This window comes from Rhineura floridana, chromosome 11 (genome assembly GCF_030035675.1).
Source record: "Rhineura floridana isolate rRhiFlo1 chromosome 11, rRhiFlo1.hap2, whole genome shotgun sequence".
Taxonomy (NCBI): domain Eukaryota; kingdom Metazoa; phylum Chordata; class Lepidosauria; order Squamata; family Rhineuridae; genus Rhineura; species Rhineura floridana.
Window position 1 is genome coordinate 5,098,675 of NC_084490.1, and position 51,812 is coordinate 5,150,486.

The window sequence follows — 51,812 nt, forward strand, 5'->3', positions numbered from 1 at the left end:
TGCACGGAAATGGCCCCCTGGCCTGGCCTGGCCTGGTCTCCCGTTGGGTCTCTTGCTGGTGCGGGCGGCAGCCCGGAGGGCCCGTTTCGGCTCTCCAGACGAGGAAGCGCACAGCCGAGCGAGCCTTTCCTCCGAATCGAGGGAAGAGGGATCAGGGACATCCTGAACCCCACCCCACAGCAGCGGGAAGCGGGAGGAAGCGGCTGGGCTGGAGCGGGGCGGGGGAAGCAGAGAGAAAGAGATCCTGGGCCTGCCCTTGCCCTGCTATGCTAACGAAGTCCGAGTCCTTCCCCATTGGCCGGCGGCTAATATATTCCTATGAGCTCAGCCTTCCCTGGAGCTTTAAATGGGACCCCAGCGGCCGAGCTCTGGTCTCTGGGCTGGGCGACTGCCACCCTCCCCTGGTGGCGGTGCACAGGGACGCTGGCTCGGCCAGAAAGGCAACAGCTGGACTCGGGAGCTGGGAGAGAGACAGATGGATCCCCATACCAACAGGTGGGTAGAGAGAGAGCTGCGAGGTTCTGCCACAATGACGACTCTTGGGGCTTTTCCAAGGTGCCCTAAACCTCTCAGATTGAGGGTTTCCCGAGGTCCACAGCAGAGAGGCATGTGAGGGTGTGCAGGGGTGTGTGAGAGAGATTGCAAGTAACAATGTGTGAGCTTCCCTCCCCTCCACCCCCCACCTCTAAGGTCAGATCGCTTTCTGGTTCCCTCACCTGCCGTGGCCACATTAGATTGCAAGCCGGCTGCCGGCAAGGGGCTTCCAGTCTAGATCTCAGGTCTCCCCCAACCTGGTGTCCTCCAGATGTTTTGCACTACGACTCCCAGCAGAGCTGGCTGGGGCTGTGGGGTGGTGGTGTCGTGTGAAACATCTGGAGGGCTTCAGGTTGGGGGAAATCTGATCTATATCTTACTCCAGGCAGGGGGAACCTGTGGCCTCCCAGATTCCGCTGGACCACATCTCTCATCATCCCTGCCCATTGGCCATGCTGGCTGGGGATGATGGAAGATGGAAGTCCGCCAATGCGTCTGGAGGGTCACAGGGTCCCCTTCCCTGTTCTGTCTAGCTGGTCCCTTTGCGCTCAGTGGTTCTCGCTCCTTAGTGAGTGAGTGTTGGACCGCAGCCTTCATATGAGTCTTGTTTAAGGAGGAGACACAGATGGTGCGCGAGTGTGTCATCAAGCTGTCTGAAGCAAGCATGAGTGAGTGTGAATAAGAAGCCCAGTGTGCAAGCCTGTGTGCATTTAAACATGGGTGCATGATGCAAGGAACGTGAAAATGAATTCAAGGGATCCGGGAAGGACTTTTTGCTGCGAGTGAAGACAATGTGCAGACCCAATGGCTTTGAAGGCTGCATACACACCATACATTTAAAGCACATTCCCCCTCCCCAAGAACACTGGGAACTGTAGTTTACCCCTCTCAGAGCTACAGTTCCCAGCACTCTTAACAAACTACAATACCCAGGATTCTTGGGGGAAGGAGGAAGAATTGTGCTTCACATGTATGGTGTGTCTGCAGCCGTAGTCTTTTGCACACAGTAAATGCACAGTAACAAGAGCGCAGTCTTGGGCCTGCGCATAAGAGTTGGGAAGAAGACAGCCTAGCTAGGACAACGGGGGCGGGGGAGTGAGAGAATTATTGTCTCCCCCCTTATTTTATAGCTGCTAGAAACTCTGAATTGGCGAGAAGCCCTGGCACTTCTTTCTAACTTCATCCCAAATGCTACACAGCGGGGCCCTGTGATACCCCCCCTGATCCCTCTAGATAGCACAACACAAACGGGATGTTCTATCGCAGGCAGGGTTGGGCGATTAGCTCAACTGTGCATAAGGAGGGCAGCAAACAGGAAACAACTGTTTGGCCGTGGTAGTTGGTGTAGCGGTGGATGATTAATGGATGTGTGTGGAGTGCAGAGGCATGATTATTTTTGTACATGGGACCTCCGGGAAATCTTCTCACTACGTTGAAATGGGCTGTAATGGGCAATCCTTGGCTGCACAGAGTGCTCACTTGCCATATAGATCTTGGTTGTGATCTTTTAAAAACACAGTTTACAGACCGCTTGATTGTAATAAAACCTCTAAGCGGTTGACACGAAATAATAAAATTATCAGTGAAAAAGCAAGAAATTAAAAACATTGAACAGATCATTAAAATGAACAGTAGACTAAAAGGAGATTAAAACATGTCAATATCTCCATACCTGGATAGATGTGCCTAAGCAAAAATATTTTAAACAGGTGCCATAAAGAGTTCAGCGAAGGCGCCTGCCTGACGTCAATAGGGAGGGAGTGCCAAAGTGTCAGTGCTGCCTACACTTGATGGAACAGACTAGCTCATCAGGGCTAGATAACAAGATTTGCTGGTCCTAATCTGTATTTTGCTGGACCTAATCTATATCTGTGTGAGGCGGTCTAGAACCTGTTGTTCCATGTAAATGCTGCAATAACGCAGTGTGAGACCCTCCCACCCCCTCTGGCTAGCTCACGGGTGCAAACGTGTGATGTTAGTTCAAAATGTGGGGCAGGTCAGCCCACTCTAAGAGTTCCTCATATACTTCCTGGATGCAGGATTTATTGGCATCCCATGTCTCGGCTGCCAAGGCCTGCTGTGATGCTGCATGTGGGCACAGAGGCAGCGCGTGCCATGGGGGGCTGGAGCCCCAAAGATGCAGAAGTGAGGAGCTCGGTGGCCCCAGTCCCCTGCCAATTTTAGAAGAACAGGGGGCTGGGTTGTGTGTCCCAAGAGTTAATCCGTTAATCTGGTCTTCAGTCCTCCTCGTTCTGTTCTTCACCCTCAGAAGAATCTCAGCAGTGCTGAGTGTTCCTCTCTTTCTCTTCCCCCCTGCGCAGGATGAGTGCCCCGCCACCCAGCCCTCTCATTGTGGACTACCTAGACGACTTTGGCTTGCTGAAGTTTGAGATGAAGGAGGAGGCCGGCAGGTTCGGGGGCGGCTCCTCGCTGAGCTCCACACCCTGCAGCTCTGTGCCACCCTCGCCCACGTTCAACAAGGCGGGCAGCCCCGCGTCCACCCTGGAAGAGCTGTACTGGATGGCCACTCTCCACCAGACACTGGCAGCAGCAGCGGCGGGGGGCAGCCCTGAGGGCCAGTTGGCGCAAGGTCTGGATGAGGCCGTGGAGGTCCTCTTGGGGGCCCCAGTGATGGACGGGGGGCTCCGCGGCGGAGCAACCCCCCAAGTGCAGGGGCTCTTAGGAACAGCCGAGGGGCCTGGTGGAGATCAGCAACAGGTGAGAGGAAGAGGGAAGACTGGGGTGGGGAGGGACTGCAAGCGCTTGGGATGTGGGGGACAGGAAATGGATGCTGTAAAGTATGGGGAGGGGGGAAGGGGGAAGGTGGGAGGAGGGAAGGTCTTCATTTTAGACCAGAAGCTCCAGAGTACAATCGTGGAACATGCAGCTTTTAAAAAAGCCTCTGAACATGGGCAAAGTGCTGCACCAGTAAATAAACACAAGCGCCTCCCACATCTCTAGTTAAGAAGATTTTGTGATCAAATATCTGCCCGAGCTGAGGACTTACTGAGGAAAATTGGTGAATAATAAAGGTGAAAGCTCCTGAGCATGTACAGAGTGCCCTTCCCTTCACTCCACTTCTCCGGGGAACTAGGGAATATTGAGAACTGGGCTTCCAAGAAGTTGCTGAATTTAGGCCCCTCTCTTTCTTTGAATAAATCACCCACACCCACCCCTCGGGTTGTTCTCTGGCAACAAAAATGAATTTAACTTGCCAGGGTTCTTTGGAGAGTTACCAGGCCAAAGATCATAAAAACATTTTGCATATTCAAAAGGGCAACAGGCCTCCCATTGCTGCTGGCCAGGGTCTTCTCCACCAGCTTGGCTGGCTAGGACTCAGAAATCCAAAGCAATTTTCATTTCAAGAGAACGTGGGGATTGTTCCCCATGGCTCAGCTCATGGGGGCGTCTGCCGTCAGTAGGGTGCCTGCAAATCCACCACCTGTGTATGGCCTTCTCCTGGGAAGGTCACTCACCTCTGGCCAAAGGTTTCCCTGCCATGAATCCCGTAGCAGCTTGTAGCTCCACGTCAGTGGGGCCATGGAATCCACTCCAGGTTTTAGCCTGAACTTAGCTTGAACTTTCAAGGAGCTATCCAAGGTGGCTCTGTATCTTGGACAGCTCCTTGAAAGTTTGGACTAAAACCTGGAGCTTCCCCACTCACATGGAGCCACCAGCTGCCCTTGCATGAATCTGTTTTGTACAAAACAGTACAAGCAAGACTCCCGAGTGATTTTGATTTCAGAGGTGTGAGCAAAATGGCCCATGACATTCTCCACCCGATTTGCAGGCAGAGAAACCGAAGGGGGACCAATTTAGCCAAATTTGTCCATGACGAGGAGAAATTCTCCATAGTTTCTTCAGGGGTTGAGGCTGACCAGGTGCACAGCTTCTTCCTCCCCCCTCCCCCCCCCAATGTCTCCCCACTCCCTGCCACTACAAGGTCATATTCATACCATACATTATTCCACTTCAAACCGTCATGGCTTCCCCCAAAGAATCCTGGGAACTGTAGTTTGTGAAGGGTGCTGAGGGCTCTGCCTGCCACAGCTGATGGTCAGCCTGATGTTTAAAGTAGAATAATAGTGGGGTAAATGTACCGTGCGGATGTGCCCAAGAGTGTTGGCAGCCTGGCCACCATTTTGCATCTCCCACAATGCCCTGCTCCTACCATCATTCCAGGGCATTGTAAAGGGCGGAATGGCATCCACCACACGCATGCACGCACACACGGTGGGGAATATTCAGAGAAAATTCAGGGGACTGAATGAAAGAAAAAGAAAATCTCAGGAATTGTCTCAGGAAAATGTCTTCCGAAAAACTTCAGCTGAGCGCTCTTCCACTTCCCGCTCCCGCTAATCGTCCCTGTGTTTTCATTCCACCACGGACCTTCCTTTCCCCTCCCCTGCTGCAGCTGAGCACTCTTTGCGACCACTTCTCTGACGCCCAGCTGGTCTCCATGTCGGTGCGAGATCTGAATCGCCAGCTCCGCAGCTTTGGCAAGGATGAGGTGCAGCGCCTGAAGCAGAAGCGGCGCACCCTGAAGAACCGCGGGTATGCCCAGTCCTGCCGCTTTAAGCGGGTCCAGCAGCGCCACGTCCTAGAGGCCGAGAAGTCCCAGCTGGCCTGGCAGCTCAAGTCCTTGCGCACCGAGATGGCCCAAGTGGCTCACGAGAGGGACATCTACAAGGCCCGCTGTCAGAAGCTGCTGGGGGACACGGCCATCACTGCCAGCAGTGGCGGGGGGCATTGTGGGGAGGGGGCAGAGCCTCCGACACTTAAGCCTACCTCACTGGGATGTTTTTTCCTATGAGCAACCAACAGCAGTCCCTTCCTGGTGCAGCGGACTACGGGAGGTGAATAGGTGATGGACTTGGCGAGTCACTTTCCCCACCACACCACCCCCAACCTGGCCACTTGGGGGCGCTGTGGACCAAGAACTGTTCCCCCCCCCTTTCGCTCCACCAGAGGGCAATAGGAACAGAGGCTTTTTATAGGGCATTCCCCTTTTCCAACACCAGGTGGTGCAAAAGAGCGTAGGGCGTCAGGGCACGGAGGACGAGTGAATCTACCCTGTCAGCATCTCTCAGGTTTTACAACTGTCATGGCTTCCTCCCTCTCAAAGAATCCTGGGAATTGCACTTTGGTGAGGGGGCTGAGCATCCTCTTAGAAGCCCCACTAGCTCACCTCGTGGAACTACAATTCCCAAGGTTCCCAGTGACTCTTAAGCCCCATTGAGTCTGTTGTGTAACTATGCCAAAACCTCTTACTCTTCTTGGGAAGGGCCCTTTCCTTGTCGTTCTTCCATCTACCACCAGGCAAAGGACAAATAAAAGAGAGAGCGTGTGTGAGAGAGCTGATTCCAAATAGTGCTGCTTCCATTTTGTCCCCAGAGCAACAGTTCAAGGGCCAGTGATGATGTCATAGCTGGGCCTGGGGAGACGGTGGGGGCCACCAGATTGGGGTCCTTGGGGGTCCCCCACCCTTAGGGTTACATATAAATACTCAACTTTGTATAGGGAAAAGCCGTGAAACCACATGAGCACATATACCCCATGCAGATGGTTTTCTTGCACGGAAGTGGGAGCTGTGAAGAGAAATGATCTTACATTCAGGCTGCAAACACACCGTATAGTTCAAGCACATTTAAAGCACATGGCTCCCTCAAAGAATACTGGAACTGTAGTCTGCCTCTTAAAGAGCTACAATTCCCAGCACCCGGAACAAACTACAGTTCCCAGGATTCTTTGGGGGAAATAATGTATGGCGTATATGCAGCTTTAGCAGCAAGTCTTACTTTGGTGGTCACCTTGCCCTTTAGTTCCAGACCAGCAGGCCATTTTTTGTTGTGGAATGGGAAGGGAGCAGAGTGTGTGAGGGGCAGCAGGGCAGTATCCAGGGATAGAAATTTCTAGAAACGTCCAGGGGAGGGAGGAAGCATGTGCTGCAGTTGCTAAGCAACTGCCATTCCTTCCCTCCAACCAATTTCTCTGTCCTGGCAAAACAGCTTAGTGGAACTGAAGTGCAGTGCCTATGTTGTGACGGGGTGGTATTGCAGTGGGACCCTGTGGGGATTTGGCCAGTTTTGCAGGGAAATAAAAGTTGTTAGGGGAGGAAGTATCTTAACAGTGAATTGAAACGATTGGGGTTTTTTTTAATGCTCCAAAGGAAACCATAGTCTCAGGCCTTCCACTTGTCAATAAAAGTTTTTTTTTCAATTGGCCACTCCCTCTCCCCTTATGTTAACTTCTCCTGCTTCCCCTGCCACTCCAGAATCAGAGTTCCATAAAGAGGAAAAACCTGCAGCTCCAGTCTGCTCAGTCTTTCTTATTCTAAGAGTCCAAAGGGCAAGAAAAATCTGGGTGCAAGATGGAGATGGCCCCGTGGAATGGAATGGATCCAGAAGGAAATGCTGGGAAATTGAGGAAGCTCACCTTTCCTGATGCCTGCAAAGGGATAGTATTAATGATATCTTAAAAACACACATTACACTAGGCAGGTCCTATTACTATAGAAAAAGTGTGTGTGTGAGAGAGAATTTCAGTGTGATCATAAACGTGTGTTTATGGAACACTGTGTGTGTGCATATAAATATGGAAAGGAGATGTAAATTGTGGATGCAACAATATGTGTGCTTGTGTGATTGTACATTCAGTTGTACCCACGGACTTAGAACATAGGAAGCGGCCTTATATACTGGTCCATCTAGCTCAGTAGTGTCTACACTGACTGGCAGCAGCTCTCCAAGGTTTCAGGCAGGGAGTTTCCCAATCCTACCTGGAGATGCCCTTGGGGATTGAACCTGGGACCTTCTGCATGCAAGGCAGATGTTCTACCACTGAGCCATGGCCCATTCCCAATGGGTGTCACTATGTCAGCCAGAGTATATCATGCAGTTTGAAACTCAGAGAAGCTCACAAGACGGCACAGAAGCAGCTGTGTGAAATCGACTCCCGCAGCAAGAATGCAGATGCTCAGTCATTAAACATGCACAATGTGTGTATGAACCCTGCGTTTGACTTTGTCGTGCACACACTGGTGCAGGCATGACTGTGAGTGTGCACTCATGCAAGAGTGATTGTGAGTATTCCTTAATGCGCATGAGGAACTGTTGTCGGAGAGAGTGGTTTCTGGTTTGCTTGTGGACAAGGTGGTGGCCTGTGCATTTCGGGAGGGGGCAGTTCAAGGCTGTGTGTGAATGGGTGTATTTTGTGAACTGCCTTCCAGATATGTGTGGTGTACGGCACAAATCTATTGCCATACAATAGTACACACACACACACAAAACACCCCAGCAACCTCTTTCTTGTGAACTTTCTAATATTTTCTACTATTTATTTTTGAAACTTCTCCTTTCCATTCTCCCAAGTGAAACTACAGAACATTATGAGCCAGTGGGTGACTAACCACAGGGGGAAAGCTGGAAAGAGAAGATTTTCTGATATGAATGGATTTTTAAAATAATAAAAGGATCCTTTCGTAAACAAAAGGGGAAAGAGTGTGCAATTCTTTCAGTTTTGAGCAGTGAAACGGAAGGGGAGCTTTTGAAGTTGCCTCTTCATAGGCAGATAGTCCGATCGAGTGAGCACCTCGAAGGAAGAATATCCCTAATCACCCTCACCCACTCTGTACTTTACTCCCTACTGTTAAGAGAATCAGGGAAAGTCTTTTCCCCTTTGCCCTGGCAATCTGATCGGGATACAGTCCAATGGATAAAAGAACTAGATGTTAACTCCAAGAGACCTAGGCTCAAAGTCCACCTAGCCACAGACTTATCAGCTGACCCGGGGGAAGTCACTTATGCCTCAGTTTTCCCTATCTGTACAATAGGGACCCTAACAGTCTACTCTGCAGGATGTACATGAAGGGAAAGATTGCAAAACACCACCCATATAATATCCCCCCCCCCAAAGTGCTGAATCAATGGTTGTGATTGATAATATAGTCAAAGCTTTGTGGATCTTTTACCTGAAACATGCTGGGAGCGGGGAAGGGAACCACCGCCAGCCTCCTCTGTAGTGGATGCTTCAATTTTGCTGAGAGCTGTCCCTTAGGGCCTAAGAGTTGGTGAAATATAAGAGAGGGTGTTGCCAAACATGAGCACAAGGTGGCGACAGAGGACAACCAAACCAAACCTTAAACAACGAGAGTTGGAAGACTTAAGGGGTCTAAACTAAAAAATTGACAATAAAATAACATGCAGGGACCCACACTTTGGCAGAGGCAGTAAAGCCCCCACCTCCCCCTCTCCAGTCTTAGAGGTGTTTGGGCAATGGTGTACATAGAGGCATTCTGCATGTGCTCAGAGGCACTTGTTCTGAGTTCCTGTCCTCCCAAGCTGGATTCTGACTCCAATTAATCCTGGCCTTTGGTCCTCATCCAAAGGAGCTAGCCACCCTTTCTTCACACTTACCTCCAGGCTTGCCTGTTGTCAGGGGCAGTGCCTATTGTGCTTTTAACCCTCATGCAGGACACAGAAATGGAGCAGGACAAGGTTCCTTTAGGAAAATAGGAGATGCTGTCATAGGGCAAGCTTTCTCTGCTGAATTTCTGCCTGTCACTGGTTTTAAAACACTGCCTGTATTTTTGAAAGGTTAAGATTTTGTTGTTTTAATTCTCATTCAGTTTTGTTTTTGGCTTGACTTACCCTTGGCATTTTACTTTGTGAGCTGCCTTGGAGCCTTTTTTGGCCAAAAGTCAGCATAGAAATAAACCTGCCAGGGAGAAAAAGCTGGCAACTCTGCAAAGATAGGGTTGATCCGTAGGGCAACCAGAGGATCAGGCTCTTGCCCCTTGAAAATCCAACAGCCCTGCATTTTAATTTTGACACAGTCGGACCACAGTCATCCTCATCCTGACAAGAACATGAAGAGAGGCCTGCAGCTGGATCAGGCCAAAGGGGCCCATAGAGTCCAGCATCCTGTTTGCACAGTAGCCAACCAGATGCCCATGGGAAGCCTGCACGCAGGATTGGAGTCAGTGGCGGCTGGTGGCTTCACCTTGGACAGCTCTTTGGAAGTTTGGGCTAAAACTCGGAGATGGTTCAACTGCCCCACTGACATGGAGCCACCAGCCACCACTGATCTGAGCGCAATGGCACTCTCCCCATGTGCAGTTCCCAGGAACTGGTATACAGAGGCAGGCTACTACTAACAGTGGAGGTAGATCATCAGGGCTAGTAGCCACTGATGGCCTTATACTCATCATCCCCCTCCTCCCAAGAAGACGCTTGGGGACCCTCTCTTTGTTGTTGTCGTTCCTTGGAACATCTGTTTGGAGGCTGGGCTGTAGATGGGTGAAGCAGGCAGGCGTGACAGGCTGTTGCCCCCACGCAGCGCCCCCTGCTGGGTAAATGTCCCTCCTGCGATGCCAAAAAGACTGCCTCCCCTGGCTGGCTCCTGGCAGCCCTGTAATTAAATCCCAAAGCTGTGCATTTTCGATCCTGCCTGGGCTGCTCCAGAAATTGGCTGCCATCCTGAGCCCTGGCGCCTTTTGTCTCTTTGCCACTTCTGCCCCAAGCAGCTCTTAGCCTTCCCCTGACCCCCCAAAGATTGCTTTTCTGGGGGTTTGCCTGCTTGCCTCAATCCTGATTGAGCTGCAAATCCCAATATTCAGACCAGGTAACTGGGCAGAAATAAATAAATACACTCAGCCTTTTACCCAGAGCTCCACTTAAACCAGATTGGCCCTCAGCCCTCCAGAGCCCCACCCAATGGCCCTTCCTCCCCCCTCCCTCCCCAAAAAGTTAAGGTTAAAAACAAATAAATATTAGCCATTGGCAGAGGGGAAAGACATTTATGGATGATAGTACCTAAGATGTTTTTACATCGGGGAGGATATCAGTTTGGTCAGTCTTTGGCAGGCCCATTGGCTCCTGGGATATCTTGCCAAGGATGGGGGGCTGCGATCTTAACTGGCAAAGTGCCTTGCATGTTGGTACTTACGACGGCACCATCAGGATCACTAAACGTAGATGTGCTCTGCCTTAAATGTAATGGGATCCTGGAGACGCCATACACAATCGAAAACTCCACAGCAAGGATTCCAAGCGGAGCATGTGGGTGACGGGCTGCAATTGTTTGGTGGTGGTGAGGGGGAAAGGCACATGCCCAGAGGCATTTCATTATTGCTTTGCATAAGCACATCTGAAGAGCCCTGCAGCCCATCTAGTCCAGCATCCTGTTCTCCTGTGGCAAGCGATAGGCCTCTGGGAAGCCCAAAAGCAGGACCTGAGTGCAACAACCCTTTCACATATCCAGGCCTAGGTACAGATTTGTTTAAAAATCTGGTTCTTCAGGGCCACTGAATCCCTCTCACGTTGTCTCATTCATCTCCTCAAATATGCAAACACCCTTTAGTCCCATGATCTCTGCCCCATATTCCGTGCTCAGCCCATCATCCCAATTTGGCCCACGATGCATGGCTCTCTGCTGCCCTGCTCAATTCCCAGATGCCTGTTTTTTTTAATTGAAAAAGATCATCAAGGAGGTCAATCAACACCTTTTACACATGATTGCTAAATGGATTCTCCATGTTCAAAGGCAGTTTACCTCTGATTACCAGTTGCTGGGGGGTGGGGTGGGGCAAAGAGAATAATGGAGGTATATTATGATTACCTCTGAGCCCTGCCTGTGGGCTTTCTGAAAGCGTCTGGGATGGCCACTGATCAAGATGATTGGGCAGGGCAGGGGGGGTCTCCTTACGTTCAGATCCGTGCCCTGGGTTTGCAAGGTCCCTTGGCACCCCTCCCCCAGTACCTCAGCCCTGCTATCACATACCCTAGCAATGCACCCTGTCAACCGCGGTTGTGAAATTTGGTTTCTGCTTGCAAAGCTGGCCTGCGACCAAGGCTGGCGCCCTGCCCGGCTTTCTTTTAGGAAAGGAGAGAAGAGGGGAAAGTGCCATTCTCCATAGCCACCCTGTCGCCTATAATCCCATATTTACCCTTTCTCCCCTTAATGAATACCCCTGCAATTAATATCACGTCTCCCCCATCCAGCGCCGCCCCTGTTTTTTGTTTAGGACATGATGGCACCGGGATGTGGGGAAATTAGATGACTGCATTGCACATCACAAAGGCCTTGAAAAATGCACACTTAATTCCTCCTCCGCTACTAGTCTCTCCTTCTATTGAAAGAGAGAGACGTTTTGTTTTGCTTTTCCAAATTCTTCCTGACAGTGCCCCAAATACAGAGCTTCCCCAGCGGATGGGGGGGAGCAGGCGTGGGTGGTGTTTTTTAGTTCTGGCGCGCTGATCATTGCAGCAGAGAAGAAAAAAGGCAGGACTGGTGTTTAGGAAAGAGAGGGGGGGATAAAGGAGACAGGAGGACAGCAAAAGCAGCATCCTCTTGCTGCAGAACACACTTTAAATTTGTTCTGAAATGGGTTAAGTCAGGGACTATTGTATCTATCTAGGTCGGATATCAGCTCTGAAAAGGAGGACTATTCCTTTATCCCTAAGGATGATGTCACGGAGAACAGAATATGGCCCATGGAATATATCATTTTGGGCAGGAACGGGGAAATTGCACATTTGTTTTGTTATAAATGCGTCTAGTCCTCATGGATGTCAGTGTGATACATTTGGACAAAAAGATGTCTCAGGCTCAAGCTAGCCAGGCTGCCACATCCCCCTGCTTGAACATAAGACTGGGGTTACTCAGTAGTGAGGGAATTGCATTCTGCACGTGGACAGGAGCCCTCACTGCTTCCAGTGTCTTGCAGCTGACTGAGTACTGACATTCAAAAGAGGCTGTCAGGCTAAGCCCTGTAGAAACAAAAGGAAAGCAGGTGATTACAAAGTCCCCAGCAGGATGGTGTGGACTTCAGGTCCTTTGAATGCTTAAGTTTAACACCTGCCCTGGTGATCAGAGTTTAGAATGCAAACACCTGGGAAACTGTGCCTCGGAGCCGAAGCAAAATGTATTTTCCTTTCTTGTACACTTGGTTGCTTGATTTGTTGTTGTTGTTACTGCTGCTGCTTGATTTATGGCTGTGACATTCCGATGGACTCATTCATGTCCCTGATTTGTATCCTATCCTTCCTCCAAGGAAGGAGAGGATAGCCTAGTAGTGGCAATTGCTTCATATCTCACGACAGCCCTGCAAAGTGGGTTAGGTAGAAAGAATTTGACTGGCCCGAGACAACCCAGTGAGCCTCATATCTAATGAAAGCTGACTCGAGTGCAAGTCTGCCTTGGCTTCCCCCATTCCTCGCTGCAATGCGGCATCCACCGGGCAGTGACACCAAGCATCTTGCCACGACGCCACTTTCTACTTTCTCCTCAATTATTTTTTTTCCTTCCGGACGCTTCTCTATAGAGTACCCTGGCCATCTGAGCTCCCTCCAAGTCTCACTTCATCCAGCTATACTGTTCCCGTTGTGTTAGTCCAAAACAACCATTGTGCCAGGCTAGCAAGGAGGGAAGCACACTCATCGGTTGCCAGGCGTCACTCCCTAGCCATCTCTGGGCCCAAGGTGGGTCAGAGGACTAGCAACTGTGGGACTCACTCCCATCCTCTTCTCATGGCCCAGCAGTGGAGAGAAGTTGGAGAGAGGCAGAGGCTCACAATCACCAACTAGGCCCAAGTGGTTGCCCAGCAACCAGACCCAGCAACTTCTCCCTTTCTCCCAGCTTCACAGCACGCTGCTTCTGCAGGAGATTCAAACCCACCTCTCCCTCAAAGTTCAACATCCCACCTGCTCTGTTAAACACCACCACACTCTGGCTCTGCTCAGCAACTAATACTGCCACAGAGGATGACCTTGAGGAGGCAGTGCAGAACCCGATGCACCCCCCATCCCCAAAATGGGGCCTATGGCTCCCTCAGATATCCTGGGGCACAGTGGACCTGAGGCAATTGTTGAGACACAAGCTTATTTTGGCCATTCCCTGTCTGCAGGTGGGGTCACTTGGGTTCATAGAATAATAGAATGGTAGAGTTGGATGGGGCCTATAAGGCCATCAAGTCCAATCCCCTGCTCAATGCAGGAATCCAAATCAAAGCATTCCTGACAGATGGCTGTCCAGCTGCCTCTTGGAGGCCTCCAGTGTTGGAGAGCCCACTACCTCTCTAGGTCATTGGCTCCATTGTCATATGGCTCTAACAGTTAGGAAGTTTTTCCTGCTGTCCAGTCGAAATCTGGCTTCCTGCAACTGGAGCCCATTATTCCGTGTCCTGCACTCTGGGATGATTGAGAAGTTGGCTCCTGAACTAGGGTTACCAGGTCAGAAGCAAACCAAACCCTGAGATTTCAGGGATGGGCCCTAGTGATGTCACAGGACGGGCCCTCAGAGTGGGTTGCATCCCATGGGGGGGCGAGAAGGAACTTCTTCCTCCTTGTCCCCACATCGAATGCAGCCAGCTCCAAAGCTGGGGAGTGTGTCAATGAGCCTACCTTTTATTTATTTTATGATTATTATTTGATTTATATCCCGCTCTTCCTCCCAGCAGGAGCCAAGGGCGGCAAACAGAAACGCTAAAAACACATTAAAACATCATAAAAACAGACCTTAAAATACATTAAAACAAAACGTTAAAAACCCTCCCCGTGAATATTAGGCAGGCGCCATCTCTGCTATCTTTTCGGCGCCTTTTGAAGACTTTCCTCTTTCAACAAGCCTTTTAAGTTGAGACCTATCCCAGTCTGCATCTGTGTCAGAATTGTTTAATAATGTTTTTAACCCTTTTAAAAGTTTTTTTAATGTTTTTAATGCTGTTTTGTTTTAATGTATTTTAAGATCTGTTTTTATGATGTTTTAAAGTGTTTTAGTGCTTTGTTTGCTTTAAAAACATCTTTTTAAAAAGGGTTAAAAACATATTATTTTTAAAAAATGCATATTAACAAGCAATTCTAACAGACGCAGACTGGGAGGACCCCCGAAAACTGGAGTCTCTGGGTGAAATCTGGAGATTTGGCAACACTAGGTGAGACATACACTCTTCCTGGCCCAGAATTGACCCAGGAGTTGCTGGTAGCTGGCCCCTTAATTTGTCTCCAGGCTCAGCCCAGGAATCCATTGTCAGCACCGAGGCTAGTCCATATGAAAGTGATAACACGATTGCTAAACATGCACAGGGTGTTCCCCTCCCACACTCCCTTGAGCAACTGTCCTTCAAGAACAGGACTTTAGGACTGGCGTTATAACTTACTAGCTTGAACCAACTGACACTTCACCAAAAACTAAAGTGACACTGGAGGACGTACGTGTAGGGATTCTGATGAAATATCATCTGTGATCCTCAACCTCCTTCTGATCTTCACTTCCTCAGACTTTGAAGTACCAAGTAGCAGACTGGGTAATGAACAGCACTGGAGCATAATTAAGAATTCTACGGTTGCAAGAATTCATAATGCCATCTGGGAGATGCAGATGCAAGCAATATATGTGATGATACCAAAAAAGAAAAAGAAAAAAGATATACTACCTTTGCATTGCGGATCCGGGGCTGACACAGCAATAACCCCCCTCCCCATATGCAAATAATATGGCATCCACAACAGTGTAATTTAACAATCTCTCTCTCTCTCTCTCTCTCTCTCTCGCTCTCTCTCTCACACACACACACACACACACACACACACACACACACACACACACACACACAGAGGCTCTTAATCCAAAATGGAAACATTAGGGAGAAAAATCAATATTATTTATGAATCACTGAGAGCAAAATGGGAATAGTTGAATGTGCTATGGATGAAGAAAACCATCAATGATAAATATCTTAACAAAGTATGCTGGGGGGGGGAATGAAAATGGACAGCCATCAAGGCAAAATGAGAGAGCTTCAGAAATTGAATTTCCTGTAAGCACAAGAGCTGACCTTCAATGAACGGAGTCCGTGAGCGCAAGTGGGATATTCTCTATGCTCTTGTTGTATTTATTCTCTCCAGAGAAAACTGACCCTAGAAAGGTTCCTGCCATTTAGGGATCAGGAAGAGGACCAGAAGTCATCCTTCGTTCTTCCCCCATAATCCAGGTCCCCTGTCGCCAAACTTCCTATCTTTGGAGAACTCTTTCCCCATTCATTTCTCTGCTGAGTGATGACAAACTCCTGTATACTGCAGAGGATTCTGGGAAGCATAGTAGGGCACCCTCTTTGACCTGCCATCCAAACATATGTCAGATTTATACCAGTTTAACTTTCAAGGCTGTCCCCAAGTATAGTGGTCAGAATCCATAGATGTAGACATTTACACTGGGCAGGTTGGGTCATCTTTGTCCCGAGCAGAGGTGTCATTGTCCAGGGTCTTGGGGGGTCTTAGACCCCTTCCTTTTTTGGGAACAGGGTTCCAACAGGGACTCTATGTCTCCAGCATCCTACAATCCAATCAGGTTGAAAGGGGAGTGCATTAGCCACCAAGAAGAGTCTTTTAACATGCTTCCTTATTCTTTCCTGCTGATTGGAGCCAATCAGAGTGAAAGGGGATGCGTGAGTCACTGAGCAGACTCTTCTCAGTAGGTAACACTCTCCCCTTTCATGCTCATTGGCTCCTAGGGACTTCTGTTGTTATAGGGGAAGCATTAACAAAGATCTCATTCTCAACCCAGCAGCAAAAATGGAGGGAGGGGGCACAGCTGTGACAGTCAGGAGGGGACCTTCACTTCTGAATTTGCCACTACACTACTGGTTCTGAGAGAGAAGACTGTGTGCACTCCACAGTGGCGCCTATGTGCCCCTGTGTTGCTGCACATCACAGGAGGGAAATGGTTGTAGTAGTACATAGCTGTAGCCATTAACCCTGGGCCTGCTGGGTTATCTTTGTCCTACGAGAACAGAAGGTTGACATCCATCCGTGGTGCCTGAGGAAAAATAGGCAAACTGTCTTGGCACGGGATGGGGTTGTCTGCCATCATAGATCTCACTAAATAAGGAAGCATGGTAAGCTCCGGAGCCACTCCAAGGATCCGGAGAACACACTTTAAAAACCACTAATAAAAAAAAATACAATCTTTTGCTGTACTTTGCAAGGCATCCGTTTAATAAAACACCCTCTTCCAAACTACAGAGAATTTTTTAAAAGGGATTCATGCAGACAGCAGAACCGGGATGGAAAGTTTCCATGGAATCATCATATAGCCTGGGGACTCTGATTTAGCTGAGGCTGCCAGTTCTGCGGCCTGCTCAGCACAACCCGGCGAATCCAATCTGGTGCGTGTCCCACTTTGCCTGTCACTCATTGTGTTATCCACATCACAAAAAAGTGTCTTCAGAGCAAATTGCACCAGCTGTGCCAAGGAGATGAGCTGTTTTGAGTCAGGAGATGCCAAATTTCAGCAACGGAGGAGCTCAGCTGTGGCATGTATAGAACAGCGACAGTGCCTCTGAACACGTGCAAAGAGCATTTTAGAGTAACTGCTGTTGCTGCTGTGCAGAAATGCTTAAGACTGTGAAGAGGGCTTCCAGGTCAAAACAGTATACGATGTTAGTCACAGTCAACTAATTGAAATTAATATACATGGATAACTTAGGTCCATTAATTTCATTGGGCCTACTCTGGGTATAATTAGTTAGATGCAACCCTGTGTGTATGTGTGCGTGTGAGAAAGAGAGATTGCAGCCAAGCCTCTCTTTTTAAGAAAAGGACCTTTTGCATTCAGAAATGTTCCGCTTTCATTGCATGTTCAGTTTCCATCCCCAAAAAGATTCTGACGCCAAAAAGGAACCATTGAGTATCACCACCAGATTAATAGGGCTTCTGAGAATCTACCACAAATGAAAGATGAGGGAACACCACAACGGAAGGAAACCACACAAAAGAAGACTCGTGGCAGCCTAGTTTGGGAAGCAGGGGCTCCTAAAAGGAAGCCAAACAGGCCATTTTCTTCCTTTTTAGAAATTAAATCTTTGTAGCCAAGTGGTGAAGGGGCCTCACTCCGTGCATGCTCAGAGGTATGGTCATTTTGATTAATACTTCATGAAGTATTAATATTTTATACATGCCCTCTGACCTGCGGAACAGGCACTTTTAAAAGTGCTGTATAATGTTCATTCTGTAAGGAATCCATCTTTTACAGAGCAATCCTGAGTCATGAAGCCAGCTTCATTTAAGTGCATGTAAATTAAGCCAGCATAAAGTACGCCAGATCCAAACCCTGTTTGGGAGCGAGGGTACTGACGGCTGAGCCAGCTCAAGCCTGGCAGAGGGCAAGCAAGCATGTAAAATAGAATTTGCCTTACACCACCCTTTCTGCTGGTGTAAGTTCAGACAGGTTGCCAGTTAACATGACTGAGCTGAACAGGAGTGAAGATCAGTGTCAGTCCACCACCATCCCAATCCTGCCCACCACTCCCCCAAAACGCCCATTTTGGGGGGGTTATGCCAGCATAAGCTACGCCGATCTCGGCTCAGCTGGCTGAGCAAGTTAAGCTGACATATCTCCAGCTGACCCCAGATGAGCAAATTACACCAGCATAGCCCAGCTGAGCCAGAGATCCGCCAGATCCTAACCTGCTCATCTCAGTGGATCTTGGGTTTGGACTGTGCCCTTAGTGTTGCAGCACTATTTTCAGGTGCCTTTGTTGCACTGTTTTCAACACCTGCTCAAAACCTTTTTGTATAGGCACATAATTTTATTATGCTTGCTTGTTCTTACCTGTTCATTTGATCTGTGTTTTGATACTTTTACTTTTGACTTCTTTTTGAAGTCTGTTGATTTTATTGGCATTTTCTTATAAATATTTTATACTATTTTATGTAAACCGCTTAGAGATTATTTTTTAAAATTATTATTAAGCCAGGGGTAGACAAAGTGGTGCCTTCCAGATGTTTTTGACTACAACACCCATCATTCCTATCCAGCATGGTCAATGGTCAGCAATGACGGGAGTTGTACTTTACAACACCTAAAGGGCACACTGGCTGCCCTGGATTATGCAGTCTACGCACTTTGTTAAATAAGAATAAAATTAAAATAACAATGGGGGGAAATCGGTGGGGTTGGTCGAGAGGTTAAGGTTAAGACTCAACTATTCCTTAGCCTTCCGCCTAATTCCAAGTGATCCCAGAATAGGGATGGTTAAATTTGTTAATATTGGTTACTCTTTTTTCCTCATTTTTCCTGCCTTAAGCTCAGTTCTCCTCATTTCCAGATCCTTTTATTTTTAAGAAGCCCTCATGAAAATTCATCAGCATTTTAGTGCCGATTTCTCCTGCTGTATGTTTGTGTGCAGTTGTGCCTCCTACACAGATTTTTGCATAGCACTTTTCCTGAACACAATGTATCTTTGCATGTTATTTTCACAAATCCATGCATTTTTATGAATATCTAGCCTTGCCATATGCGTTTTTGTACACGTTATTTGGCTGAAGAACTGCACTGCAAAATTCGGATTTCAAAAGGATGGTTGTGTTTCGTTCCTGGTATGTTTTCAGAAAGTGCAAATTAGGTATGTTCACCTTTGAATGCAAATTTAATCCAGTTTATCCCTCCCCCATCCAAGGGATCTCCCACCCACCTTATTGTTGCCCCAGGCTACCATTGGGAGAGAGAAATTCTGCAACAACACTCCTCCATGTGCCAACATTGGATGACTGTGCTTGTCCAGTAGCTCCAGAAGCTGCATATGCGATCGGGCACTCTGCATAAATAAGTAAAGGCACATTTTCCTGTTCACTCACTTCGCAAAGAGTCGGTGCTTATTCAGAGAGGGGGGAAATCAACTTAGCAAAGGAGGATGCAGGAATCTGCTCTCTTCTCCCTCCCTCCTTGCCCCATTTCTGTACTATATACAAGGATCTTAGCATCCTGTAATGCACTTTCCATCTTGACTCCCTGGGGAGAAATATGAAAAAGCAGCCATAAATTCATTCTGGCAGACAGGAAACCAAGGCATCAAAAAAGGCAGCGCTATCCTAGTGGTTCTGTTGTTGCTGTAGGCTTCCCCCCTCCCCAATAGGTGAAGCGGTCCCAGCACTGACAGCTCAGTGAGCTTAAAATTAAGACAGGATCAATAGAAATCCCCAAAGCATTAACTTGCATTGATTTAGGGTAGGTGTGTGGAACCTTTGGACCTCCAGAAGTTGTTGAACTACATCCCCATCATCCCAGACACTGACCATGCTTGCTGGGGCTGATGGGGGTTGTAGTTCAGCAACATCTGGAAGGCCAAAGATTCCCTCATACCTGATTTAGAGCAATTTCAAGCAAGTGGATCCCTTCCTCTCCTCCCCCATGTACACAAAACCACCCAATTGATCCTTCAGAGTAGCTAAAGCATAGTCATTTCCACTTGGCAGGTTTATTTTCCCCATTTGTGAACCCTGATGGTGCCCATAGCGCCTGCTCTGCCCTGCCAGCCCTCCATCTCCCATTTGGGTCCCAATCCCAATACAGTTTGCTTGGCGGGGCCTCATTTGAGGACACGGCTTTTCTCCAAGACAAACAGATGTACCCCTGCAAATGCCAGAATATGGGGATCGCCAACATCCACTGGTGAATACTGACAATCTCTTCACTGGCAAATGGCAACATTGGCCAGCGCGTGGGTGTTGCAAACTCTAAAAAGGAATGTCAACAATCTCCAGTTTTCTAGACATTCATGAGAGATTATAGACTGGGAAGAATGGGAAAAAAGAGCCCAGGTGGGGAACAAGGTGTGATCAAGAGAGCTGGTTTATTAAAGGAGACAGGAGCCACTGCTGCAGGCTGATCTGGGGTGAGGATCTGTGCGGGAGGGGAGGAAGATGGGGAACAGCTAGGAACATCTGGATGGAGTGTGGTTCCAGCTGCCATCCTGAGTCATGGGTGAAGGCCTGAGGCGAAGTGCTCACTCTCTCTTTTTCTCGCTCTTCCCCACCAGAAGAGGCAGAGGGGAGGGGAGGGGGGGTTCCTAAAAGACTGAGGGCTGGAAGACAGAGGTGTGGGGAAAGAGAAACAGGCACCTGTGCAAAGAAAGAGAGAGGGGGAAAAAAAGAATCTGTATGCGCCCTCACGTGAGTAGTGGACCCATCTTGACAGAAGCGTCCAAGTTGTAGCCCTTCCCAAGCATGTCCCACCTAGGGGCCAGATCCAGGTTTGTTTGGGGGGGAATCCAGTGGGCCCCCTCCTTCCCAGGTGCCCCTCCAAAGTTCATGGTGGCCACCATTTTGCTGGCATCTGCCACTTTTTTTCACAATGGTTTGTCCTGGTGCGTTGTGGGAAAATATGGTGTTTCCCTCCCCCTGCAATTGACAGCCATTATTTCCACACACACAATGTCCTGGAATTATGCTTGCATCAGAGGCATTGTGTGTGCAGTAGAGGGGGGGCATATGACAGCCACCAGTAACAAATCTGGGTGAACCCCCCATGGGATGCAACAGTGGAGGGTGCCAGGACCTGAGGTGGACCCTGGCAACTGCTTATGGATGTCACCAATTGATGCCTACACCCCACTCCAGCACTACCTCCCATGTCATCCTGCCCACTTCTCTTCTCAATCTCTCCCCTCTCAGCATCCACATTCCTCTCAGTGCTGTATCTCATAGGCCCATTTATACAGTCCATCCATCCCAGGAACTCACCTCACATTTCTTTCCCTTCTGTCCTTCTATCCCTTCCACAACAGATAGCAGTCCCCATTTCAAATAGTCACCCATCTCAGAAAGTACCTGCCATTTTGAAACCGCCTTCCAAAAGACCCTCTGGTTTTGATTAATCAAACCGATATCCCACCTTTCCTCAAAGGAGCTTGTAGGGTTACTGTCTCATTCCCACCCACCCCCTCACTACAACCCTGCGAGGTGGGGTTCCTGGCTATAGGGGGATGTATAGGGCTGGCTCCATGTTTCTGGAGGCCCTTGGGCACAAGCTATCAGTGGCCCCTTGTCACCTTGCTTTCCTCCTCAAATCACACTCCTCCTCCTTGGCCTCACCCCTTCTACATAAAATAAATATTGACTGATATGGTAAACCCCTATTGTCAAACAATGCAATGAGGAGTGCCATTTCCTCATCATCACACATCTAAAATTAACCCTTGGGACTCTCTATTATAATCTCATTTGACACTTCCTTTTTTGAAGAGAAAAAGGTTACATTTTTGAACAGGCAAAGTACGTAAATAAGCCACATCCATAAGTTCGATCTGCTGGAGGGGTTGGGCTGGGGCCAGTGAGGGGCCCTCAACAAATGCCCCACATGGCCTGCTGCTGGAGCCGGGCCTGGGGATTTGAACCCTTGGCTGTCCTCAGTCCCATCCCCTCATTTTACCAAGAATCATTTATCCGTCCATTTGTTGATCAACGCATTGGTCATTTGATGCCTGTCAACACCCTCCCACGTTCCCATCCACCTCCATCTGTTCCCCCACTAACTCACATTAAGGTGCTGGACAGACCATGCCCCTGGGGGAAAGTGCATGTGGGTCTCACTGGGGCTGTGGGGAGGGGGACCGCTGCGTCCCAGGGGCGATGCCTTTGCTGCCGTAGTACTCCACCACTTGCTTGGGGACTTCAGCCAGAACGTACTTGGCCAGGGCATTGGTGGGAGCCTAGGAGAGAAAAAAGAGTGGGGTGCATTTGAATGCCGGCAATGCTGGAGGGGGAAGAGGTAAAGAGCCACCCCATGGAGAGAGGGGTAGAAGAGAGCAGAATAGATAGAGGCCATCTCAAACATCTCAACACTCCTGCTTAGTTTGCAAACAGAAGGTGTTTGCTTAATGGCTCTTGATGGCTGATGGCTACTAGCTGTGAGGCAGACCCCATCTGCTTTGCTGGGGGCTGAAGGAAATAGTTCAGGGCTCTTGAATGTAGCTTGTGAAAGAGACAGGATCTACACTTTTGCAGCCCTGAGAGTGCTCCAAGGGCATGCTGTTGATTTTGGAGGACTGATGCCGCTTTCAAGAGGAGTGTTGTCATTCTGAATATTCTGCTAGTTCCCTTGCAACTCCCAGCTCAATTTATATGGATGTAAATAAGCACAAAAACTAAAAGCCACATCCACTTCCAGTATTCACAGGGAGACTGATCTTATATTATAGGATATACTAAAGATGGAAAAATTCAGGAAAGGGCAACTAAATTGATCAATAGGTTGGAGAAGCTCCCCTAAGAGGAAGGTTACAACGTTTGGGGCTTTTTAGTTTAGAGAAAAGGCAAGTAATGGAGACATGATGGGAGTGTATAAATTTGTGCATAAGGTGGAAAAAATGGGCAGAGGGAAGTTTTTCTTCATTTTTCATAATACTAGAACCCAACGGGTGTCATCCAATGAAGCTGAATGTTCAAAGAGTCAGGACAAAAGAAAAATATTATTCACACCACGCATAGTTAAACTATTTGCTCCCACAAGAGGCAGTGACAGCCGCAAACTTGGATGGCTTTCAAGGTTTCATTGTTGTCATGTGCCTTCAAGTAAATTACAACTTATGGCGACCCTATGAATCAGTGACCTCCAACAGCATCTGTCATGAACCACCCTGTTCAGATCTTGTAAGTTCAGGTCTGTGGCTTCCTTGATGGAATCAATCCATCTCTTGTTTGGCCTTCCTCTTTTTCTTTCAAGGAGGATTAGACAAATCCATGGAGGATGCCAGTGGCTACTAGCCGCAATGGCTTTGTTCTGCATCCACGGTCAAAGGCAGTTGGCCTCTAAGTATCAGTTGCTGGGGAGAGCACTGAGGTCTTGCTGACGGGCTCCCCATTGGGGCATCTGGTTGGCCACTGTGACAACAGGATGCTGGATGAGATGAGCCATAGGCCTGATCCAACAGGCCTCTTCTTATGTTTTTATATAAGGTTGCCCTTGAAACTTCCTAATCTAATGCCAAATGATTGTGCACTGGCAGATTGCTAGACTCAGGGGTGGGGTGGGGAACCACAGATGGATAAGAAATCAGTTAAGACAGAAAAAGAAAATGAAGGGAGGAAGAAAAGAAAGAAGAGAGACATAGGTGCCAGCAGAGGAGAGTGAATAAGACAGAAGGCACAAGTTTAGCAGCTTTTGATGGCTGGTGGCTACCGGCTATTGAGCACCCCCCACCTCCTTGCAGTAGCCCAGTCAGGGAGGGTTCCTCACCTTCTTGAACTCACGGACGGGCACAAACTGGACGATGTCGCGGACAGCCCTGCCCTCCTCGGACTCCAGCATCCCGCGGTCCCCATTGAGCTCCCGCATGTCGGAGAAGTCAGCATTCCCAATGCCCACAATGATGATGGAGAGCGGCAGGCGGGAGGCCCGGACCACGGCATCACACGCCTCTGGCATGTCGCTCACCACGCCGTCCGTGAGGATGAGCAGCACACGGTACTTCTGCGGGGCAGGTTAGAGATGGTGGGGCTGGAGGGACCACAGTAAAGACGCAGCCGGGGCCACCCCGGGCTCTCACCACCCACCCACTCTGCCCCATGCACTGTCGGGGCCCAGAGCTGATGGTGCCCCCCGATATTCCTGCCCAAACATCTCCCGCCATACCGTCGGCAGCCCTGTTTTCTCTTCCTCAGCTGCAGGAGCCGCCACCTTGTTGATGATGGGTGCAACGTTGGTTGGCCCATAGAGCTGGATCTGGGGCAGGCAGCGCTTGTACGCCTCAATCACGCCAGAGATCCCTGGGGAGGAGAAAAATCATGCCGTGACTCGGGTGCGAGAAATGCTCCCTGGCTTGGACTCTGGTGCACGGTTGCTAGATTCCTCTCCGCAGGGCCCTTGTGCCTTTAACAGCGGCATGACAAGAAGGAAACTCAACAGGTAAAGCTCCATCTCCCCCAGCATGAAATTGCAGGAATGTGCAAATCCAGTTCCATCTTCCCCAAGTTCATTTGGGAAAGGGAATACAGCTCAGCAGCAGAAAGTCTGCTTTGCACGCACAAGTCCCCGGTTCAGTTGCCAATAGCATCTCCAGGTGGGGCTGGGAGTGAACCTTGCCTTGAAATCCTCAGGAGCCACTGCCAGTCAGTGTAGGCAATACTGAGCTAGATGGACCAATGGTCTAACTTGGTATAAGGCAGGCTCCTATGTTTCTGGTATAGGCACAGGAGCCCCACCATAAAAAAATGTGGCAATCCCAGGTAGTATTTTCTTCAGGTTTGTGATGCATAAGAGGTTCAGCATTTGGGGAAATGTGTTAGTCCGGGTCTCTTTCTGTTCCCAGAATTGTGGCTGGTAAATTGAACAATCCACAATTTGGCCTTTCCCAACCTGAACTCCAGATAGTTTGGACTACCATCTGCCCCCTCCTTCACTCCAAAACATCTCAAGGGCACCAGGTTGGTAAAGGCTGGTCTAACCTCAACCATCTTAGGCATTTGCAACAGAATCAACCATTTTGAATCATGCCACTGTTTTTATTTCTTAAGGTCTCTGACTCTTCCTCCCTCTCCAACTTTATTCCAGTCTCCCCCCCAAAAAAAGTCCCAGATTTTCACTCTCAAAATCTATCCCCTGTTGAGAAAGAGCTTAATCAGTTAATTAGCCGTCTTTTCTACATGCGATTCCTACTTTCACATTCTGCGTTCTCTGGGTCGAAGTTGATAGCGAAATCATGAGACACCTATGAAAGGAAACAAGGAAAAGGTCTTTGAATTAGAACGGAAGAGTCATTGCCAGTCCCGTCTAATCTGATCCCAGGATCCCCCGGGGTTTACCTCAAAGTCTGGAGGAATCCGTGCACCAAACCCAAAGGCCGGAAACTGCTTGTCACTGGAAGAGAAAATCTGGGTCATCACGATACAAGGCACAGGCTCACCTCGCAGCCTGCACCTGGGTCGTGCCTTGGGCCAAGCGAGAGTGCAAATGGCTCCTCTACCTGTCATAGTCCTGGCAGATCTCGCCCACGGAGGACAAGGTCTTCAGGTATTCGTTGGGCTCCTTGGGGTTGATGAAGTGAAGGGAGTGCTCGCTCCGGGGGTCTCCGTTGGAGGCTGTGAAGTCAATGGCCACCTGGGTAAGCGAGAGAGAGCAGAGTCCCAGCAGTTAGAGGGTCTGTCTAAATCCCGGGTCCAACTCCCATTCAGCCACAAAGTTCACCGGGTGAGCGTGAGTCAGTCGCTCCCTAACCTGTCTCAAGGGCTGGTGGAGAAACCCCATTCTGTTTGCATTTTCATGAGCAACCACCTAATTTGCGTTTCTCGAACTGGGACGCGAGCCGAAACACAACTGTCCTTCAAAATGGGCATTTCTCTGAATTTTGCAGTGCAGTTCCCCAAGCAAATAATGTGTCGGAAAATGCATACATTAGGGGAACGTGTGCATTAAAACCCATTATTTATTTATTAGATTAAGAACATAAGAAGAGCCTGGCTGCTGGATCAGGCCAATGAACCATCTAATCCAGCATCCTATTCTCACAGTGGTCAACCAGATGCCTCTGAGAAGCCTACAAGCAGGACTAGAGTGCAAGCCCAGGGCCGGCGTCAGCAGACAGCCAGGTCAGGCACTGGCCAGGGGCCCCTGCAGCCCCTCCTTAAGCTGGGAGGGTGCAGCTTCCACTCCGCAATCTGTGTCAGTATCAGGCCATGGGGTGAATCACACCCAGCAACCAGACACTGCTGCAGATCACAGGGCTGGGGCTCCACCCTCCCAGGAAACATCCCCCGTGCAGGCGGCATGGGCTTAAATAGGCCCGCCTGCCCCACCTACCTCCTGCATTGCTGCCTTGGAACACTGCACGGACATGTCTGCCGTCACCCAAGATGGTGGTGGGGTGTCCCTAAGAGGTTGATGTCCCTGTCACCATCTTGGATTATGGCAGGCGTGTGCATACAGCGCACTAGCACTCTGATATGGCAATGCAGGGTTGTTGTTGTTGTTATGTGCCTTCAAGTCGATTACGACTTATGGCGACCCTATGAATCAGTGACCTCCAAGAGCATCTGTCATGAACCACCTTGTTCAGATCTTGTAAGTTCAGGTCTGTGGCTTCCTTTATGGAATCAACACATCTCTTCTTTGCCCTTCCTCTTTTTCTACTCTCTTCTGTTTTCCCCAGCATTATTGTCTTTTCTAGTGAATCATGTCTTCTCATTATGTGTCCGGAGTATGATAACTTCAGTTTCATCATTTCATCTTCTAGTGACAGTTCTGGTTTAATTTGTTCTAACACCCAATTATTTGTCTTTTCTGCAGTCCATGGTATGCGCAAAGTTCTCCTCCAGCACCACATTTCAAATGAGTTTATTTTTCTCTTAGCCGCTTTTTTCACTGTCCAGCAATGCAGGGTAGGCAGGGCTATTTAAGCCCATGTTGCCTGGATCGGGAGAAGGTGTTGGGAAGCATGATAAGCTGGGACCAGGGCAGTCTGGTGCCTAAGGGCCTAGTCACGCCTGGTGAAACAGCACTCCCTCCACTTGTGCTCCCCACAGCCAGCATTCAGACAGAGAGGCATGTTACCTCCAACAGTGGGAAAGATTTCTTACCGGCCCTTCACAAAAGGTCCTAAGATGGGTTACAACAATATAACATGCTGTTATAAACACAGATAAAACCAGTGCAGTTATAAAAACGAGTAAAAACATTCCAAATTCAGCAAAAGGAATGGGTTCTGCAAAGCAAAATACTTTAACTGTCAAAGCTCAGAGTAAAGAGGTGCATCTTCAGCATGCAGCAAAAGCTGTGGGGAGGGAGTGCCACATTTTCGGAGTTCTCACAGAGAGAGCCCTCTCCCAGGTCACAATCCCCCCACATTTCGGACGGTGGCAGAACTATCAAGAGGACAGATCCCAACACCTGAGAAGGTCTGTAGGGAAATAGTCTTTTGGATATTTGGAGCCTAAGTTGTCTAGGGCTTACTTATAACCTAGAGCATCTTGAATTGGACCTGGAAACAAACTGGCAACCATTGGTGAAAATATTAGTAAAATATTAATGAATATTAGTGAAAAATAATATATATATAGTGAAAATAATACACAAAATGCTTGCAAAATGTATATTAGTCAAAGCTGCACACAAAAGTGTGTATATTAGGAGAAATTTGCACTAAACTGTTGATAAATTTTCAGTAGTTTTTTTTTAATTGCAAACTACTGTGGAAATGTGAAGAATGGAATTTAAGTTCAGAAAAAAGAGAAATGGAAATTGAATTGACAGATTAATTGGTCCCTATCTACCTCACAGGATTGTTGTGAAGATGAAATGGGACAGGAAGGAGAATCATGAATAAACTCCCCCTCCGATCCTTTGAGGAAGGGTGGGAGAAGAAGACCATCCATCCACCCACCCACCCACCCACGCACCCATCCCTCCATCCATCCATCCCTCCATCCATCCCTCCATCCATCTCCTTTTCTTCCTTCCTCTCCCATGCTACGTCATAGGCTTGTTCACACAGTTACAGGCTGTCTCTACCCATGTACGAGTGTTTATGTGAAAGAGTGTACACTTGCTGATTTGTGCAGCTCAGATATTATGTACACAGGTGCAGAGACAGTACACTTGCTGAATGTAATGTGTGAATACCCCTCATAGCAATGTAAGAATCTGCCTTAGGCTGAATCAGACCACGGGTCCACCTAGCTCAGGATTGTGAACAATGTCTGGCATCATCCCTCCAGGATTTCAGAGGGAGGCCTCTCCCAGCCAGGGGTGTAGTCGCCCAGGGTCTCGGGGGGCTTAGTCCCCCTACTTCTTTAGGAGCAGGGTCCCAGCAGGTTCCCTATGTCTCCAGCATCCTACAAACCAATTAGCATGAAAAGGGAGTGTGTTAGTCACTGAGAAAAGTCTCCTAACATGCTTCCTTGTCCTCTCCTGCTCACTGGAGCCGACCAGAGTGAAAGGAGGTGAGTCAGCCACTGAGAAGACTCTTTTCAGTAGCAAACACTCCCCCTTTCATGCCAGTTGGCTCCTAGAGATGTATTTTGTTGTGGAAGAAGGCATTAGCAAGGATCTCATTCTCAGCCCAGGATCAAAAAAGGGTGTGTGTGGCTGTGACTATCCTGCACTTCTGAATTTGCCACTACACTACTGCTCCCAGCCCTACCTGGAAATGTCATTGGGGATTGAACCTGGGACCTTTGGCATGCAAAGCAAACACTCTACCACTGAACTGTGGCCCTTCCCATCCCTGAAGTGGAAGGGGGGGGGAGCTCTCTTGACCGCTCCCTCTTGCGCCTCCTGGTGGCTTCTGCCAAGTAATTTTTTCCCCCTTACCGTGAAGGAGATTTGTAAGCCGCCCATGATGTAATCCAGGAAAGTGTGGACTTTCTCCATCTGCAAGTGAGCAAAACAAGGGAAATGTTAGGTGTTTTCAGTTTTCCCTGCCTCTCTCTCTCTTTTTTGCATTGTTTTACAAACTCCTGAAATCTCTCACTCTCTTCCCACCACAACTTTCACAGTCTCTCTCTCTCACACACAGATGCACAGTTCAGTGAAGCCAGTGTTGGCATCTACTCTGAACAGCAGCAGATCACTAAGGTCTCCTGCAGGGAAGGGTTGTTCCCTTCACCTGCCCCCGAGATCCTTTTATTTGGAGATGCCAGGGGAGATTGAAACTGAGACCTTATAATATGCAAAGCAGGTGCTCTGCCACTGAGCTTTGCCCTTTTTAACTAAGCAAGGACTTTTGCATTGCCCTGTCAGTCCCTGCACCCTCAAAGATGTAAAGTCCCTCTGCAATCCTTGTTGGTGCTTTCCTGCCAATAACTGGTTGCCAATGTAATGCCCAATGCCAAGCATAGAAGGGCTCTCGCCACAGAGATGCCAGTGACAGATTGGTGATGCTTCTCTGTGTTCCTAGAGAACTGTGACTTTCATCTTGTGTGCTGAATTGCGATAAAGTTGTAGTTGTTTTTTTCAAAATCACACTACATGCGTTAATCGGCTTACCAAGGCCAGGATGTCTGTGTTATCAACAACCGTTTTGTGAATGGTCATCGTTAATTATGTCATGATTGCTGTCTCTGCGCTTTCTGCATTTCATTTCCCTCTGACCGCGCTGTTCAGAAACCCTCTCTGAGTAGATACTCAAGTAGAAGCAGCTCTACCTGAAGGGGTAGCCACCTTCTGAGCAGGTGGGCTGCTATTCGTTGCCAGGAGGGAGAGAGGAAGGGGCAAATGGTGGAGAGGTCAGTGAAGTGCAAACACATCGGCTGTAAGCAACTCCACCCTACCTAGCGAGTCACTTTTGCATCCAGGATAACACTTCACACGCTTGATGAAGTAGACAGTAGTCCATGAAACGTCATGCCATGAACACTTAAGCCTTCTTTAAGGTGCCACAAGATTCTGTCGTTTTTGCAGCAACAGACTCACACACCTGAGCTCCTCCTCTGGGACTTCAGAAGCCACAAGTTCGGGCAGGAGATGGGTCTAGTCTGTCCTTCCACAATGGATCTATTGTTGATGTGCCTTCAAGTCGATTACAACTTATGGCGACCCAACAAATCAGCGACCTCCAATAGCATCTGCCATGAACCACCCTGTTCAGATCTTGTAAGTTCAGGTCTGTGGCTTCCTTTATCGAATCAATCCATCTCTTGTTTGGCCTTCTTTTTCAGCTCCCTTCTGTTATTCCCAGCATTATTGTCTTTTCTAGTGAATCATGTCTTCTCATGATGTGTCCAAAGTATTATAACCTGTTTCATCATTTTAGCTTCTAATGATAGTACTGGTTTAGTTGGTTCTAACACCCAATTATTTCTCTTTTTAGAAGTCCATGGTACAGTATCTGCAAATCTCTCCTCCAACACCACATTTCAAATGAGTTGATTTTTCTCTTACCCGCTTTTTTCACTGTCCAACTTTCACATCCAAACATAGAGATCGGGAATACCATGGTCTGAATGATCCTGACTTTAGTGTTCAGTGATACATCTTTGCATTTGAGGACCTTTTCTAGTTCTCTCATAACTGTCCTCCCCAGTCCTAGCCTTCTTCTGATTTCTTGACTATTGTCTCCATTTTGGTTAATGACTGTGCCAAGGTATTGATAATCCTGACGTTCAACATCCTGAATCTGTCATCATGGCATCTGTTTTATAGAGTTCTTCAGTGTATTGCTTCCATCTTCCTTTTATTTCATCTGCCAGTCAATGTGTTTCCCTGTTGATTATTCAACATCCCTACTCTTGGTTTAAATTTCCCTTTCATTTCTATAATCAGTTGGAATAGGGCTCTTGTTCTTCCCTTTTTGTTGTCCTCTTCTATTTCTATACAATAACTATTGCAATAGTTCTCTTTGTCCCTACATACTAGTCACTGTATTGTTGCATTTAGGGTTCTGACTGTGTTTCTGCCTCCTTTTGCTTTCCTTCTTTCTTTAACAATTTTAAGAGTTTTGTCAGTCATCCACTGAGGTCTTTCTCTCTTTTTAACTAGAGGTATTGTCTTTTTGCATTCTTCTCTGACGATGTCTCTGAATTCAATCCATAGTTCTTCTGGTTCTCTACACAATGTATATTTTTGAGAGACAGCCAATTATTCACCCCTCTGTCTATCCCTGCCATCTCCCAGTATCTACATCCAGTTGTCTCCTCAGGTCTACCTCCATTCTAGGAAGGAGACAATCTGTCATTTTTGGTTTCTCATTTTTCCAATCTTAAGTTCACATTTGCACATCCATTTGTGATTTTTTTAAAAAAAGTCCTCAGTAGCATTTTAGTGTGACTTTCTCTTGACATACACATTTTCTATGCAATTTTACCTAATGTACACATGTTTGCAACCCAGTTTCCCCTAATATAATGCATTTTATGTGTTGTTTTAATTAATATATGCACTCTTATATGCATTTTACCCTTGTGCAGTGGTTCCCAACCTTTATGAGTACGGGACTCCCTTTGTAAGCTCAAAACATTTCGTGACCACCCCCCTCTAATTGTAATTTTAGCCTGTCTTAAGTGAAAAAATGGTGTGTGGCAAACTCACATCTCCAAATATCCCTTTTCATAAAAAGCTCCCTGCACACAGGGAGGTATTGCTTTCTTTTCTTAATGCAAAGATCCAATCAAATTGGTATCCCCCTCCACCCTCCACAGTCTGTACAGCTCTGTCTCCCAACACCAGTGGGTTACAGTTTTGGATTCAGATCCAGGTTCAAATCCCCACCCAGCCATGAAGCCCACTGTGTGACCTTGGGCCAGACGCAGTCTCTCAGCCTGACCTATCTCACAGGGTTGGTGTAAAGATAAAATGGAAAGCAGGGGGACTATGTGCACCGCCTTGAGCAACATAGAGGAAAGGGGGGATATAAATGCAACAATTATAAAACAAATAAATACATTTCGGCTGCAGTATGTGGACCCCAGCTTCAGCCAACCTCCTGAGCTTTTTATAAATAATAACAATAATTAATAAAGATGCATCAATGTGGTAGTGGAGGGGATGCTAGATTGTGAAGACAGAAGGGTGGATAGATTGAGGAGGGGGGTTAGTGCTTTTAGGCCTTGGGGTGATCATCAGAACTGACGACTTGGTTAGCACACTTGGGGAATGAGGGTGGAGCAGGAGACAGATCAGCGCGCAAACACACACAAAGACACCTGTCCCTGCTGCAAGCATCTGCGTGTGAGCATGTATTTGGGCACGTGGGAGGTGGGCAGCTCTCAACTGCCGCAGCATCCTGGAGAGAGAGATGGGGAGGCAGATTGTAGAAGGAAGGGGGGATGCTGGCACACACACACTTAGCCTCAGAAATGGGGGGGGGTGAGCAAGTCCTGAACTTCCTCACGGCTCCTTGGTTCGGTCTTGGCAGAAGGCGAGATCTGGGCAGCCTCACAAATAAGAATAATTTTTAGAAGGAGGTGGCAGCCAACTAGGAGTCAAGAAAGGCAGGCAGGCTGGCTGCCAGGAAGGAAGGGGGAAAGCAGCCTTTCCTTGCAGCCTTGCTTCTTTTTTGCTTCATGAAAAGCCCTCTCCTCTTGTTCTGAGTAAGGGCATCAGCAGCAGCGGCAGTGCGAGGAGACGGGAGACGGTGATAGTAATCCCCTCTTCTTCCTGGTAGCTGCCCCCTCGCCTCCTTTGGCGTCTGCCACGTGTTTTATAGGCAGATGCCTGCCCTCTCTGTGCCTGAAGGACGCTCTGGTGCTTCAGCAAAAGCCCTCCCCTCTTGTTTGGAGCAAGGGGGAGGTGTCCTCTGCAGAGGCAGTGGGGAGGAGGCAGCGTCCAGAGAGGGAAGACTTTTTTAAAAATAATAATAAATAATTCATTTCTGTACTGTTCGCGGCCCCCTCTGGATTACTTTGCGCCCCCCGGGGGCCATGGCCCCCAGGTTGGGAACCACTGCCCTAGTTTATAGATTTTTGTGCACACTGCTTGGCTGGAGAACCACATCGCAAAAGTCAAAGAAGTGCCCATTTTGAAGGACGGCTTTGTTCCAGTTCACATTTGTTTCGGAAAGTGCAAATTAGGTAGGGTTCCCCTTTACATGCAGACGGAATTGAATATGTCCACCATTGCTGCTCCCTCCTGATTTCAGTTCATTCCCTCCCCCTGTTGTCTGCACATTCTCCCACCACAGGGATGGGAACCTGCAGCCTACAACTCCCATCATCCCTGGCCACTGGCCATCCTGACTGGGGATGATGGGAGTTGGAGTCCAGCATCCAACATTTGGAGGGCCACAGGTTCACCACCCCTTGATTGTACCGGATGGAGCAATCCCCTGTTCAACATCACTCATCAATCAGCTGACAACTTCAAATAATCATCTGCAACTTGTTCATCTGTTCTTGAATACAGATCAGAACAAACATTTTAGGAAACGGGTGCTTAACTCCTCCAATAACCATAATAATCATCTGCGAGTTATTCATCTGTTCTTGAATACAGAACAGAACATTTTAGGAACTGGGTGCTTGAAGGGCAAGGATGCAATTGCTGACACTCTCTGAGCTTTATTATCAAATGCTTTGATTACTGAGCACCAATTAACTGCATTCTAACTGAAGAACCTGAAAGGCAGTTGCCTGTTTGTGTAGTTAACGTCCGGTGTTACATAGACTGGACTGCCTGTAAGACCATGACGACGACCTCTGAACAGCTGGTTCTGATACCTCCAACTTACCTTACACTGAGTAAGAACGATGTAGCCGGAGTTCTTGTAATGCTTTTTCTTCTCTTGGTATTTGTGGTTAATGCAATCCCATTTCACCTGCCGAGGAAAACAGAAAGGGGTCATTGATGCACTAAGCGACATTGCAGACCAGAACATAAGGACCAGACAAGAACCTGGCTGGATCAGGCCACAAGCCCACTGAGGGGCTGCCCACTGCTTCCCACTTTGGCCAAGCAGAGGCTTCTGGGAAGCCCCCCAAAATGGGCATCAAGACCAGAGTGGGGAACCACCCAAGGGCCGCATTGCCTCATGGGTAACCTTCTGGGGACCACATGCCAGTGGTGGGCAGGGTCAAAGGCAAGTGGGTGGGGCTGGAGGCAAAAGTGGGTGGAGCAATAGCCATGACTCTGACATCTGAGTAGGCCGCATTCTAGCCACACAAAAAGTCGGATGTTCTCTCTCTCTCTCACACACACACACACACACACACTCTGTCCATCCTCCAGGCAAGCAAGAGTAGTCACCGTAACTCAAGGGCACCTTCCAGCTAGGCAAAAAAGCAATCAAGAAGGTGCAGGCCAGGACTGGTGAGGGGCAAGACCTGGAGACAGTCCTGAGGGCCAGACAGAGAGGCCTCGAGGGCCACATTCATTCCCCTTGTTATAGACCCTTGTAAACGTGTTGTTTCTAAGCACCGGTACTCAAAGGAAAACTGCCTATGGCCACGGAGATTCTGGCTGCTGACACATCGTATGTGTCAAGCACATGGCTTTCCCCAGAGAATCCTGGGAGCTGTAGTTTACTCTTCACAGAGCTACAATTCCCAGCACCCGTAACAAACTACAGTTCCCAGAATTCTTTGAGGGACGCCATGTGCTTTGAGCACTCTTTAAATGTACTGCATGTAGTACATAGCCTGTATTCAGCAACCACAGTGGGTGCCCATTCCATTCCTCCCTGAATTGATCTCATTCCCCTTTGAGAGCCAATGCACCAGCAGACTTCGCCAATCTTCCACAGCAGTGAGTTCTGTACTCCATTTCCGCATTGTGTGAAGAACTAAACAAACGAATAAACGGATAAATAAAATTAAGTAATTTTTATTTTATTTTCTCTGAATCCATCCCCATGATGGTCAGTGGGCAGCCCCAGTTCTATGTATCACAAGAGAAGGATAAAACAGCAGCCTCTCTATTCTCCATGCCATCCATCATTTTGACAAGCCTCTGTTTGTGTTCCCTCTAGTTACCATTTTTCACGTACCTAAAGGATACACTTTCCAGATGGCGGAGGAGCAGGAATTGGAGCCAGAAGGACTGGCCAGATTTCTACAGTGAAAGAGTTCTGGCTCCCAACACCTGCTTTCTGGGCCCAATTCAAAGTGCAGGTGTTACCAGTGATCGAAACGAACTAGTTCAGATGAACATAGTTCAATGAACTAGTTCGAAAATATCTGAACTGCACCTGAAAGCAGTTTCCATAATTGCCGAGTGAACTGAACATGAATAGTTCATTTTGGGATAGAACTTTTAATAATTTCTAGTTCATCTTCACGTTCATTCGCTCCCCCCAAGCAGGGGCCCTGGAGTCTTAGCTTACTTGAAGAAGAAAAAAGTAAGTCAGTTGGACATCTATAAAGGAAGTTAGGAAGCAAAATGTGGTGGCAGCGTTCTAAGGCTTATTAGGCAAATGTGGAGGTGCTGCTGTTGCTAAGGGCACTTAATCTTTTCTAGTATGGAAATACAAGTATGCAGAAAATTCACCTGTTGATGTTCTGTCTGTCAGACATCTTATTACTTGTGTGGGGGCCTTGATTTACTTTTGGACCCTAGCCATCAGCAAGCAGCTTGTAACTTTCTGAATACCAAAGGAAAAGTTGCAGAGGATGTACTTTTTATGAACCATAAAACAGTCATTTGGACTGAATTAGTTTGTTTTGTAAAAGTACAAGCTTGTACTGGACCTAGTATCTTTTTGGACAGGATGAGCTTGAACTAGAATTAGTTCCTTTTAAAAATGAACTTTCCAAGCACCAGGTGTTAGCCTTTAAAGGCCTGATCTGGGTCGGTCAACATTTTTGGCCTGAGGACTGCGTTCCCCCATCGCCAATCGTCTGCACGCCAGCAGTGGTTGTGGCCACCCCAACCTCTCACATTCACGCACACACAGAGGACATGCCACTAACTAAGGGACCATCATATGAGGCCTGTCTTTGCTCTCCTTTGCTTCCCTCACTGCCTCCTCTAGTGTCTTCCATCTTTCCCTTTTAAACTACCTCATCTCCGGAGGAAGCTTGTAGCATCTCCTGGAAAGTGGTGCTGAACTCGCCAATGTAGTCATGCTTTCCGCTGGAGTCGTGATCATAGATGACACACTAGCAAGGGGAAAGAGAGAATGACAAAAGTGTTTGAGACATGCTCCAAGCTGAAAATGGGAGCCGGGTGTCCTCCCTCTGCTTGCTCCTATAGTTTGCCTGGATCCGCCCAAAAAGCAACTTCAAGTGCCATCAGTATTCTGAAAATTCCCCGTTAAAAAGATGTACAGATAACTCTCTGTCCCAAACGCCTGCGGCTCCTAATGTCAGAAGGAAAGACTTCCACAGCACTGATGGAACTTGAACTTGTTTTTATTTTATTTTATTTTCCTGAAGAATCCATGCTTAGCCAGGCTTATGTAAATCAATACATAGAACAATCTGAAGCATCTTGACAAAGTTCAACAGGTTTTACTCCCCAGGGGTAAGTATGCGTGGGATTAGAGCCTTAGCGATGCTTTGCTTTTATATGGCATCTTGAAACGTTCAAAGCACTCTGCGTCAATCATCTTAGTGATTCCTTTAAGGCGGGTTAGTATACGTGTTCCCATACAACAGATGGGAAGCTTAAGGCTGCCAAGTACTCTGTATGGCCCTCTTTCCCCTTCCTTTGTAGCTCGGTGGAAAGTTGCTGCAGGTCAGTGTCTGCAATACTGAGCTAGATGGACCAATGGTCTAATATGGTATTAGGCAGCTTCCTATGTTCCATAATTAGAACATCTGCTTGACATGTGGAAGGTCCCAAGTTCAATTCCCAGCATCGCCAGGTAGGGCTAGGAGAGATCCCGTCTGAAACCCTGAAGAGCTGCTGCCAATCAGTGTCTGCAGTACTGAGCTGAATGGACCCCAATGGCCTGACCTGGCATCAGGCAGACTCCTATGCTCCTAATGCTTCCTAGTCTAGCAGTAGGGGAATACAACATACACAGGGAGTGCAGCTATAGCCTGGCCATTATGCCACCTTGAATTATTATTATTATTATTATTATTATTATTATTATTATTATTATTACTGATCTCAATATTATTTGATTTATATCCCACCCTTCCTCCCTGCAGGAGCCCAGGGCAGCAAACAAAAGCACTAAAAACATTAAAACATCATAAAAACAAACTTTAAAACACATTAAAACAAACAAGACATCTTCAAAAGCATTACATAAAAAAGCTATCAAAACATTTTCTAAGATTAAAAAAGTTTAAGAACCTATTAAAAAGCAATTCCAACACAGATGCAGAAAGGATTCCATCCTTTTTTTTGCAGAGCTCCCCAAGTTCCTGGTTCTCAGGCTACATCTTCTGCCCCATAGGCACCCCAGACTCCCCTTAGGCCCCTGCCCCTCACTTCCAGCCTCCCTCGACCCTCCCAGAGCCCTCAGCAGTTGCCACTCTCAAGTGGACGCTCACACGGATGGTCTTGTCCGGGTCACAGCTGCACAAGGACTGCAGGGAGACGCGGAAGGGTTCCCATCGGGGGCTCAGGTTGTTCTTCACCACCTGGTGCATGATGGGAAGGGAAACACAAACACACAACAGCGAGTAGAGTAGATTCAAACGGAGCTTCCCAGTGGTCCACATGAGCCTCATGGAGGTGGCCCGTGACATGTACACATTACATATTCGTATTGATTTTTAATTGCTTCTTTTATTTTTTTAAAATTGTATTATATTGTAGTTCAATTTGAATTCTATGGAATGGCTTTGAAAAGTCATTCTACATCTCACAGAGTGCATTGCAGTTGCGGTGCGCTCTGAGATGCGAAAAAGGTGGGGGGAAACCCCTCATTAAGTGGTCTCCCAAGATCATCAACAATTTTCAAGTGGTCTGTGAGACAAAAAAGCTTTGGAACCACTGGTTTATAACTCTGGTTTTTTATGCTTAGTGGCTTTGGGTTGTAGCCAACTAAATTTTACTCCGAGTAAACCCAATGCAATGGATAAGCTCAAGTTAGTCATGCCCATTCATTCCAACGGGTCTACTCTCAAGAGGACTAGCAGCGAATACAAACTCTGCTGTTTCAGCACTGTATCTGTAGTCTTGCTGGGTTATTAGCAGGCACATTCTGAGGATTCCAAATTGTTTCTAGTCCTTATTGTTTTATATTTCACCACAAATCCCTGAGGAAAAGTGGTGTAATAATAATACAGGAACAACAATAAGCATAGCAGTGAAGGGTTTCTTTTAATTTGCAAACATCTGTGGGCTTACTTAGAAGGCTGAACTACACAGAAATGTATATACTGCATAGCAAGGGGAGCGTTTAGTGAGGGGGAGTGGAGGACCGTAGCTCACTGGCAGAGCTTCTGCCTTGCATGCAGAAGGCCCCAGATTCATTCCCCAACGGCATCTCCAGGTAGGGATGGGAGTGAACCCTGCCGGAAAACTCTGGAGAAGCGGCTGCCAGTCAGTGTAGACAATGCTGAGCTAGACAGACCCACGTTCTTCTGACTCACATTCTAAGGCAGTTTCCTAAACATGTATATTCTCATACCTAAAGGACAAGGGCCAATATATATAGAAATTAGCTCAATTTCTTCTTTCCACAGCAGACTGCATGGAAAAAGAAATTCTGATCCAAAGGTTGTTGGGTAGTTGTTGCTGTCGTTTTGGCAGCTTCTATATTTATGCAAACACAACAGGTTCATTAATCAATTAGCCAGTCTGTCAAGGATCTGATTGGCCGACTGCCTTAACATCCGCAGATTTTATTTCCTGCTTCTGGACAGGTTCTCCTCCACCTGGTTCTGTCATCCCCAGTGGTGGAGTGGCAAATTCAGAAGTGCAGGGTCCCTGCATGTTAGTCACAGCCATGGCCCCCACTTTTGCTGCTGGTTTAAGAATGAGATCCTTCTTCATACCTTCTCCCACAACAACAGACATCCCTAGAAGCCAATAAGCATGAAAGGGGAGAGTGTTAGCTGCTGACAAAAGTCTTCTCAGTGGCTGACTCACCGCCTTTCACTCTGATTGGCTCCAATCAGCAGGAAAAGACAAGGAAGCATGTTAGAAGTCTCTTCTCAGTGGCTAACACACTCCCCTTTCATGCTGATTGTCTCATAGGATGCTGGAGACATAGGGACCCTACTCCAAAAAAAGTATGGGGTCTAACCTCCTGAGACCCTGGGCGACTACACCCCTGGTCATCCCACCTCCTTCATTTCATCCCTGTCAGACCCACATCTCCCATCCGAGGAGTCCCAGCCTCCCCTCGTCCCAATCCTCCACTACTGATTGAACACCCTTGGCAGCCCATAATATCTCACCTCTGTCTTCCAAACCAAGTGCTCCGTCTCATTGCTGTTGACCTTATAGATCTCCAGGAATGGATCAGATTTGCTGAAGAAATCCTACAGGAGGGAACAGGGTAAATGTTCAAGCTAGGGATGGGCAAATCTGTCCGTTTCGGCTTCTCTCAGCTTCTCATCTCTCCAACCTTATGGTGAGTTCGCCACATTTTCACAACAGGTTAAAAGTTGTTTTTTTAAAAAGTCCCCATGAAAATTCCTCAGCATTTTAGCACAAATTTCTCTTAATATGCATGTTTTAATGCAATTTTATGCACATAATATGCACATTTTGTTGGAATGTTCCTATTACATACACATTTTTCCAAAGCATTTTCCCCAATATAATGCAGTTTTGCGTGCTGCTTTTACTCACCCATGTATTTTTATGCATACTTCACCCTAGTATATGCATTTTGGACACATGACTTGGTTGGAGAACTTCATTGCAAAATTCAGAGAAGGGTGAATTTTGAAAGATGGCTGTGTCTCAGTTCGCGTTTTGTTTCAGAAAGTGCCGATTTGGTAGGTTCAGCTTTACATGCGAACTGCATCAAAATTCTCCCTCATTCCTTGGTACTACATATGTGACCAGCAGTGTAGTGCCAAGTTCAGAACTTAAGGGTCGCTTCATGTTAGTCACAGCCACCCCTCCCCCTTTCTTGCTGCTGAGTTGAGAATAAGATCCTTGTTAATGCTTTCTTCCACAACAACAAACATTCCTAGGCGCCAATCAGCACAAAAGGGGAGAGTGTTAGCTACTAAGAAGAGTCTTCTCAGTGGCTGACTCACCTGCTTTCACTTTGATTGGCTATAATCCACAGGAAAGGACAAGGAAACAGATTAGACTCTTCCCAGTGGCTAGCACATTCCCCTTTCATGCTGATTAGTTTGCAGGATACAGGAGACATTGGGACCCTGCTGGGACCCTGCTCCAAAAATAGTAAAGGGTCTAGGACCCCCTGAGACCCTGGACAACTACACCACTGTACGACAACATTGGTCCAGAGCTCCTAAAACCAGGTCTCTCTACAAAACCTCTTGACAACAACTCCCCACCATATCAGTTCTCACTCACTCACTCAGGCTGAGTTCAGCCCCTTCACCCCCAAAATAAAGAGGAGACTCCAGGAGTACCCAGACAGGCTGAATTGATCTGATTCTGCACAGATTGCTCATTTATTAGTGCTTGCTATTAGGAGCTTATTTATTTATTTATTATTTGATTTATATCCTGCCCTTCCTCCCAGCAGGAGCCCAGGGCAGCAGGAGGTTTTTGGGAAACATCATTTTAAGGATGTCGATTTGAAAAGGGCAGCTCTGCGGTGTGACCATGTTGAATGAAAGCATAATCTCTGAAGCATGCCATGCAGTGTGGTGTAGTGGTTAGAGTGTTGGACTAGGGCCTGGGAGATCTGGGTTCAAACCTCCATCCAGCCATGAAGCATGCTGGGGTGACGTTGGGCTGGTCACGGCCTCTCCCAGCCTAACCTACCTCACAGGGCTGTTGTTGTGAGGATAAAAAGGGCAGGTGGAGAACAGCATAAGCCACCTTGAGCTCATTGGAGGAAAGGTGAGATATACATTATAAATGTAACAAACAAAGAAGCATTTGTTTGTTAACTTCAAACATACTGTAAAAATATGGCACGGTGAGACCGGACTCTCCCCACCCCACTTCAGCCCCAGTGCATGATTCCGGGGCATCCGCTTCAAAAAGAGAAGTGTGTGCTTCCAAATGTGACAGCTAACAGCTTTAGATGGCAGGGGGCCGTATAAAATTCTGATAAGAACCTTAGCAATTGAACCACTCCACGCACCAAAGGGATACTCTGGATAGTAGAACTTGATCGTTTCCAAAGTTAATTTGACGTATTCCACAGCTGAGCTTTGGCATTGCCGGGAGATCTGGGGGCTTTAATCCTGGTTCTAATTTAGCCCTGACCTGATTTCTTTTGCAGCTATCTTCAAGTGCCCCCACTTTCTATTCTTTCTCATCTAGAAACATATGATTGGTGAGATAATCCCTTCTATTGGGCCAACCAAAAACAATTCAAAAATGTTGCAAGCCTTCAGGTTCCACAGAGCTCTCTTACTCAGAGCAAAGAAGAGTTCTGTGAAACTCAAAAAAGCACCTTTTTTTCAGTAGGACAGGCGGTTTGATCTTTGCCCACCTTATCGTCCAGCTCTTGCCCATGAAATTCCAGTTGTACAAACTCGTTGGTTCTGGACACCTCCTCCGCTTCGATCTGGTGAGAGAAATGATCCAGTTAATAAGAAACACTTCCAAAAATTCATTTTGTTTTTTAGGCCATTGAATCTTTTTTATTATGATTGATTGATTGATTGATTGATTGATTGACTGATTGATTGATATCCTGCCGTTCCTCCCAGCAGGAGCCCAGGGCGGCAAACAAAAGCACTAAAAACACTTTAAAACATCATAAAAACAAATTTTAAAATACATTAAAAGGAAACATATTTAAAAACATTTTTTTAAAAAAGCTTTAAGAACATCTTTAAAAAAAAAAAAGGTTAAACACATTTTTTAAAAATAAAGGTTTAAAAACATATTAAAAATCAATTCCAACACAGATGCAGACTTGCTTCCTATGCAACGCTGAGGATAAAGTCATATTCAAAGATTCCTTCTCAGTCCTGGCACCAGCAGTTGGCTTGGTCAGGCACTAGTCAAGTGCCTCCAGGGCTGAGAAGGTCCCCTCGTTAGCCGGACCTGGTTGTGCCACTTCTTACTTCTTACTTCTAGGTGGCCATTTTAGTGATGGGCAGGGAGCAGTGCCACTTTTGAATGGGAGCCACATTGGGTGGGGGTGGGTGAATTGGGGGGGGCACATCAGCAGCACCTTGCCAAAGGCCCCCACTCCCCAAATTCTAGAAACCATCAGAGACCATTTTTAAACATCATAGACCTCTGTGGGGCTGTAATACCAGGTTCAAGTCCGCAGTCAGCCATGAAGCTTAATCACTATCTCTCAGCTTAACCTACCTCGCAGGGTTGTTGTGAGGGGGAAAATGAGGGAGGGGAGAACCATGACCCCCCTAGAGAAAGGCGATAAATGTAATGAAAATAAATGAAGAAGCAAGCACATAAGGAACCAGGCATCCCGCTTCCAGCAATCGGAACAAAGAATTTCAGAGGACTGATGAAAGTAAGGCAAGAGGCTGATGCAGGTTGGCGTGGTGGAAAATCTAGGTTATTACCAGATAATCACACTTCATGGCACCAGCTCTTCCTGACTTAAAGATAACAGCTTAGCGCAGCCCACTTCACCTGCTGGATAGCGCAGTATGCCATTCTGCCACGTTTCAATGAACGGCTGCTGGATTATTAATGAATTAATTGATATGCCACTTCATACCCAAATAGGCTTCTAAGTGATTTCCAAGCACTTAAAAACCAACAACGCATGCATTAAACATCCATAATTAAAACAGACAGTTCAAATACACACTAAAACAATCCCACTAAAACATTAAAAATATAAACATCCACAGCTGAAAATGTGCCCTACAGCCATGGGGGGAACTGTCATTCATGCTGGTGAAAAGGGACACACCTCAGGCCTAGAGGAGATACGAATGTTCTGCCTGTGGAGTTACAATGTTCTAGTCCACAAGCGACACATGTACTTGTGTAAACCCAGCGGAGACTGGTGGCTCCGATGTCAGCGGGACAGTGAATCCACTCCGGGTTTTAGTCTGAACTTTCAAGGAGCTGGTCAAGGTGCACCTTGGACAGCTGCTCCTTGAAAGTTCAGACTGAAACCCGGAGCGGATTCACTGCCCCACTGACATCGGAGCCACCAGTCTCCAGTGTGCAAACCACAACCTCCATAAGAAACACAACCTCCCTGATGTGCAGTGTGGGCACATGGATGTTTCGCTCACTGGCTCTCTGGTGGGAAGGGGAAGGGCCGTAGTTCGGGGCACAGCATCTGTCTTGCATGCAGAAGGTCCAATCCCCAATGGCATCTCCAAGCAGGGATGAGAGACTCCCTGCCTGAAACCCCAGAGAGATGCTGCCAGTCAGTGCAGACGATACTCAGCTAGATGGACCCGAACAGTCTGACTTGGTATAAGGCAGCTTCCAGCGTGGGCTAGAAACTACCTTTCTCAGGCCAAGATACTTCACTGGAGGGTCGAAAACCTACAAAGAACTCTCCAAGTCCTGGGAAGGAGGGTGCCCTGAAGGTAATGACAGCGCTTTGCATTCCTGGAGCTGCTGTGGTATAGCATTTCCTCGGTGTTCGATTCCAAGATCTTTCACAACACCCCTGCATGGCTGGCCAGTGTGATAACAAACGCAACACCTTAAGTCAAGTCCTCCTGCCCCATAACCCCCGTTGTGCGTTAATCAATCGCACTCTTCGCACGCTCAGGAGCACCCTCATGGCCCACAGCTTCCAAGATTGACTTCAGACATTGAAAACAGGCTACTGGCAAGGCCTGAGGCAGGCAAGTCCTTATCACCCTTTGATAGCTACCTGTCCCAGCTGCATGTCGGGCTCCCACTGAGACCTCCTGCCTCCGCCTCTTTGCCTTGAGCCCGTCCTTCGATTCTCCTTGTCCTTCCCTGTCCCTCAACAGGCGCCCCCCATCCTCCCTCCCTGCCCCACCCCAAGAGGATTTTTGTACCGTGATGGTTGAGTTCTCCACAGTCTCCCCACTTGTCAGCAGTAGCGGCTTGGTGACCTTGGTATGGGAGACAATCTGTAGAGTTGGTGGTTGAGTCCGCGTCCCGCGGAGGAAAAGAAGGACACAGAATTAATTACCCACCAGGGACAAGAAGGAAGGAAGGAAAGAGAGAAAGAAAGAAAAAGAAGGAACAAAGGAAGGAAGGAAATGAAGTAAAAGAAGAAAGTCTCTTCCCATCTCCCCTCAAAAGACAACAGGCTTTGTACATCGCAGGCACATAGAGACCGTTGCTATTTTTTGGGGTGGGATTCAATCACACACTGGCAAATGCAGGTTGTGCAATCGACTTTTATTTGGTGCTCTCTGGGGCAACGAGCCCCACCCAAAGATCGGGCTTTTTGCAATAAGGTAAAGGATGGGAAAATGCCGTGGAAAGTGTGGGAGAACGCCTGCTTGATGTAACATCACCTAACCTCCCTGCAAGCAAGTAAGAATGAATGCTCAACAAATACCCGACATCATCTAACTTCCCCTCAAGCTTTGAGCAAACAAATCAGGATGAATGCTCAACAAACAGGTCACTTGGAAGCAACCTCACACATATGACAATTGCCCACAGTTCAACACTTAGTGTACAAGTTGGCTCCCTGGGAATCCCCACTTTCAATAACAATAATTAAAAAAGCCAAAAACGTTTCTAGCCCTTATGAGTGACTAGAGGGTTGGGCTTCACCCACAGTTACCCAGCTGGGTTCATATTCCTACTCATTAAAATGCACCTATGTGTCCATACATATTCATGATTAGCACCCCTATGTAATAGTTTATTGTCACGTCAGATTTATCCTGTGTTTATTGCATTGTTGATTTTGCCTTGTTTCAATGTGTTGATATAATTTATAAGAAACTATTTTCTTTTGAAATGAGATATTACATTTTGATAATAAGTTAGTGATAAGTAAACTAAACTAAGCCAAACTACTCAGTCAGAAAACTTACTTTCTCTGACAGCCCAACCTGCCTCACAGGGTTGTTGTGAGGATAAAAGTGGGGTAAAACTCCTAAACTCCTGGAAGAAATGATGGGACTTTAAAAAATGTTCTAAATAAACAACTTTCAAAATGTAAGATTTATTTAACAAAGACACAGGAGTCAAAAGTGGCGAGGCATTCCGGAGAACAGGGATTTTCCCAGACCACAAGGTTTTCCCCACGGAGATTGAGAAGAGATAATTCAGTTGCTGGGAAGCATCCTAAGAATATTCCCCGACCCCTTCCAGAAGAATCGGGCAGATTTGTTGAATGGGCACATCACATTTTGCCAGCAGAGTGCAAGGTGGAGTTGTTGTCATTCCATACCCCACAGAGTGTGTGTGAACGTGTCTCACAGAGGTGGGGAATCTCAAGCCCGGTGGCCAAATGCGGCCCTCCAGACCTCTCCGTCTGGCTCTCAGGACTCTCCCCAGGCCAGACGCCTCGCTGGCTTTGTTCCACACCTGTGTGGTTTTGCCTGGCTGGAATGAACTCTGCGCGTGCCTCTTGCTTCCCTTGATGGAAGGCAGAGAGGGGTGGGTGAGTGTGTGCAGAAACTAACCTACTGCACAAACATGAAATTTGCATTTGTTGCTCTGTCCACTTTGCTTCTGGCCCAACCCACCAATGGCATGTGGCCCCTGGGAAGTTTCCCAGAAGGGAATGTGGCCCTCTGGCTGAAGAACATTCCCCGTCCCATCGTAATGGACCTGATGGCTTAAGAAGAGCAGAGGTCTGTTGCCCTCCTTGGACTTTCCAGAGGGATCCAACTGGAAACAGATTCCTGGGCAGTGGTGTGGTGGTAAATTGTGGAGTGCAGGGGCTCATCAGGACAGGCCTCATAGCCACGGACCACAATCACAACCCCAAGAAAAGTCCAAAAACAGAGGGAGCTGTGCAGGGCCGGCACCAGAGGGCAGCCAGGTTAGGCCCTGGCTGAGGGCCCTTTCAGCCCACAGGAGCCCCTGAAGGGGCCTTCCTTAGGGTGGGAGGGTAGTGCTCCCATTCCACAGTCTGTGGCACGTTGGCTCTTGACCTGGCCACGGATAGTTGAGAGGGAGCTCGCAGCACCTCCCCAATACATTCAGTGAGGGCTTCAATAAGGCCTTGTGCACACCCAACCTACCTCTCCCATTCCTGCGAATGACGTGCGCACTACATGCTCATGCCTGCCATCAACCAAGATAGAGGCTTACCTAAGGGGTTGACGCCCCCCCCACCATCTTGGTTGATGGCAGGCATGTACACAAAGTGCGCATGTCATTATCAGGGACAGGAGAGTTAGGTGGCATGCGTGGGCGGGCTTATTAGCCCTGCGCTGCCTGTATGGAGGGGTTTGACTATGGTGCTGTGGGCCCAGGGCAGGCTGGTGCCCAAGCACCGGCCCTGGAGCTATGTGGATCTATTAAGATCAGCTGACACAGAAACAGAACAGAAAGCTGGCCTCGTTCTTTGCCTTCCCCTTTTATGCTAATACTGTATGCCACAAACAGTAGTGAACCTTAAAAGCCTTGTTATCGCCTCATTCACTTGTTAGAGCATAGAGCATCCACCAGTGAGCTTGGTGCGCCGGCAAATGACATCATCACTCCTGCTCCCTGCGCTTCCCTTCCACATCCCCACTGTGGCTGAGCGATGGGCCTTTGGACCAAGCCAGCAGGGCTCTCGAGAGCACAGAGAGAAAGATTTACTCCCCCCCCCCGCTGAAGGACCCACCTTACCTGGCCTAAGGTGCACTCAACCACCCCAAGGGGGATGCCAGTTTCAGGCCCCACATCCTCGGCGCTCTCTCCATCGGCATCGAAGACTTCAAATCTCAAGTTCTGCATCTCCTCGAAGAAATAGTCCAGCGCAAAGACATGAGCGAAGACGGGGTTCTGGGACCCACGGAGGACCTCAGAGCGCCCCACCTGGGGAGAATGGAGAGCGGGGTCAGGAGACTAAGCAGCAATCAGGGGTTTTTCCCCTGCCTTTTAAAGCAGACTTTGCCAATGTGGTGCCCTCCATATGTTCTGGACTACAACTCCCATCAGCTGATGGGAGTTGTAGTCCAAAACATATGGAGGGCACCACGTTGGCGAAGGCTGGCATAGACAGCAACTGAAAACATTTTTCTCATTTTTCAACAGCTTTTTAACATGTGATTCTACTGCTGTTTCAAACTGATTTAAGTTGTATTTATTTGTGATTGATTATACTTATATCCCCTGAGGAGTTTAAGGCAACCTTTTTTTTCACCCAGCACCAACATTTTTATCCTGACAACAACCGGTGGTAAGGCTGAAAGACAGTAACTGGCCCAAGGTCACCGAGTGCTTGTGGCTAGAGTGAGGATTTGAACCTGGGTCTTCCAGATATTTATCCAACACTCTTTTTATTTTTATTATGAGTTGTTTAAAAAAAATTACACATGAAGGACTGGGATTTAACAGTCCCTGATACAATAAACAATAAAAAATATGAATGTCACTTGAGTAGTAATTTGCAGGTACATTTTATTCCAACATCTAACCAACTTTTCTCCACTGTGTTTTTTAAAAAGGGCATTGCTTTTGTTTGTCTTTGTTTTTAAGATCGCTGATATTATAGACATCATAATGGCATTTTAAATTCATATTTGGCCATTGCTATGATTTGTATTGTGCTTTTATTTCTGATGTATTCTGTTCTGAGTGCTTTATAAGCAGAAGGTCAGAATGATATTATCATCATCATCATCATCCCTTGAACTGAAGGAAGATATGATAGCACTCTTCAAGTACTTGAAAGGTTGCCACACAGAGGAGGGCCAGGATCTCTTCTCAATCGTCACAGAGTGCAGGAGACGGAATAATGGGCTCAAGTTACAGGAAGCCAGATTTCAACTGAGCATCAGGAAAAACCTCCTAACTGTTAGAGCCATACGACAATGGAACCAATGACCTAGGGAAGTGGTGGGCTCTCCGACACTGGAGCCATTCAAGAGGCAGCTGGACAGCCACCTGTCAGGGATGCTGTAAGTTGGATTCCTGCATTGAGCAGGGGGTTGGACTTGATGGCCTTAGAGGCCCCTTCCAACCCAAATCATAACATAGTGATTTATTTCTAATGTTCTAATGTTGAGGCTGTGAATGTAGTTATGCTGCTTAATCATCAAAACCTCTAGGTGGTTTACAAAACAATATAAATAAAATATACATTAAAAGAACTGATAAAATCAGATGTTAACAAGTTAACCTAAAGAATATTCAAAACATAAACCAAATCATCAGTTTTTTTTAAATATAAAATTGCATATTAAAATGCATGTCAAATTGACTTGCCTAAACAAAAATGTTTTTAGGAGGCAGTGAAAACAATACAGGGAAGGATGGATTCTTTGCAAGTGCAGGACAGACGTTACATAAGTGCCCCTTCTGCAGACCGAAGTGGCCAAGTGGATCTGGATGTATCTAACAGCAACAAAAATGCACCAACCACTCACAGGTGGACAGAATCAGGAAAGCTGAGGGAATCCCAAGGTTTGCAGAAGAACAAATAATATTTAGGGGAGAAAAAACTTAAAAGGCGAGCACCCTGAAAAGCAAGAGGAGGGCTGGAAGCACAGCGCAGTCTAACGGCAGCCAGGCCTGATGAGTAGCCAAGGGGGATCAATGGAAGCTGGGCCAATTTGTTTTGGTGTTCTCCCTCTCTTGCTATGGATGCGGAAGACATTTGATTCAGTTCACATTTCAAGCCGAATCTAAAAAATTTGCACTTTCCAAAATAATAATAGAACTGAAACACAGCCATCCTTTGAAATTCTCACTTATTTGAATTTTGCAATGCAGTTCGCCAACTAAACAATGTTTGCAAAAATGCACATGTTAGGGGACAGCGTACCTAAAAACCAATCTATGAGTGAAAATAACATACAAAACTGCATTATATTGCATGCAACAAGGGAGAGGGCCTTCTCAGTGGTGGCCCCCAAATTATGGAATTATCTTCCTGACGAGGTGCGCCTGGCGCCAGCACTGTTATCTTTCCGGCGCCAGGTCAAGACTTTCCTCTTCTCCCAGGCATTTTAGCATGTGTTTTAAATTGTTTTTATATTGTTTTAAATTTTTAAATTGTGTTTTAAATTGTTTTTAAAATATGTGTTTTAAATGGTATATTTGTTTTAATGTTTTTGGTTGCTGTAAACCGCCCAGAGAGCTTCGGCTATGGGGCGGTATGCAAGTGCAATAAATAAATAAATAAATAAATATGATGATCAATTGCTTGTAAAAATGTGTACAGTAGTGAAATCTGCCTACAAAAATTGTTGGATAATTATGAGGATAAATTCACATTAAAATGCTGGAGAATTTTCATTATGATTTTTTTAAAAAAATGCAAATTGCTGCAGAAATACGGAAAACTGATTGGGAAACTGAGAGAACCGAAATGGACAGATCTTTCCATACCTTTCTCTTGCAGAGATACTGTGGACACTTACGTAGTGCAGCAGTAAAAATACTGGTAGTGATCAGCCTCTCTTGCTGCACGCTGCAATGTTTTGCAGTAATAATAATAATAATAATAATAATAATAATAATAATAATAATAATAATAATAATAATATCAGGCCAGGCCTTGATACTGGAGAGAGAAGCCTATACCTCGTTCCACTGTCCGTCACTGAGCAGTTGCAGCACCAGACACGGGTCTGGCTTGATGGATTCTTCCCGCTCTGAGAGGCTCCAACAGGAGACGCGGAGCTCCACACGGGAAGCCCCGAGAGCCACTGGCTGGGCATCAACTCCTTCCGACATGGCAGATCCTGAGCAGGGTCAGGGGGTCAAAGGAGGCAGAAATAAAGACCTGGAGAAGGGAAAGAGGTGAACAGATGCAGACAGACACAAACAAAAAGAGATTGCTAAGAGAGGAGAGATCGAACAGAGCAGGGAATTGTGGCGGGGGTATGTTTAAAAGTAATTGGGAAAGATCAAAGTGGATGATTAGAGAAAAAAAAGAAAAAGGAACAGAAGATATCTGGAATACACAGGACAACAGAACCAACAATTTCCTACCCAGCATTTCTAGAATCTAGAAAAGACTATGGGGACCATGTCAGAAATACCCTGATCTCCCCCCACAATTCTTGGCATGGGGTACACTCTGCAGTTACTCAGCAGTGTGACAAATGCACTCTGTGCTTGCTCAGAAGGGCCTTTTCTTCTGTTCTAGATATTTCCCTGGGTGAGAAAAACAGAAAACCCCAGAGAAGCAGGAATTTTGCAAGGACCACCAAGGGACAGCTCAGAAATTATGTTTCAGGTGCTGGATGCCCCCTACCAACAATCAGCCCCTTTCAGAGGTCTGGGCAATCCAAAAGGGTTTTTTGGGGTGTTTTTTTTTTAAGTGGACTGCATTTTAGTCTCTGCCAGGGTGGAGGTCAGAGCCGAAAGGTACTAAAACAAGAGGTGCTGTTGATACCCATCACAGAGGCAGCAGCCTGGAAACCACAGCCCATTGCCTGCGGTGGCTCTGGTGGTGGCTTGAAAAAGACACTCTGTGCATGCTCAGAGGCCTGTATAAATCCAGGACTGAGTGAGAAGTGGGGCTGAAAATAGGCTTCCAGATCTGAGGAGGGGAGTAAGGAGATGTCCCCCACCCATTCCCTCCTTTACCATCTTCCTTTCCCCCCCAGGTCTGGATGCAGAATTTGAAGTGGAGCGGAGAGGGTGAGGCTATATTGACACATCCAAAACACCAGTGGAGCCTTTGGGCCAAAAAAGTGCTGAGTCAGCTCTTCCTCCCCTTAACCCTCCACACTATGGCCTGGGCTACCAGTTTGGCTCCCAGGACTCGGAATCGGAGTCAGGTCAAAACCAGGGATGCCCAACAGTGGGAAAGTCCTGGAATGAGGGAGGACAGGAAAAAGGGCACACAGAGCCACAGAGGGGGGCACCTGAGGAGGGTCCAGTTTCGAGGGGCACCTGCAGACCTTTGTGCTTGCAAAAGAAAGACACGGACGCAGCACACATGTGAACTCAAAGCGCCCTCAGGAAGGACAGGTGCATTGGTGGCAATCAGGCAGGAGGGCCAGGCGGAACCCCCATGTCTACAGGCAGTCTGCCTCTGAATGCCAAATGCTAGGAGTGGAAGAGCAGAGGGCTGCAGTTGCCTTCCTGCCATGCTGGGAAAGCATCCGGATGGGAAACAGGAAGCTGGACTCAACGGGCCTTGCATCCAATCTAGCAGGGCTCTTCTGCTGTTAGAACTGCTTCTGCTGCATCCATGTGCTGCAGGCAGGCTCAGCACACACACACACACGCACGCACACAAATTCTGCACATTGAGTATTTCCTGGAAGACGTTTACGAGCACCAGGGCAAGGACGAGTGTGTGGTTCCATCCGACTCTTCTTTCTAATGCCACACAGCTCACGGTCTGAGACACGTGAGCCTCAGCCACGTGAAAAACGTTACAAGCTCCCAAACCGTCTCTCCCCTCGCCCCACCCCATGCATCCTGCCTCCCCTTCACCCTGAGCATTCTCCCTGATGTGCTGTTTTCCACAAGAAGAATCGGATGGCACTGGTGGGAAGGGGACTTTCAAATCAGAGATCCTTCTGGGGTGGTACAGGCATGGGAGAAGGACTGTTCCACGTGGCTGAGGGCACATTTCCTTGGCCTGCAGAGAGGGAATGGACCCATCCAGTGCAAAGCCAGTTACTAGCAAGCCCACGATGGAGTAAAGAAGATTTAAACAGGTAGATTGTCGGCACTCTGTCTATGGCTCATCCAAACCGACTGCCTTTGCTCCTTTTAGGCCTCTGTGGTATAGTTTGTGTCAGGGTGCATGCTTTTGATAGTGTGGCATAGTGGTTAGAGTGTCGTACTAGGACCTGGGAGATCAGGGTTCACATCCCCACTCAGCCGTGAAGCTTGCTGGGTGATCTTGGGGCAGTCAGTGTCTCTCAGCCTATCCTACCTCACAGGGTTGTTGTGAAGATGAAATGGGGAGGGGGAGAACCATATACACCACCTTGAGCTCCTTGGAGGAAAGGCAGGGTTAAAAATAAATGTGTGTGTGTGTGTGTGTGAGAGAGAGAGAGAGAGAGAGA

The 51,812-nt window shown here is 47.5% G+C and overlaps 2 protein-coding genes across 2 annotated transcripts; one reads left to right on the top strand and one right to left on the bottom strand.

Moving 5' to 3' along the window:
- The first annotated feature begins 326 nt into the window (after positions 1-326).
- On the top strand, positions 327-5,895 carry NRL (neural retina leucine zipper). The gene is made up of 3 exons (XM_061590106.1): positions 327-495; positions 2,856-3,252; positions 4,949-5,895. Exons 1-3 carry the CDS (start codon positions 347-349, stop codon positions 5,345-5,347), a joined length of 945 nt encoding a protein of 314 aa, XP_061446090.1. The 5' UTR covers positions 327-346; the 3' UTR covers positions 5,348-5,895.
- Positions 5,896-20,170: 14,275 nt separating this feature from the next.
- On the bottom strand, positions 20,171-50,216 carry CPNE6 (copine 6). The gene is made up of 17 exons (XM_061590328.1): positions 50,156-50,216; positions 49,363-49,523; positions 46,462-46,650; positions 43,710-43,784; positions 41,228-41,302; positions 39,033-39,116; positions 37,176-37,265; positions 35,730-35,828; positions 33,464-33,550; positions 28,612-28,671; positions 25,271-25,404; positions 25,110-25,164; positions 24,964-25,015; positions 23,941-24,074; positions 23,545-23,778; positions 21,847-22,018; positions 20,171-20,429 (listed from the first exon to the last, which is right to left on the bottom strand). The coding sequence occupies exons 1-16, from the start codon at positions 50,214-50,216 to the stop codon at positions 21,896-21,898; spliced, it is 1,713 nt and encodes a 570-aa protein (XP_061446312.1). The 3' UTR covers positions 20,171-20,429; positions 21,847-21,895.
- Positions 50,217-51,812: the final 1,596 nt, after the last annotated feature.

Bases quoted from the DNA above. Each gene is read 5' to 3' on its own strand.
- NRL (XM_061590106.1), top strand. From the start codon at position 347: ATGGGACCCCAGCGGCCGAGCTCTGGTCTCTGGGCTGGGCGACTGCCA. The intron at 496-2,855 runs GTGGGTAGAGAG...CCCCCTGCGCAG, and splicing joins ATGGATCCCCATACCAACAG to GATGAGTGCCCCGCCACCCA. The intron at 3,253-4,948 runs GTGAGAGGAAGA...CCCCTGCTGCAG, and splicing joins CTGGTGGAGATCAGCAACAG to CTGAGCACTCTTTGCGACCA.
- CPNE6 (XM_061590328.1), bottom strand. From the start codon at position 50,216: ATGGGCTGTGGTTTCCAGGCTGCTGCCTCTGTGATGGGTATCAACAGC. The intron at 39,117-41,227 runs GTGGGCAAAGAT...TCCCTCCTGTAG, and splicing joins GGCAAGAGCTGGACGATAAG to GATTTCTTCAGCAAATCTGA. The intron at 33,551-35,729 runs GTAGTTTAAAAG...TTTCCTCGGCAG, and splicing joins AAGCTTCCTCCGGAGATGAG to GTGAAATGGGATTGCATTAA.